This window comes from Amblyomma mixtum, chromosome 7 (genome assembly GCF_055824585.1).
Source record: "Amblyomma mixtum isolate Tamu chromosome 7, ASM5582458v1, whole genome shotgun sequence".
Classification (NCBI taxonomy): Eukaryota; Metazoa; Arthropoda; class Arachnida; order Ixodida; family Ixodidae; genus Amblyomma; species Amblyomma mixtum.
Window position 1 is genome coordinate 64,526,543 of NC_143018.1, and position 72,089 is coordinate 64,598,631.

The 72,089-nt window shown below is 47.5% G+C and overlaps 2 protein-coding genes across 2 annotated transcripts in view; both read right to left on the reverse strand.

Moving 5' to 3' along the window:
- The window catches only part of LOC149336307 (uncharacterized), a 20,439-nt gene extending 18,307 nt beyond the window's left edge, over nt 1-2,132 (reverse strand). The window contains exon 1 of the mRNA XM_089554114.1: nt 1,945-2,132. Coding sequence (XP_089410240.1) covers nt 1,945-2,117 — 173 coding nt within the window. The 5' untranslated portion in view covers nt 2,118-2,132. The remainder of the gene's footprint in view (nt 1-1,944) is intronic.
- A 14,824-nt stretch (nt 2,133-16,956) lies between these two features.
- On the reverse strand, nt 16,957-59,861 carry LOC149336308 (uncharacterized). The gene is made up of 11 exons (XM_089554115.1): nt 59,750-59,861; nt 55,001-55,211; nt 48,584-48,839; nt 44,262-44,394; nt 44,143-44,195; nt 43,849-44,074; nt 39,389-39,541; nt 32,376-32,655; nt 31,447-31,450; nt 19,923-20,265; nt 16,957-18,286 (listed from the first exon to the last, which is right to left on the reverse strand). The coding sequence occupies exons 2-11, from the start codon at nt 55,206-55,208 to the stop codon at nt 17,960-17,962; spliced, it is 1,983 nt and encodes a 660-aa protein (XP_089410241.1). The 5' UTR covers nt 55,209-55,211; nt 59,750-59,861; the 3' UTR covers nt 16,957-17,959.
- Between the last annotated feature and the right edge of the window lie 12,228 nt (nt 59,862-72,089).

Here is a 72,089-nt window from a genome sequence, read left to right on the forward strand (position 1 = left end):
GAGGTGTTCCGAAAAAAAAAAATAACTGCGAACTTTTCTCTCCGAAGATAAAAGTCCGGATAAATTGGCGACGAGGACGGGATTCGTTATGCTCGCTGGCTTAGCGATAACAGTCTATTGTATGAGTGTTCTAAAACAATATTACGACGTCACATCGTTTTCAATGCATTTGTCTTGTATAGGTAGCTTCGGTAACAGCCCACGCCATATTTCCGGCGGCAATTTCAAATTATTCAGAGGACTCCGGCGTCGACCTTGGCCTACGTCATCGACGAGGTCCGCGCCGCTGCCAAGGAGCAGCGTTCGCTTCGGAGCACTCAGTCGTCGAAAGCGAGTGAGTGCATTTTTCATATCCAGCATTCCTAAACGCGTGAAGAACGTTATGAGCGCAGTGATATTTTTTTTACGCGCTTCGAATTCGTCGGCCAGTCGAGGAAATCGCTATGCCTAGCGAACCTACGCAGTTTTGAAGGATGTGAGGAATTGAAGAATGTAGGCAAATGCCTGCTGTATTTTTAACATATAAAATAAAATAGGAAGAAATATTACAAGCCATTCATGTTTTCAAGACTATCCATGCAAGACTGATTAGAGTCGCCGTGTCCGTCTCCACTGAGCTCTACGGGGAAAGCCGAGAGGACGTTACTGTTATTTTGGCCAACCTGTTCGTGCTCATACGAAACACCACAAGCACTTCTACTCTTGTGACAATTCTGTGATGTGAACTGTTATTAGTACTCGGTGTATGAATGCTTAGAGTTTGTTCTATGCCTAACAATGAAAGTAGCTAAAGTTTCTCTGTGAATTTTGACAATTAGTGCGTTATCCAGCCTACTAGTTAGCACATCTTAGCTGTGTTCTAATGCGTTCAACGCTGACAATGCTAAGGCAAAAAAAAAGCGTTCTTAATCAAAAAGCCTATATTTAAAAATTCCTTCAGATATCAGGTGAGGAGGAGGAGGTAGAAGAGGAAAGGCAGGGAGGTTAACCGGAAGAATAATCGGTTTGCTGCCCTACACGGGGGGAAAGAATGGAGGGGATAAAAAAAAGAAAGAAAGGAGAGTAGCAGAAAACTGAAATCACTCTAAAAAGTCAGTGTTCGTTGAAGTCACAGCCCATCAGGTGAAACACCCGATATTGCTGTGGGCTCAGGCGCCCACCCATAGTGAGGCAGTTATTGCTCCTTGCAGTTCCCCGTAACATCCGCTCCCGTATTGATTCACATGCTTAGGCGTTCGCCACAAGTTAGGCGGTGAAACCGCGAGCTGATATGAACCAAAATCATCCAATCTAGTTCGCCTTAAACGCTGCTAGCATGAAGTACTTAACCAGGAAAGTGAGTACGGGCAATTCAGCAAGCATTAGTTTATTAATGTGAAAGCCTTATATGCATCATGAGAGCGAAAAGCCGTTGCCGGAAGTTGTCCGCAGCTCGTGTCCACATGTCCACAGGAAGTGGTACCTCTCATGTGTTAGATTTAATTGTGTGATGACTGCGTAGGATGTAGTAATGCAAATGAATAAACTGGTTATAACGAAGAGTCTTGTGACGAATGATGAGCTGTATAAAGAACTAATGACCTCATCTAAGCGTCATGTGACAAGTGTCAAGTGACTAAAGATGATTTTGAAAAAAAAAATTGGTGTCGTCCAATGGTGATAGTATCACTTGACAGTGATTACTTAAGAGTCATGAGACATTGTCACGTGAAAACGAACTTTAAAAAGACTCAAAGTCGCTCAAAATTACGTAATAGTGTACAGACGAAGCACCTAGTAGCACAGACGAAACATCTAATCACCGCAAAAGTAGCAACAACAACACTTTCGCATTTCTCCAATACAGTATACTGCAGCGCTCTCAATTTTTTCCACCCTACGACGTAGGGAATCGCAATACTCGACAGACCCGACTTGCGCAGGTCGGCCACATATGCCACTCGCCTGTGCTGCAGAATTACGTGCATCAGAAGGGAGGTCCGGAGTGCGTCGGTGACTTGCGGGATGCTGCTCTTAGGCCAGTTGTATCCCCGCATCGTCAGTTCACCCCACGAGTGTTCGCGCAGCTCTATGTAGTTGCGAGACAGCACGCGATTCCACGGCTCGAGCTCAGACATTAGCCAGCACTGCTTTTCACCGGGCTCCCAAGTGCAGGGCCGGTCGTAGTTCTCGCGGTAACCGCTGCCATCTTGAAGCGCTGCGTTGGGGTTGGGAAACAAATCGAAAGTGATTAGGCGTGTTTTATGGCCTTCTCTCGATAATACGAGATCGACTTATTTTGGGATGCGGGTCTTTCAACTATTGAAAATCGACTTAAAAAAAAAAAACTTCCCCTAGTAAAATGCTTCAAACTATATCACAGTAGAAGAACCGCTCTCAAAACCATCACAAGGTAGAAAAAATGGCAGCAGTCTAGCTTTGGTTAAACCTGGTTTCGTTGCGAAAGCAATGGTTGCCTGGCTACGCTTATGATTCGCTTGTGGTTTGGCGTTTAGGCGTCCATCGTTTTCGCGTGCCTTCACCCAGCTCCATGCTTTCCATAACGACAAGTCTGCACTGAGGCAAACCGTATATACCCTCGAAACGACACCTCCTCCCCCTCTACTACGCACAACTGGCGAAGCGAGCGCCGGCGGCGGCGGCGCCATCTGGCGAAGCGCGAAGGCGGCAGCTGCTGCGGTTGCTAGGCGACGGCTCAAGGTCATTCTTGGAGTCGTCGCCACGGCGAAAGTGCGGCCACGCTGAGGAGAAGAAGCAGTGGACACGGTGTTGCTTTCGCAACAAAAATAATACTTTGATAGTCACGTGGCTGAAAAACTAAGTCCCATCTTCGAAAGACGTCAGACTACACGCAGTCGCAATTCCGGAAGCACTATCCGATTGCCGCCATTTTGATATCGTTTGAAAGCTAGTTGCACACACCCTCCGCAACCTTGCGAGATTGTAACTTGTCGCCCGTCTCGAGGGCGGCTATGAAGTGGCGGCTAAGCCTCGGGTGGAAGACAGCGGGAATCTGATCTTTCTCCACTATAAGATAGCATGCATGAACAACAGTGCGTATTTTTGGCTGCCGACCGGATGTTTTCGTGATGAATGCGCTACGTTTGTACGTACTTTCGTGTGCGTTAGGTGGCCCACGCAGTTCCCGATAAAGTTCAAAGATTGATGTGGGATCACTGTTTCACCTCAATTAAGACGTCCCAAAGCGACTAAGGCTATGAGAGACGCCGTAGTGAAGGGCTCCGGAAATTTCGACCACCTGGGGTTCTATAACGTGCACTGACATCGCACAGTACACGGGCCTCTAGAATTTCTCCTCCAAAGAAATTCCATCCGCCGCGGCCGGGATCGAACCCGCGTCTTTTGGGTCAGCAGCCGAGCACCATAACCACTGAGCCACCGCGGCGGCTCAATTAAGGCGCGCGACAATAGATACGAACGAATTTTCGCAGCCGACATGCCAATTGTTTCCCCCGAGAACTCCGGGCTGCGAACAACTGAGTCGGCGCAGCCGCTGCCGCCGTCCGCTCCTGTGGAGCACTGGACACTTCTAGCATAGCGCGCACCGCTACCGCTTATCGCACCCGGCACTGCGCATGAGCAGATTGCCCTGACGGTGCCAGATGGTACCACGTTCCCTCCAACAGCGCGCCCTTCGTCGTGTCGGGACTAATCAGCGCAGGACAAATCAATATGGTGATCTCTTGAGGCTGTTCCTTGGCCGAATAGATGGTCAACGATAACTTATTTCGGCAATAAGGCTGAGGTCATTATTGAAACATAACTACTGCCTTGGTTCGTCTATCCTGCAGCATCTCTTTTATAACACTAGGCTACCGTAACATCAGAAATGTTTTATTGATCTTGTTCGGCTGACGCGAAAGCGAGCACTATCGTATTTTGCTCTAGAATCCCTTCGCCGGTCGACCAGTGCACGAACGGCTGCGCTTTTTGGGCTTCTCTATATGGACACCTATATTTCTTCCCCTCTCCTACTTACCCCTCTTCCCTTTCATCGCAGTAAGGTTCACGCGTCTGTACAGAATGAGAAAGGCACCCCACATTCCTTTCATCCGCCCTTTTTGCACATGGCGATTCATTGCTTTTGAGGATGGACAGCACTGGAAGGGACATAGAGACACCGCAGTCAAAGCTACACCTAGGGAAACCAAATGCACTTGAAGAAACCGCTTTGATCAATTGGTCAAGTTACACTGAATGCGGTTCAAATGACTTCAAAGGTTGCAGCCAGGATCTAAGTGTTTTGACAAACGGCTTAAGTTTCAGCGGAGGACGACATCCACTTATCTGTTCTCCAGTACACGCAGATCTGCACTGTGCAACTAACACAATACCATTCTTCTTTGGACAGGTGGTTGCCCAGTTGACATGCTTTAAAGATTACTGCAGTAGCAAACGCTTTCAGCGCAGCTCGTGCCTCCGCTACAGCATTCAGAACGCCATTTCGCGTTTAGGAACAACTCTCCTTACCGGTGTTACCGCGGCGTCCCTTGGGACGACGGGATGGCAACGACGACGGAGCTGGAGCTGCTGACGCTCCCCTACTGAGAGAGCAGCGTAACTCGTTGAGAGTGTCGGTGATGTCCCTTGGAGTGACGCTTGTGAACGTGCATAACTTCGCGAGCATGTTTATGTACCGTGGGTTCATGACACCGAAGCGTCGGTCCTTCTTCAGTGCCGTGGGCATGTCCTGCACATCAAGTGGAGAAAACGAAGGCATGACGAAGGACCATAAGGAACGCACACGGTCGCTGCGGATAGCCGCCATCTATTCTCGCGAACGAAATAACGTACAGGGTTGGTCAAAAGCTCCCAGGCAACAGGGTCTCCTAGCACTTAACATGCTGATAAAGTTATCAAGTTTGTTAGCAGTTATAAAGATACTTGTTCGACCCTCGACAGATATTTCCATCTTCGAGGGTGTTGTAACTGCGCGACTATACTGCTCAAAAGCAAACCCTGTGGCGTGGGAACTTTTGACCGCCCCTGTGCATAAAATGTAATGCAAGATAGGTGGCCGACGAATTCAACATGAGATTCTGAGTTCCTTACAGCACTTGTTAACGGCTGCAGTGGCCCCTTAGAGTTTCAATACAAACAGTGACAAGGGGAGAGATTCGACTTGAGTTCTCATTACACCTTCTCGCACGTAGACGGCATATATGTTCTCTCCAGAGGACGCTGAATGGTAAATAAGACTTTAAACGAAGATAATAAACGCATGTATGGTTGACCAGCTGGCGTTCACAGATTTGCAACAATGCCTTCATCAGTAACCATACGAAGTGTTTTCATCGGTAGCTACATAGGTGATATGCAGGGAAGTCTATGTCCTTGAGTAACATCAAGCTCAGTGACGTCATGAAAGCGTTAGATCGCTTCCACTTGCCCGCATGTTTTAAAGGAGGATATATTACGAGACTAAGATGGAGCCACGAGCCCGAATCCTAAAATATACTTACTGTGGGGGCTCGTGTCTCGATGTGGTGAAATTCCGCTGTCAAATGATGTTGCGACATGGTTCAGCTGGTGGTAGGAGACTCCAGACCTTTATGCCTTTGACTGAAAGGAAAAGGGTGCTAGTTCCGTTACCAGAAGCGCTTCTCGACCAGGTTGCGCGGTCCTGATATTTAGAGAGTTAAGTGAATGGTGACCACTTTAGCGGTCTCACGACCCTAAAAAAATCGCCACAATCTGCGTTCACACAGCATGCCTTCGGCCGTGCAGAACGTGAGAAATTCTGAACAGGTAATCGGTCATGCGCAATTTTTTTTAGCGCCAGGGAAACGCATGGCTGTACAGAACCACATACAGGTAGGAATACTCACATGACCTAATGGGTCTCTGAAAATAGCTCTGAAAGTATAATTTTAGACTAATGTCCTTCAAAAACAACTGGTCCCATATCTCGGCCATAAAAGGATGTACTGTCAATAGCACTGTACAGATGATGTATATTGTGAATGTTCCCGATGAGACGTCAATGTTTCCTCGAAAGCCGTAACTATCATAAAAAAAAGTTCCAAAAGTTGATTGTTGCAGAAATTTATGTTCACGGTCAATAGATAACTTATGTTGGCAATTTTATATTGGTAATCGACGAGTTGTCGACATGTGGCATTGGGTTGGAAATGATGGCACTGAATCAGGCTGGGCGACGAAGAACGGAAGAAGCGCCACAGTGCGCAACAGCCAGGAAAAACCAATCGAGGTAAATAAAAAGCTGTGATACAAGCCAAAATATCGGGCAGAGAGATATTAAGACAAGCCACATGAAACACATGAGTGTAGTAGCCGCGTGAACATATATTAGTGTGGGCAGAAGAAAAAAAGAACAAATAATGTTGCCCTGCCTGTACCGCCTAGGGCACAACGGGCTAGCCGCGTGAACATTGAATAGGTTGGGGCAACCGAAAAGGAAATAAAAATAATAGGCCCCTGCCTGCACCACTTACGTACAACAGGCTTAATCCAATAGTAAAATAAAAGAATAGGCCTGTAGGCAAGTTGTAATTTTACCATCCGTGGGTGGAAAAGTAAAATAAAAGGGAAAAGCTACTGTAGCGACCTACAGCCGAGAGAGCGGGCCCGGGGAGGCTCCCCTGACCTCCCCTGGGAAGTAGCGGAAAGGGAAATGGGACATGAAAAGGGAATGGGGACAGCGAGTTTTTTGCTCTGATCCTTCAATTATCTCGACTCCATTACTGGCCTGCCTGGCCAGGGCAAGGGAGCGTATTCGCCAACTGCAGCCTGTACAGCCACAAGGCTTGAAACCACGGTGAATTGATCACGGTGACTGAAGATTGTCACAACGGCTTACCTAAAAGGGATAATAAATCCTCTTAAATGGCGTTATATGCCACTAAGCATCACGATTCGCGACCTAAAAGGGAAAAAATGGAAAAAAATGAAATTAAAAAAACAATAAAATTACAGTACAGAGAGCGGAGTCGAACGGCCGACCTTCCATACGCAACAGGTGCCTCTAATCCACTGCGCCATAGCGGCGATGTCCAGCCGTCGTTCTGAATGAATATTTATAACCAGCCTTAATGTGGCTGCTACCTGCCGGTGGGCGGCGCTGTCATCGCTGGCTGTACCGGCTGCATTTGGCGAACACGCGGGCAGGGAGAGCATCGAGATTGCCCAATGGTGCGGCCCCACTCACGGGATGCCCGACCACCCACCATACGCAACGGGCTCCGACCGCCGGAGACAGGAAAACCTAACACGGGGTCAGTAGCTACCTGGGGCTCCTCTTCGCTCACTAGAGGGCTTTTCCCACCTGTCGGCTACTAGCCGTCGAAGGTTTTTCGCGGTTTTTCAGACTCCGGAAGTATGTGTGATAGTCCCGGCCAGTAGAGGTCCAGAACGTCAACGGCCTCGCGGCCTCAGAACTGGTCGCTCCGGGGGGACCCATCTGTGCTTCCTCCAACCATCCATGCACTTATTTCCTCTCCTAGCTTGCTCTTCTACTGAGGAGAGAGTGTTCAAGGCTGGGCGACCGGGCCACTAACCAAGAACGTGGCTTAGGATGAGATGACCCGGGCCTACTCCACCGGTACTCCACACATCTTCGGTTTTCGCCAGACTCTTACGAGGCAGTACTAGGCCCTCATCCCCCGGCATCCCGCAGGCGGTTAAGCCTGCGGCCGGCCGCAAGGCCGCTTCCCCGAGGCGGCGGTCCTCAGAGCCTGGCCACTATGAACCCCCGCGCGGACCTGGTTTCTCAGTAACCAGAAACCGACGCGTCGGTAGCCAGACTTGCACGCCCCCGCGCGCAGAGGAAGGTAGCATGTATTTGAAAACCTTCTGGCTTTTTGACATTCCTTCCGGGCCGGATTTCGTGGGTCCAACCTGAGTATAAACCCAGGCCTGCCTCCGCTCAGGCATCGGACCTCACGTGCGCGACTGGCCCTCACAGTCGCCTGGGAGTCGCTGCAACTCCCATTGGGGGTTTGCATCCCCATAGGATGGGTCCCGGCCATCCCATCCCCACTGCTGGCATTGCACCGAAACAAAGCCTAGTAGCCGAAACTACACCGGCCCGTATCCGGTGGCGGGGGGGGGGGGGGGGGGACGAGCAGGCTGCACAGTCAGATTTCCCCCCCAGCCGCGTGAACAGTCGGAAAGGCTATGGTGTTGCTCTGAAAGCCTGATTTGCCGCACTGAGTTCGGGAGCATGGTTGGCAGAATGGAGTAATGTTACGCTGTATCAGCGAGCGCAGGATTTGATGGCATGAGAAATGGAGGCAGGTGCCGCAGCGAAGCGCTCCCGGGAGCGCCGTCCGAGTACAGAAAAAGTCCCTTGCCAAACAATCTTGCGATATGCTACCATCTGGTTTTATGTTTTTTTTCTGAGGGTTTAACGTCCCAAATCGACTCTGGCTATAAGGGATGCCGTAGCGAAGGGCTTTGGATAATTTCGACCACCTGGGGTTCTTTAACATACACGGGCCTGTAGCATCTCGCCTTCATCGAACCCTCTTTTTTCGGGCCACGAGCCGAGCGCCATACCACTGAGCCACAGCGGCGGCCTATATGTCGCCATCTGGATTTCGACGTCATATTGGACACCCAAAACCTAGGAACGTGCGTTACTAAGTGCAGCGCAAATTCCTTCCCTCCTAAATGCCCATCGGGTAACTTGACAAGGCTTCGGGAAGCAGCCAGCTCTGAAAAACATCCCGATAGCATCTGTCTCGCATTTAGGGGGGGGGTTTGAGCCCTAGTATCTCCAAGTATTATTCGGGCTTCTAATGGGTACAAGATTTTCCCCCGGCCTGATGCTCGGCTCTCATGGGGTGAAATAAAATTTGACCATCATCATCCACGTCGGCAGATAATCTGTCCTCGAGCGACTGAAATTCACTGTATGCGGTAAATCCTCTCGTGCCCCCCCCCCCCTTTTTTTACTCAAAATGGCGTCATAGACTATATTCCCGAGCATTTCGGCCCAGAAAAGCGGAGCACCAGGCCAGGGGAAAGCTCGTACTCGGGGCATCAACGGCGGGTACCCGGCGGCACTGGGGATCGACCACCGCCATCCGGCACGCGAGGCGGGTGTTCAATCAGGCATTTAATGAAACGCGCATATTTTATGCGACATTGAAACAGAGCTGGCACGATATCTTGCGTTGGGGCGTGTCTTGGGAGAAAGAGGCTAATCAAAAGGGCGCAAGAAATACGCATATAAAATAAAAGTAAGAAAAATACGTGGTCATTGAATTGTGGTGAAAGTACAACAAATGAGAAAGAGCTAAGATTTGAAGTTTCTGAACAAGTCCACTGACCTTCAAGCTGGCCGAGACGACAGTAGAAACGATAGTTCCATGTTCTCAAGTTATCTCAAGCTGCGAACGCCAGCCTTCCAAAAAAAAAGAAAAAAGCTGCTGTCGCCCCCGGGCTCACAGAAAGGAGAGGCAACTAAAGTAAAATTTGGTTTCGCAGTGGCAGCGATGAATACGCATTATGGTCCGAGAATGTTTGTTCATATAAAAAAAAGCGCAATGTGCAAGCACTTGCCTTCGACCTTGCGGCTTTCTCAGCATTGCTCCTGTTCGTGCATCGAACTGCACCGGGAGAACCTGGCCAGATTCTTTGGTTTGGTTTATTGGGGTTTAACGTCCCAAAGCAACTGAGGCTATGAGAGACGCCGTAGTGAAGGTCTCCGGAAATTTCGACCACCTGGGGTTCTTTAACGTGCACTGACATCGCACAGTACACGGGCCTCTAGAATTTCGCCTCCATCGAAATTCGGCCGCCGCGGCCGGGATCGAACCCGCGTCTTTCGGGCCAGCAGTCGAGTGCCGTAACCACTCAGCCACCGCGGCGGGGCCCAGATTCTTTAATTATCGCGCTAATTGCTCCCACTGTAACTCTAAGGTTCCTAACTGCTGGAAAAGATATCGCAGAAAATATGGCTTACCTCTGCTTTCTTGTGGAGCTCAGCCCCGCTGCAAACCGAGCGCTTTGTAGAACAAATGACTTCCCCATGCAAGCGCTTAGGAAGAACTTGACGCTGGTGGTGCCGGCATGGGTAACAGTGTCGACTGAGCAGACGGCGGCGAGGGTGGCGGTCTTTCGGTGGGCGTGTCCTCGTAAATCGAGGAATTTCGTGCTGCGTTGAACACAGATGTGGGAGATTACGATAGACAACAAGCATCGTTCAAGGACACGGGTCCCTTGCGCATGCGCGAAAACGCCGTGTTTTTTTTTTTATGGATTGAATTTAATCGGTATGCGAGCTTTACGAAACTGAAGATCTAGCGATTGCGATGTAACAAGGTAATCTGCAAAGTGAAAAGACGAGAACGAGAACGCATATTTTTCACCGTTTCCTGTTTATTCGGATTATAATGGTGGCCCGGGAGATAAAATCTAAAAATTAATTGTCCGGAAACGTGAGCATGTAATGGTAACAAATGCTGGTACGAGGTTCGTTGTGTTGTTTATTCGAACGGATAAAGGTATTATTTTTGTACGCAACAAAATCCCGTCTATTCCTCAACAAAACTCCAGCAATTCTGGTGCAGTCGATTAAGCTTCATGTTACGCGACTTTAGAGCTTCTGCACGGGCATCAGCAGCGAGCAGATGCGAGTACCTCCACGCAGACGGGACGAAAATGGTAATGTGACACGTGGACGTCTTATGGCGTGATGTCCCGGCAGCAAGGAATGCAGGCTTGTGGCCAACTGTCGTCAACCATCGGGCGCTTCATGCCAGGGCTGAAAGACCGCGCCTCAAATTAACAAGTGCTCGGCGCTGTTTTGAAAATTTGCTGTTTTGACTTTTCCTCCAGTCAGGTTGGGGAAATGCACAAATATTCACATCGGCTTCGCCAGCACAGAAACGATGTCCGTAATGTCAAGGCGGCCGCAGTGCGTTTGCGAACAATTGAGAACGCCTTGATGAGCGTATTTGTTTAGAGAACGCGAGTGCCGGTGCACTTGAGCGGGAGCTCAGCAGGTCTGAAGGTTGCCGACCATGTGCGTACGTGCAACTTCCTTTGCGGCGTGGAAAGGGGTTACCGCGCCACTCCGCGAAGACGGCTTGTGCGCATAAAACACCCAGCCGCCTTAACTCAGGTGACTGACGGCGATGACCTCTCTCAGGGAACAGTGGCTGTACACCAGATGAAGGTTTAAAAGCGGGTCCCTGTCCCGAGTCTTGTCACCTTTTACGAAAGAGTCCGATTTCTCCTCATAAGAATTTCGACCCGAGCGTTAAGTTATTTCCTGTCTCATTATGCGGTGTTCATGCCAACCCATTCTTATTTTACTTCTAATTATTTTTTTCGCCGAATGAACAGTCACAGATTAGCCAAGTTAGCTGGACTGCCTCTAGGGTTTTAATCTATCTCTACTTTTCGTCCACAGTTTTCTGCAGACTACTAGGAATGCACGCTTAACCCTGCTCTTTATGCGCCTCAGAGGAAAGATAAATGTACACTTTTTGAGCTTTTTTTAAAACATAGGTAGGCCTAGTTTCTCAGCCCCAAGCCCCACTCTAGGCACCACACCACCCAATGTTGGCCAACTGTGGGTCCGATTTCGGCAAAATGGGCTTGCAAATCTGTGGGCAACCCAATTTCGTCTTGCCCTTGTTGACCCATCATGGGCCCTATATGAAGAGTCTGAAGAGGATTAAGGTGCTTTTGAGTCAATCTGAAATAGAAAATTTGTGAAAACTGTGCAAAAACTGGCTACTTCCCAGGGAAGCAAGCTTGCCGAATTTGATATTGACAATCTACTTAAGGAGAACCCAAATGTCGTTATCAAGTTTTGTACAAAGTCGTCACGGGATGAGAGGTTAAGTGCTGTTAAGTAACTAATTTAAGCGCGGGTCCTCTTGTTCTCGGAAGAAACGAACCATTGCATTCTATTGAACACCTCTCTGTTGAAATTAGAATGCTTCCAGCTAAAGTAAAGCAAGCGAATCATGAGACGAAATTGATTTTTGTTTCCGTGGCACACAGAAATCCTCTGATGCGCATTATGGAAAATTCGTCTGTGGCGCACGCCACAAGTGAGGAGGATTCGTTGAATGTTGTGTGACTATCTTTTGTTGTTTGTTTAACTGCAGCTGCGACTTTTGCTTTTCTTTTGCCATGGCTTTCACAATACGATGTGCGATCAAAAATTTTTTTCCCCTTTTCGTTGCAACGCGAATAATATGCCAAGAAACATGAACAACTTGTACGCATGTCAGTGTACGAATAACTTTTTGACTTCATCGCTGTGTGCGAAATGTGGCTGAAAGCGAGTAACAAGGGCCCGGCGCTGCTTTGAAAATTTGCTGTTCTGACTTTTCCTCCAGTTAGGTTGGCGAAATAAACAAATATTCACATAGGCTTCGCCAGCACAGGAACGATGTCCGTAATTTCAAGGCGGGCGCAGTGCGTTTGCGGACCATTCCGAACACCTTGATCAGCGTATTTGTTCCGAGAACGCCAGTGTCGCTGCACTTAAAGCGAGAGCTTCTAGAGTCGTGCCATGTACAGAACACGACCGGAAACTTCAGGAGGTCTAAAGGTTGCCGACCATGTGCGTACTTGCAAGGTCTTTCGCGGCGTGGAAAGGGGTTACTCCGGGACCCCGCGAAGATATTTTGTACGCATACAACACCCACCCGCCTTCACTCAGGTGAATGACGGCGATGGCCCCTCTCAGGGAACTGTGGCTGTATACCAGATTAAAGTCTAAAAGGGAGTCCCTGTCCCGAGTCTTGTCACCCTTTAGGAAAGAGCCAGGCCAGCCACTAAACTATCGATTTCTGCTCAGGAGAATTTCGACCCGAGCGTTACGTTATTTCCTGTCTGATGTATGCCGAGTTCATGCCAACCCATTCTTATTTTGCTTCTAATGTTTTTCACCGAATCAATAGTCACAAATTAGCCAAGTTAGCTGGACTCCCTCACTGCTTTTATCACCAAGGACTAGGATTTTAATCTATCTCTACTTTTCGCCCACAGTTTTGTGTAGACTACTAGGAATGCGCGCCTTACCCTGCTTTTTATGCGCCTCAGAGGAAATGTATACTTTTTGAATTGGTTTTAAAAACTAATGTAGACTTACTTTCTCTGCTCCACGCACTACTCTAGGCACCACATCACCCAATGTTGGCCAACAGTGGGTCATATTTTGGGAAAATGGGCTTGTAAAACTGTGGGCAACTCAATTTCGTTTTGCCCTTGTTGACCCATCATGGGCCCTATACGAAGAGTCTGAAGAGGATTAAAGTGCAACCAGCCATACTGAAGTAGAAAATTTGTGACAACTGTGCAGAAACTGGCTGCTTCCCAGGGAATCAAACTTGCCGATTCTGATATTGATAATGTACATAAGAAGAACCCAAATGTCGTGATCAAGTTTGGTACAAAGTAAGCACGGGATGAGAGGTTCAATGCGGTTAAGTAACTAATTTAAGCACAGGTCTTCTTGTTCTTGGCAGAAACGAACCATTGCATTCTATTGAACACCTCTCTGTTGAAATTAGAATACTTCTAGCTAAAGTAAAGCAAGCGAATCATGAGACAAAATTGATTTTTGTTTCCGTGGCACACAGAAATCCTCTGATGCGCATTATGGAAAATTCGTCTGTGGCGCACGCCACAAGTGAGGAGGATTCGGGGAAAGTTGTGTGATTACCTTTTCCTGATTGTTCAATTGCTGCTGCGACTTTTCTTTTTCTTTTGCCATGGGTTTCACAATACGATGTGCGATCAAAAATTTTTTTCCCCTTTTCGTCGCAACGCGAATAATATGCCAAGAAACATGAACAACTTGTACGCATGTCCGTGTACGAATAACTTTTTGACTTCATCGCTGTGTGCGAAATGTGGCTGAAAGCGAGTAAACCGTTTTTCTCCCGGCTGCGATATTTTGTTTCAACCTCTTGATTTCTGTACGAAGACAGGACGGGTTGTGCTCTTGGTGAAATTTAGTATTCTCTACTAACTGTATACCGTGGTGTCAACTTGTGATAATTGCACTCAGTCACTTCTTTATGAATCGCACTCGCAATCTAATAGTTCGAATATTACACCGGAATCCAACTTGTTTATTAACATCATTTCTCGGAAAATTTGAGGCGACCCTCGGAGAATCAATTTGAGGGTATCGCACAAAAATGTCATTGTTGGCGAGCTTACACTGACCTCGCATCTTATGTACAGAATAACTACAACCTCTTCTTGAATTCCTGGCTCTGTGCAACTTCACCATACAACCAACCCATATCAAGAGTACCTAAATGACTCTAGTAGATCATGCATTTAGCAGTATTGATACAGGTGTGTGGGCTAGAACATGTGGCGAGTTGTTTTCTGACCTTTCGTTACTCTGTTCAAAAATCCTGCGTTGACTTTTGGAGCCATGCGAGTGAAAAATGCTTAATAAAATAAATTACGTCTCACTCAGTGATGTCCGATTCGCAAGCAAAATTCCTCTAAGCCAGAACGAAAAATTTCCTGTTTTGGGCCACTATCCTAGAAGTCAAGAAAAGCCTCGTATTTTACCTCGCTTGTCTTTTTAGTAATATTTTTCGTCGAATATTTACTGGTGAGCGTTGTTAATGAGGAATAATCTGAAGCAAGTTCCCAAGAACCCCCTCCCCCTCCCCTTCAACACATATTTTCTTTTCCACCTTGTGTTGCACCGTGAATTTCAAGTTGAGGAGACCTGTAAGAAAAGTTTGCCGCCATCACCACTTAAGGTCATGTCATTGGAGGGAAAAGTTCATGAAAAATAAAGAACTGTTGAAAGCAGTAAGGCGCCTCACTGCTCACAGAGTGACGGGAGTAGATACAAGTTCGTGTGCTACAGAATTCGAAATATTAGGGAGCCTATTTTCTTGATATCGTTTTTCATTCACCGGATAAATGGAGTGCATTCCGACAAACTCAAACTCCAGCCTGTCTAGGTCATGCTTTGCAATTTGCACTCTGACTTACTTAGCAAGGCTGGGCCACCATCAAAGCACACATTGCTAAAGTATTCCCCATTAATTCACTAAAACTTTTTATGAACTTTTTCAAAATTTATTTAGTCTGTCGTTGGGCCTATTAGGGCTGAAAAACCGACATTCATACATGCTGCCAACATTGTTCAGGCGTGAATGACCTGGTGGCATACTGGACTTAAAAAAAAAATTGCTGAGGCTCAGCTTGGCTAAGCCTGGGGAATGCGAAGCATATTAGTGGCTAGGCTTGGTAATACATGGCTTTCCTTGGTTGAATACTTGGTCATTTTATTACAACCACTAGAAGTCTTCGTCGTGGGGGAAGACAACGGCATGGCTACAGCGGAACGCCGACTAACCCCGAGACGCGCGTTGGGTGAGCGCCTGGATTGCCACGGAAGCCGCGTCTGCCTGCCCGGTGGAGCGAGCGTTTCACCTACACCGAGTGTGAACGCGCGTTCGAAATGCGCGGGAATGCGCGGGTGTGACGGCTAGGGGTCCCACGGCGACGGCGCGATGTGGAGGCCGGCTCTCTCATATGTCACGTGGTGTGACGTCACGGTGTCACGTGGGGGTCCCACGGCGACGGCGTGAGTGGTAGCTCTAGCAATATGCTTCGCATAAAAATCATCGCAAGCCCAACTGGGCCCCCCGATTCCTTACCACACTTGGTCCTACATCGCTGCTGTGGGGTTGAACATGCTGACACACCTGTTCTAGTGGAGATACATTATGGAAATTAACTATCCTGTACTATGCCCGGCCGTAAGTTGATATTAAGGTCAAATGCGCAATCATTTTATTCCTAAATAGATTCGAATAATAATTTGCGGTGGAGCACCGCAGGGTGTCGAGTTCCGTTTCAAGGGCTCAAATGCAAGATCGAGAACATAGGCCAATGGCTGAACTATGAACGCTTCTGCAATCATTTTTATAAATGTAGGCATTCCATTACTCTTCCATTACTAGAGCCAAAAAGAAAGTTACGTTCGTAGTGAAATCGCCTGGAGCAGCTCTAAAGTAAACCACCTGCCTCGATTTTTTTCTGGCTGCGCCTTCAGCTAAGTTTATGAAGAAACACAATGTTAGGAAACTTTGTTCTTCCCTGATGAGCACTAGCAATCCGAAGCTTGGAAAAGATCTTTGTACTAGATTTGTTAATTCGTTACTTAGATAAAAACCTCGCATATGTATGTGTGTGGTGCTCGCCACTCTGGTTTCTATAAACGCCAATTTTGAACCTAAAGGTCGTTAGTTAAATTCGCCACACCTTAGCACGACATTTTTCTTTCGTGATGACGTCATGGGGGGGTTTTGTGGACCACTTTTTCTGGAGGCAGACGGCCCTGTTCATTGCTAATGGGTCACATAAGGTTTTCGCCTTAAAATAATTTCTGTACTGAATTTTTGCCTACATTGTCTTCACATTCGCTGTGGAAAAATAAAGTCCGAGCTTCTGCTTGAAATAACATCACTGTCACTCGCAGATTCATTAGGTGAGGTTTTTAAAAATATTCATCCGTCGTTAAACAGCCTGAAGCCAAATAACTCAAGTGTATTCTCCCTCATCGAGAAAGCTCAGTATCGAAAAACCCTCGTCCAGAGAAGACTCAGACATGGGCTGTTCCTGCAGTGGGTACACTTGACGGAAGACATGATGTGGCGCTAGGGGGAAAGCAGTCAGCCACATTCTATTGAGGGACCAAACTTGCCAGCATATAGTACCCGTCCCGTGCCTTCAGTATAAACTTTTTTCCGAAGGTCCCCTTACTTGGGGACTGCATGCTCCCGCTGCAATGCTAGTGCCCGCACTGAAGACGGCTGTTTTGTCTGGACACTGAACTAATGGCCAAAAAAAATTCACACAAGGAAGGCACAACAGACAGGACGTAATTTATTTCCAGAGAAAAAAAGCAAACATTCTGTACAATAAAGTACTGCTAAGTCGAGCATTTACCTCCGAGGTAAATTCTGAAAACCTCACACTACTACGAATAAACCGTGAGATGGCTGCTATTAAGCAGTTATGGGCTTTCATTAAGCTCCACACATGAAAACAGGTGAGCGATTTAATCACGAAGAAATTTTGCACACTTGAGATGTCCAGTACAGTTGGGGTCATCGCAATGCTTTGTGCTGAAAGTCATGTGGTACTGATTATTGTACAAACTACGCCATTTGCTGCGTCAATTCCAATCGTAAAAGCTGCGCGAAAAATATTTGCATATAATCACCGGACAAATAAAAAATTCTTGAAATTCACTTTCCCCGTCAAAAGCATACAGCCCAAGGTTTTGCTTGTGAGGATTGCTGCATGCCTATGAATGCATCCTCAACGACCGTAATCTCTCGAAAGAGGAATGGCTTTGTGTCCTCAATCCTCCCAAGGTTTAGACTGCTTGATGCGCTAGGGATCCACGCTAAACAGCTTAGAAGCAAACCCCTTGGGCTGAATGCTTTTGACGGGGGCTGCACGTTAGTATAAGTACTCCAGAAAAATACATTGGTGAACGCTTTGGCTGACTGTTCGAAACTGAAGGATAATCGAGTACTGGCGAAGTAGCGTTAATAAGCTAAAAAACATTTCATCATTACTCGGTCATAAACTAGAATCATAATGGTTCTTGGTCAATACAACTTAAGACACACTGAGAAAGAGCGCACTGCGCTGAGGCGAATCCGTCAGGAAACATCCGTTTGGGAACTATGACTAGTGAGTGCAGCCAAAATATTAAAAGTCACTAAAACGAATCAAGATTTTACCACATATTAAAAGATTTCCGGATGGGGTCAAAGTCAAGGAACACAATGAGGTGAGACGCGTAGCGGGTACACCCACAGAGACAGGTCGGGCTGCCTTCAGTAGCGCTGCAATGCGTTGTCAGTACTTTTTTGACGGTAGCAGGTACTCACTGAGTAGTAAAGCAGTTGGCGGTAGTGAGTACTGCAGGCTGTCCTTAAGAAATGGAGGTGCATTAGATGTCCATGACGTCAGTCAGGCTGAGGTAAGAGCAGATGTGAGCCTGCACATCCTTACTCAGCTTGCTGAACCTGGCCCTCTTCTTTGGATGCGGGTGGCAGGCGATCTTTGCCTTGACGACGCCAGTGAAGACGAAGTAGTTGAGGGCTAGCCTCCTGCGGGCTTCACGGATCTGCAGTTTGGTACCAGCCTCGTCGCGATCGTCGTCGTCCGGGTTCAGGTCTTTCAGAATAGTCCACGAGTTCTGCAGGGCCTCGAATGCCAGAGCATCCTTTTTATTGTTGGAGCCCTTAACGAAGCGTACCGCTTCATTGACGAGCACCTGCATTTTAAGGCAGATCCCCTTGCAACTAACACGACACCTTTTTTAAGAAGTAGAGGGATTTATAGCACAAACAACATAAGGACAAGAGAGAGGCGACATGCACGCACATAGCGCCTGTGTGTGTGTGTGTGACCTTCTTTGTCCTTGCCTTGTTCGCGCTATAAACCCCTCTACACCAAGACGAACTCCCAACTCACCCAAGAGGAAGTTTTAATAACTTTCTACGAAGGTATTCAAAATTCTTTTCACAAAGTGGAGAGACCACCGCTTACTCAACAAGTTGTACATACTAACATGCGCACTTATAATGTGTAAGCATGCATTGTGTAGAACAATATAATTCGTTAGGCTTTTCTTCGCTTCAGCACAGGTGAAGACAGGAAATATTTGGAGCGCGCACTTAAGCTCCGCCTTAAGGGTATTTCACGATAGCGTAATGGGTTAATGTTCTTGAACGCATAATGGGTGACTATATTCATGCATCCCTGGGTGTCCTCATACCACTCCTCGCGCAGTGGTGCAGCGGTTAAGCGAAGCGCCATAGCCCTGTGATGGCAGGCGCTGATATCGGAGGGGTATGTGCGACGAAGGTTGCTCTCGCCGAGCATCCTTTAGCGATCTGTCATTAAGTAATTTGCCACCTGTCGTAGTGCGCAGTTTACTCAAAATCTGGTGGGCAGGTTGCTCTGACACCACAAGGTTACGCGTCCTGTTGCTCTAGCTTGCTTCTCTCGGTATTTTTCGTGCCTTTAAATTTGTAGCGATAGCTACACTACGCCAGCCGCTTCGCGGAACAGCGTGCCTGCGCGCTGATCCGTGGCACCACCGCTCCGCCAGCTGTGAGCATGCGTGAGTGACGTCATAGCCCACAGCTGGTGTGCTCGCCGCTGCGCCGACGGCGGAGCAGACACCGCCCGCCTCGTCAGTTGTGCGCATGCGCGGAGTAACGTCAGAGCACGCAGCTGTAGTCTGCGAGCCGCGGGGCCTACATTACGCTAGAATTTCGAGCCTTCAGCATGGCAGCGCCGTGGCCACCGTGGTGGTGCCGATGCTGGTCACGTGGTTGGTCAGGTGGTGCGGAGAAGCTCCCTGTGACGTGGAGCGCCGGCGAAACCGAGTGCGGGAGGAGTGGAGAGGGGGAGAGAGTGAATCCAGGGACGGAGATGAAGGAACGCCCAGCGAAACGGTGGAGCGGAGAGACTGACTTTGCAATTGACTCAGCGAGTTCCACTCGGCCAGCTGTAGCTATCGCGTCACTCCAGGTTTAACCAGAGCTAAACCAGAGCCAATTTTACGACGCCGACAACGATGACGCAACGTCGCATTTTCTGCGACACGAGCTCTCTAAAGCTATCGCGGCAAAATGTCAAGTGCACTCACTCAAGTGCACTCGTGAATGAGGCCGCAGCTGTATGGTTTTGGTACCATTGCCGGCTCCCCTTTCTTTTGTTTGACCTCACAACTGATCGAAAGGAGTTGGCGCACTAACTTTCTCAATTCGCAATGGACTCATCAACGGCGTCGTGAGGGAATGAATGAGAGGGGAGCGGAAATAGATTCCAGCCACTTCACTAAATTTTTCACGAAAGGAGAAAGTGATGCAGCCCGCATGGCGAGCGAAGCTGGCGCTTACCCTGTTGCGCCTCAGGGCCTCTTTGATGATGAAATCTGAGGCATGGTTCACACCTTTCAGGTCCACGCTCACGTTGGTCAGGAAGCGATTACGGGGCACAGCCTCTTTCAGTTCTTTGCAGATGGTCACATGTTGCGGAAACGTGCGGCAGGCTTCATCCAGGGTCAAGAAAAGTCTATTTAACGTGTGGTTCTCCTCCACCAGTCGGGCCAGAGCCCTGGCTGACCTCTTCTTGAAGGTTATCTTGCCTATCCGGAGGCTCTGGACGCTGCGGTTTTGTTCCAATGACCGCATCACGTTGACGATGGCGGGTTCAGGCCAAGAGAGCAGTAGGTGCAGCTCTCTGCGCCAAGAGAATTAAATTGAATTGCAACGTGTCGACGGCCAGCTATTAGCAGCTGCGTGGCACAGAGATGTTTTTAAGGCAATTTGTGACAGACAAAAAAAACTGTAGGAAGGATGCTAAGATACAACGCATGAATGTACCGCTCACCATTGGAGGAAAATAGAGACACCCTAGTCATTTTTAAATTCGAAAACTTCGAATATAGCTTACGTCCGGGTTAAGTATTTACGATGTACCTAACATCCTGCAGACTTTGCACACATGACCAAAATAGATTTTTCATCCAAACACGTTTAGTAGCTGGGAAAGCATTACGCGCATGTCCAGCTTCCTGAACTTTTGTCCGGTTCTGAGTTTACGTGTTGTTCTGCATGCTCCTTCATTGTTACGGAACACAGAGAACTCGACGAATTTTCGCTTGTCGAGCAAATTCGTTTACTTGGCTCTCGGAAGAGGACACTGCAAGCACCTCTATATCGTATTTAGTCACAGTTTTGATTGTAACTGCAGATTTTGAAATACCATTCACGTAACGTTAATTATGAAAACAACGAACGGCTCGCACTAAAGCTAGTTGTCGTTATTCTGAACGTACCGCAACTGCAGGGTTTAATGTAGTCCAGAAAATCTATCACATTAGCCGTCTAACGCGGGAAACCTACTGAGCCCAGGAACATTGTCGAGGTAGTCTGCATTAGTTGTCTTAACACCGCGACGCTGAGGATTAAGAATACGCCAGAGGCGGGTTTTTGGGTGTCAGCCTGAAAAGAATGTATCCAGTCACTGATATTTTTTGTATGGGGGTTTAAAGTCCGGAAGCGACTCAGGCTATGAGAGACCACGTAGTGAAGGGCTCTGGAAATGACGACCAATTGGGGTTCTTTAACGTGCACTACATCGCACAGTACACGTGCCTATAGAATTGTGTCTCCATCGAAATTAGACGGACATGGCCGGGATCGAATCCTCGACTTTCGGGCCAGCAGCCCTGCGCCATAACCACTTAGCCACTGTGGCGGCCTTCTCATAAATGTGCCCTCTGCCTACTCTCGCAATATTCTCGGCGAACACTGAGCTCTCCTGTGCCACCCAATGAGCCCGAAACTGCTCGAGGAGAGTGATAGAAAACAAAAGCGAACAGTGCCTACTTCAGGGACTTGGTGTTGGCGAGTGCGTTGGCCAAGCGGTGAACGACAGCGTCTTCCACGGGCTTGTCGCACTGAATGCACACCGAAATAACGCTGCTCCCGTAGGCCAGCGGTTCAAGCAGAGTGTCCACGTCTTCTGGACCACACATGTGCAGTTCGACGAAGAGGCCACAGGTACTGCACAACCGTCCACCTCGCGCGACTTCCGACGGGCGTGGATTGTACCAGTCGATGTGGATGCGCGAAGAGATGTCGATTTCTCGAATGGTGTTGAACATTGTGCACAGAACGGGCTCCGGCATCCCTCTGTATAGGTCAAAGGCCATCCTCTCCAGCGAAGAGTTCACCTGTTCATTCAAAGCGCGCGTTATTGGTCTCTACAGGCATCAGGCGATAGCATGCGCACCCACTTATTGCCCCGGTAGGGCAATCAATATTCCATGGTTGCTCACAGAAACATGAGCAAGCACACGACAGTTCCACATATTAGCGAAACGCGAGGGGACATGGTGATGACTATATTACATATATATATATATATATATATCAATACAATATATATGACAATATATATGATATATATATGGTGACAATATATATATATATATATATATATATATAGTATTTAGTAATATTCTTTATTGATCAACACCACAAAATAAATAAATACAAAAAATCTATGTTCCTTGGCTTCTGTGGCTGTTGGCTTCTCTCATATGTATATACACACGAAATTTTCAGAAATTTGGGGACACACACCAAAAAATGCTGGATTGCGGCAAGCTACGGCTGAAGCCAGATATTTCTACTTTTGCAGTGAAGAATTCACTTAGAGAGGCCATGTTTCAGTCACTACTAGTCACTGTAGGTGCATATAGAATGATCATGAAGATTTGTTGTGCCATTTTCGCTAAAGCCTTTTTGAGACATAAGTTCGTGGCTTTGAAATGAGAACAGATGCAGCTTTCTTACATTCATATTTTTTTCTATAGTCCCAAAGTGTTTGGTGAATGTCACATGATGTAAATATGAAAACAGATTTGTATCTGTCTTTAAAGGGGTGTCACCAGCACAAATCAAAGATCAAGTTTGCGAGTACGGAGGGCGAGCCTTTGATATTGCCCTTCCTTTTAACCATGCAATCAATCATTTCTTCTTATGCTCTTCCTCTTTCGCCAGATTCACGGATATGTTGCACTCAGCGCTAAGAATTCTACTGAACCCAATAAACCTTACCAAACCCGAGTGGCTGTCCGGTTTAGCAGTGTTTTCAGCAAGTTTCTGGATACATTCTATTCCATTCGAAAGTCATACACGCCCCCAATGCGCAATAATACGTCGCCAGTGCCGGACACACGTTTGGCGCCTCCACGCAACTAATAAGACATCAGTGCACCCCTGTCATTATAAAATATAATTTTCCTCAGAGGGTAATGCATAGCAGACCATCTCTTAGCCTTGACTTTTTGGAACAGTCTTCACGTCTCTCTCAATTGTCCTTTCTATCAGCGGAGACGCGCAATTTGAGTAACGAATAAAAATGAAATCGGTTGCTGGTGCGCAACTGAAGTTCGCGATGCAAACGCGATGTAGCGCTCGGTCTGCGTCTGTTTCCGAAAGCAAAACGGGGCAGGAATAGCTTGTGAAATAATACGCCGTCGCTTCTTACAATCACCACCCTTGGGCCACGTTTGTTTTTTTAAACAATAATAACTATTTTAAGTTTCGGGCATTCGCGGACCTACACTACTCCTAAATATCGGTTTACTTCCCAAAATTTAGAAGCTTTTGCTCTATGAGAGAAAAAAAAAAATTCGCTGTGGCTTAGCTTGGTTAAGCCCGGTAATTGCGAAAGCAATATCCGTACCTACGCCATGGTTCATCTTGTAGTGTAGCTGGTGGTGGAGCTTGTGGTTAGACTTGTGGCGATGCATCGGTTATACAATCAAGTCCAATCCAATCCAATGTAATCTCATCTAATGTAATCTAATCTAATCAATGTAATGTAATCTAATGTAATATAATGTAATCTAATTTATTCTAATCTCATTCAATCCAATCTAATCCAATCAAATCAAATACAATCCAACCGAATTCAATCTAATCCCATATAATCTAATCTAATGTAATCTAATGTAATCCAATCTAATTTAAGGCCACCGGTGGTGGCACCGCCACTACTCGCAGACGGCGCGAGATGGTCGCCCAGCTCTTCGGCGTGACGTCACACAGAGATCATGCGAAAGGTCATTTCATGTGCACCGCCGCCGCACGGCAAAGGCTTGAAAGTGCAAGTAGTAAAGCTTTCGCTTTAAAAACCTTCATATAACGATTACTAACCTCGAGTGCTTGGACCAGGGTGCAGATAGAGTGGGCAGGAAGCCCGCTTTGTTGCAAGCTGAGCACTCTTAGCCTAGAGTCGGTGCGAAGTTTGGAAGCAGCGATGGAAGCGAACTCCTCGCCCAAGGGGCATCTGTTAATCGCCAGCTGCAAAAGGACGCCTGGGCAAGAACAAATGAGCGCACATAACAGGCCACGTGAAATTATTGCTTCTGATGGTCACGGTCTGCATAAAAGACGGAGACCAAGAAAAGCCTACACGCGACGAACATGAAATTTTTTCGCAACTTGCAGAGTTGGAGCGCATGGTGCCAGATCTCCGTGATTGTCACAAAAACTGCCATTGCATACAGGAGCTTGAGGAGCGGTGTGCTAACAGCCGCCACAAAAGTTTTCACTTGTGCAGAAATAACCGAATGGGCACCACCATGTGCGTCTTATGCCCTGCCGGAAACCGCTGAGGCCCCACGGTAGCCGCGGAAACTGTTGTCGATCTAGCGCTTCACAGTTAAGAGCCACATAAGCCAGAAAGTAAGCTCCGTAGTGAAGTGCATAAGCGCCGTAGTGAAGGGCTCCTGAAATTAGAGCACCTGGGGATCATTAATGTGCACTGACTTCGCTCAGTACACAGGCCTCTAAAATTTCGCCTCCATCGAAATTTGACCTACGCGGCCGGGTTTGATCCCGCGTCTTTCGGGTCAGCATCCGAGCTCCACAACCACTGAGACACCGAGGCGGCCTGGGGATAACTATTGTCATTTGCCCTCGAAGCTTAGGGAAAAGTGAAGGTTATTTTTCAGTTCGCTTCGTTTCCCGCCCTCGTCCAGGCCAAAATGACCGCAATACGCTTAGCTACTTACTGCACGTTAGCGGCCAATCCAAGGCTTCCCTACACAGCAAGGCCTCATGTGGCCTACTCTCCCCAGCACCTTTAACTAGCCAGTATTTTTTGTGCAGTTAAAGCCTATAGAGGCAGCATATTCTTTCATGACAGCAGGAGAGTGGATCAGTTACAGAGTGTGATGTCGTAAGCAAACGCCACTTTACTCGAATCAAGGCCTTCCTAGAGCCGTAACAGCGGGCCATTACCCCAGTTCGAAGGCGCCGACACACCAGATCGAGCGCGCCGACACACCAGATCGAGCGCGCCGACACCCCAGGTCGAGCGCGCCGACACCCCAGGTCGAGCGCGCCGACACCTCAGGTCGAGCGCGCCGTCACCCCAGATCGAGGGCGCCGTCACCCCAGATCGAGGGCGCCGACACCCCAGATCGAGGGCGCCGACACCCCAGATCGAGGGCGCCGTCACCCCAGATCGAGGGCGCCGTCACCCCAGATCGAGGGTGCCGTCACCCCAGATCGAGGGTGCCGTCACCCCAGATCGAGGGCGCCATCACCCCCTCGATCGTACTGGAATCGTGCAAGAATGCTGACGCTATCAAAATTGGTTGGTTGGTTTATTGGGTTTGAGTAGCGTGGCTTTTTGGGCTTGTTGGTACATAGTTCCAATACACTGTAGCGCAGCAAAAGACGAGGACACAAGAGACGAACACCACGAGCGCTAACTTCCAACAGATTTTATTCTCCTGAAGCATCACATTTATACACCAGAAAACGGTAATCACATGTGCGAACAGTATCAATTTCTTTAGAAAAACAAGCTCTTTATCTGAGAGGAGAATGGAAGTTGTACTTACACACGAGCATCCTGACCTATTTATCTTTTCAGCTTCAATGATTTCGCGCGTTACTCTTTCTCTGCTTTTTCCTATTACGACACTTTTATCAAAGAAAGGCTTACATGTTTTTGACTTGCATGCGAGAATGTGGTCAACCAGCGATCCGCCTTGCCCGTTTCTGACGTTGCGAGCGTGTTCCATTAGGCGCTCGTTCAGACATCTCCCCGTCTGGCCGATATAGTGTTTCCCGCATGACAAGGGAATTTTATACACAACACCTTCATCGCACGTGACGTAGGGCTTCTGGTGCCTAGTAGTGCATCCGCGCGCTTTGTTGGTGTTTGTTTTTCCCAGTTTGCACAACGTTGCAAGTTTTTTCGGCGCCGAGAACACGACGGTTGCATTCGCTCGTTGACCAATTCTTTTCAAATTGTGGGAAATCTTGTGAAGATAAGGTAATACAACAAGGTTTTTTCGTTCACGAGGAACCGGGTTTGGGTGACATTGATTTTCTGGCTTCATTTTCTTAACAAGTTTTTCGGCAACAGAAACTTGAACATGGGAGGGGTACCCGGCATTAGTCAGCCTCTTGGACTGCTCTTGAAAACTATCGGTCATCATGTGCGGACAAGGTTTCTGGAGAGCAGTTTGAAAACATAAATTGACAATACCTCTTTTTACCAGTTTTGAATGAGCGGAATGATATGGCAGCATCGGCTTGTTGCTACGCGGCTGGTAGGCCCAGCATACGTGATGAGCGTGAAGTTAATATCTAAAAATCTAATGGAGTTATTGATGGGTAATCCTGATGTTAAAACAAGCGGTTTAAAATGCTCTTTCATGATAGTTAAAATGCTCTGAGCCTTTGGCTCAAGTGAGGCGTGGTCACACTTAACAAGAATAAAAAAGTCATCAACAAATCTAAAGACCTTGATTACGTCCAAGCTGTGTAAGTGGCTGGAAACAGCCTTGTCAAGTTTTGATAAAAACAGATTACTCGGAATCGGCGCTATGCACGACCCGATGCATAGCGCTCGTTGACCAAAAGAATTGGTCAACGAGCGAATGCAACCGTCGTGTTCTCGGCGCCGAAAAAACTTGCAACGTTGTGCAAACTGGGAAAAACAAACACCAACAAAGCGCGCGGATGCACTACTAGGCACCAGAAGCCCTACGTCACGTGCGATGAAGGTGTTGTGTATAAAATTCCCTTGTCATGCGGGAAACACTATATCGGCCAGACGGGGAGATGTCTGAACGAGCGCCTAATGGAACACGCTCGAAACGTCAGAAACGGGCAAGGCGGCTCGCTGGTTGACCACATTCTCGCATGCAAGTCAAAAACATGTAAGCCTTTCTTTGATAAAAGTGTCGTAATAGGAAAAAGCAGAGAAAGAGTAACGCGCGAAATCATTGAAGCTGAAAAGATAAATAGGTCAGGATGCTCGTGTGTAAGTACACCTTCCATTCTCCTCTCAGATAAAGAGCTTGTTTTTCTGAGAAATTGATACTGTTCGCACATGTGATTACCGTTTTCTGGTGTATAAATGTGATGCTTCAGGAGAATAAAATTTGTTGGAAGTTAGCGCTCGTGGTGTTCGTCTCTTGTGTCCTCGTCTTTTGCTGCGCTACAGTGTATTGGAATTATTGGGTTTAACGTGCCAAAGCATCTGAGGCTATGAGAGACGCCGTAGTGAAGGGCATCGGAAATTTCGACCACCTGGGGTTCTTTAACGTGCACTGACATCGCACAGTACACGGGCCTCTAGAATTTCGCCTTCATCGAAATTAAGCCGCCGCGGCCGGGATCGAACCCGCGGCTTTCGGGTCAGTAGCTGAGCGCCGTAACAACTGAGCCACCGCGACGGGTGGAGGTTACAAAGAGTTTGGACCTTAAATTGAGGACAGCGCAGTGGGTTATGGAAGCGAAGATTACAGTTGTTAAGGTATAAGTGATAAACGAGACCAGAATGGGTCAAGAGAAAAACACGAGGCAATATCCTAGTCAATATTAAGGCGAAATATGCATAGCCAAGGCGTGTAATGCGATGGCATGATAAGCGCTGGTCCGCTAAGGCAACGAAGTGGATTCTGAGGCGGGAAAAGCGTAACAGGGGCCGCTAGACAGTGAGGTGGACTTATGGGTCAAGAAGTTCGCTGGGATAAGGAGGCTGCGTTTGGAGTAGGACTGGAATATTTAGAGCGATGTGGGAGACCTCTTTGCTGATGCTGACCGCCGAAGACGCAGTGAAAGAGTTACAATGCATGGTCACCCATGTTTCTGTGCATTATCACTACAGCTTGCTGTACAGTATCACAATTGCACTGGCAGTTGGGTTTCCTTTATTTATGAACGTCGGTAATGTCTAAATGCAGCATCTGCTCCCTCACTGTTAATTTTCCTTAGCTCATTTCTAAACTGTCCACATGGACCAAACTATCTGAACATCAGCGAAAATAACAAAATAGGAACGAACCAAGAATGAAGTTCTAACTGATACTGTAATGATACGGGCAAGGTCTCTCGTCTTAAATCTCGCACCGCAGTCAATCTATAACTGAGGGCACCAGAAGACAAATTCCATTCGCTGACGTCGCGTAAAGCGTACCTGCCCATATGCGAGTTCCCCGGACCAGTTAAAGTCACGCCAAAAATTCCAATCCCTGGGCCGGTCGCAGAGACCTTCTCGCCTAAAACATGGCATGCAATAGAACGAATCCGGACTGAAGAGAGTCGGAAAAATGGCACATATCAAATCAACTTGAATGCGGGCTAGCCAACTGCGCATAAAATTATTGGCAACTTAGCACTGCAGTGGAGGACTAGTACAGACGGAAGAGTAGTACACCCGAAATCTGTAAGATCTTCAAGGTAGAGGCGGGGACCATATTGCAGGTACAGTAGTCCACACACCTGTCAAGAGCGCTCGAATGGTGCACAAGGCAGTACACTTCTGACAACTACGAGTGAACTAAGCCTCGGGACCTCACCTCCATGCATATTCCCACGAATTGGAAGTCTTTCAAATTCGTATCAGCCCTTCCAGGCAGCAAATATTCTTATAGGTGCAGAACAGAATGCGCCACTGAAGCGCTCTAGGCAAACGTGTGGACGACTGTTCGCATTTAGGGTGATTTATTGTGCTCCGTTAGATGTTGAGTTTTCCTGCTTATTTTTTGTTTCTGTGGGCATGCCGAGGCAGTCTTGCACTGCCACCATTCTCTTACTGCTTGGTTGAGGGAACTGACTAAGCCTTGTGTGCTCCAGGTTTCACTGACCGTGACTGCAGGCAGTGTTTCATTGGAATATCTACCTTGTCTTTATGTAGTCAGAGAGAGATACAGAGGATACCAGAAAGGTTTCTAGTTGGCTACCCTGCACTGGGGAAGGGAATGAGGTGATTAAAAAGGAAAGAGAGAAGGAACGAGAGACACAGTCACAATCTGTCAATCAATCATACCTATAATTGTGAAGCTTTCATTACCGCAGGCTCTGTCCATCCCTAACGCGCACAAGACTCCACCTATCTCCTCAGCATGAGGTTCTTCAGTTTTATGGACTAACATCCCAAATCGACTCAGTCTAGAGCGAAGTGAAGGTTCGGGGTAGTTAGTAACGCATTTATTGGAGGGGGGCTTAGCGCCGATCTGTGGCACTCTGATGTCATTGTTTCTCTCGCGTTAGGTTCTCTCTAAACCACTACACACTATGAGGAACGTCGTAGGGGAGGGCTCCTGACAATTCCGTGTACCTGGGGTTGTTTAACGTGCACTGACATCGCACAGTGCACGGGCCTCTAGCGCCTCGTCACAATCGAAATATTACTCCACGGCCTGCATCGAACGCGCATCTTTCGGGTCAACAGTCGAGCATCATTACCCCAGAGCCACTGCCGCGACCGAGGTACTTCACCTCTTTTTATCACAGTCAAGAAGGTTTCCACACCGCAGAACTATCAACTCAAAGAATCTATCAGCACTGAAGAAGCCGAACGCATCACATCTGCTGCGCCATGTCCTTTCAGTTTTGTTCCTTATACTGTTGGGACCCTTAGCGAAAAAGAGGATGTGCTAAAAATGCATTTCAAACGTATTGTATTAATTTCATATTTATTTCGCATTTTTTTGTCCCTATGCTTAAACTGCAATACGAATGCTTTCTAAGTATACAAGGAATAATATTTTAAACGTTCTTAAAAATACGTGAAAAGTACATTTTTGCCCGCTTAGCATATTTATAATGCATTAAAAATATAATAAAAATATACATTAGAAATATACTAAAAATATACATTTAATACATTAAAAATGTGTTTACTCGGGCTTAAAAAAAGTCTACTGGCGGCTCCATGGAATGACACGGGTTAATTCTTCAACTGGAGAACAAACCGCACACGGGTATTTATCATTAATCAACAGGAGTCTGATATTATAAGGTCACGTGATTGAATGGGAACGGCAGATACCTACACACAGCATACCAAGACGACAGCGACACAGCAAACCACAAATCCTACGGCAAGCGCTTTACTTGGCTTGCCGTATATATACCCTGCGAAAGCGACGCACTATTTTGCGCGGTGAGGCCTTTTTTTGCGCAAATACTGTGGGCTGCCAAATTATCGCAGAAGTACCCTACTGGTCGCGTTCGAATCTGGGGCTAATTGAGAACGGAATTGCTAGTTGAAACTTGCGTCAGGCACAGGTCAGTAGTCGAACTGTCAACCAACAGATACATGGGCGTGTAAGGGAGCCGGTCTGCCCTGCCAGACGGGGTCCTTCCCGCTGGCTTATTCAGACCCAGAAGTACCCAAGGCGCTTTTGCTGGTATAATGCTATCACGTTCTCACACGGAAATGTTCGAATGACATTGATTGGAATGACATTCGAGAATAGGAATGACATTCGGATTCGAATGACTGCCGCGGTGCTGCACGACACTTTCGAAACGCATTCGAAAGCCTCAGCTCGTTTTCAGTGACGACGGCGGTCACACTAGTCCGACAACGACAGTATATATCACGCTGAACAACAGCATGTAATTATAGTGAAATATATAGCTTACTATAATATAATTCTAGAGGGACACGTTTTTCAGGCCAACGACACCGACGAATCCGGTCGGCGGACGGTCAGCCTTGTCGGCGGCTGAGCGAGAGCACGGCGATGAGGCGGCGGTGTGTATATGCTCGCGCTTCTAAATGAGCGAAACGAACGGCTATATTTCACGTGTGCACACCTGAACACTCACCAGCGATAAGCGCTTGCCAAATCAATTTCAGTCGACGACGGCTCTGTTCCCTTCCGCGACGACTAGGCCCAGCGAGTTCGCAGGGTTGGATCTGTGATTTCGGCGGTTGTGAAGAGCGAATCACAAGCTTTAGCGAATGCAAATAGTCACCAGGTGTAGTTTTGGCAACAGTGACCTAGCTGAAATCAACTATTGCTTACATCGCAGGGCACGCGTACGATGAACGGGAATCGCCGGTGTGACCCAGACTGCCGAGCCGTGCTTTACGGCCAGCAGCAGTCGTCGCCGTCGCTAGCTTGTGGATAACAGTCGCCAGACATACTTCTGGATAAAGTAGTTTAAAAAAAAGCACTGGTCACGTCGGAGAAAGCCGGGACAAGAAGCGAGAAGCGCCAGTCCTGCGCGATGCCAACAACCCGGCTTTCTCAGGCGTGCGATCGCATCATCGCTTCCCACACATTGTCGCACTGCGTAAACAAGCACGAGTACAACCAGTAAAAAAGAAAACAGATTGTTTAATAGAACGAAAGCGCAGATTGCGTTTTATGTTATGTAAACAAGCGATGTAAACAACAGTATGAGTGCAGTCGTCCTCATCGGCGCACTCCCGGGGAAATTTCATGCTGACGCGGTTAATATTCATTGGCGTAATATTATCTTCAAGCACTCCCTTAGACAGAACACGTGTAGCATCGTTAGATGACATTCGGTTGGAAGGCATTCGAAGCGCCCGTGTAGCAGGGGTATAAGTGGTGGTCACCTTCCTGTTAGAAGTTACCACAAACGAAAGGATGACACAAAAGGGAAAGTTTTCACTCCTCGCTGAAACGTCGTTTCGAGCCCTAGATTGTTTCACGGTAGCTTGAAGTGTAATGCAAATATGTTTACGCGGACAACCCATTTGTTAGAATTTAAGTATACTTCAGACGGATTAACTGCGTATTTACGAAAGTACACTTTAAATAGATGGCAAGCACCAAAATGCGATCCCGAAACTCGATTTTGAGCATTAGATTGTTCAACGACAGCTTGTAGTGCGCTGCAAACATGCTAATGAGGACTGCCAATTTCAGTGTTCTTTGGACGAATTAATTGCGTATTTACGGAAGTACACTTCAAATACATTGACGACACGCAAATGCCATTTCCCGAAACGCGATTTCGAGCACTCGACTGTTCAATGGCAGCTAGAAGTGTGCAAAGACGTTTAAAAGTACTGCCCGTTTGTTAGAATTGAAGTATATTTCGGATGAATTAATTTCATATTTACGAAAGTTCACTTTTAATACATTGACAAGATGCTAAAACTACATACATATACGTTTACAAGGGCTGCCCGTTTTCTAGAATTGAAGTATACTTTCGATGAATTAATTTCATATTTCCGAAAATACACTTTTAATACACTGACAAGATGCTAAAACTGCATACATATTTTTTCACGTATTTGAAAAGTGCTCGAAGTATGCTTTAAGTGAGGTATTTTTGGCACATTTTAAAAATATATTTCGAATACCAAGCATGAAATTTCAGGAACATATTTCCTGCATATTTTTAGTGCATTCATGAATACAAAATATGTTTAAAATACAATTTAAATAGCCCACCGTATATTCCAAACGTATTAGTTTTTGCTAAGGGGACTATAACCTAAAACATGCCACGTTAAGAGGAAAATGCATTCCTTGCCTCCGATGAGTGCTGCGTAGGCCACCTGCAAGCGTGGTTCGCAGTTGGTGCAGTCGAAGAAAGCTAGGCTTTCCAGAATGCTTGTCCGTGTCGGGGGTGAATTCGCCGCAGCTCCAGTCACGTTCGCGTACGAAGGCGGGCGCCGTGTTAGGGCGGCGGCCATTGCCTCGATGTCCTCGGCATGGATGGCAAATGAGTGCACGGAGAGGAACTTGAGAGCGCAGCTATGCACAGCAGAACGAAGCAGAGCCGAGGGAGAGTACTTTTTTGTGCCCCAGACCTGCCACCGTAAGGAAAAAAAAAACAATACTCAGGGGAAGAAAAGGGAACATATTAGTTGCGTCCGATAACTAAAACAGCAGTTAACGCGGAGAGGCGTCCCCTGCTCTTTTCATTCACAAAAGCAGTACTGCTACATGGGTTTCTGTTAGAGATCGTTTTCTCGCTTGCCGACCGGGAATTTCAATGGGGGGAAGGCTCTCAGCTACTAGAACACCTTGAACACTGATATGGGCTACAAATCTTGAAGATGGCGGCTAAAGATTTCTTGCAGATTTTTGCAAATCCTGACAGGTAAAAGGTCGGCGCTAGTTCGAATTCAATGCAAATGGACGGGGACAAAAAAAGGGGGATAAAACACAAGCTCGGCCTTAACGGTATGCCGCGATAGCATTAATCGGCTGATTATCATGTATGGGAAATTGGCCCAATAGGTTATACTCATAGATCCCTGGGAGTCCCGTACCACTCCTGGAGCAGCAATGGAGTGGTTAAACGATGCGTCACTGCCCTGCAATGTTGGCAGCTGCCAAAAGTGGGGCTTGCGAGACCCCGGTTGCTCTTGCCGAGCAACCACTAGCGACCAATCATTAATCGCCGCTGCCGCAATGGGCATTTGCTTACAATCTGGTGCGCGGTTGTGTTTACATAAGGCTCCGCAGTATAGGGGACTCGCCTAAACCTAGGTTGCTTCTATGAGAACGTTTCGTGGACTTTTTCGCTCACGGCAAACGACGCCTATGCTCACGACGACGAGGGCGACTTTTTTGCGGCAAGGGGCCCTTGACGCTATTGCGTTGGAAAGAACAGAATTCTACACATGCGCTGAAGTCTAACTTTGAAGCCATTCCAACTGGGCCTAGGAGAGAATATTTTGCAGGACTGCTCTACAGATCTGCCTTTTGTCTGAGAGTCAAAAAATATATCCAGAGTTGTTTCGCAAGGCTAGTTCTACCTTATTTTTACAGTTACCTCATTAAATATCCGAGATGGGAGTATGACTGCTGCAATGGTGGGGCAGTTGTGGATTGAGATTTGGTTAGCTACCCGCCAATGGGGTTTCATACATGGGGCGTTGTACACTGGCCACCCCAGTGTACGCTACCTCAACGGTGTACACTGGGGTGTCGGGTAGCATCGAACACACTGAAGGCGAACACACTGAAGACAGCCTTCATCAAAAGCGTGATGGAGGGGGATTGAATGTCGATAATCACTCGACGCTCAACCAAAAAGTCCAACCATGACATTACATCTTTCAATAATTTCTGCACGACTATGAAGGTTGAAGTCTAGGTAGGTCCGCCGACCAGTACCCGTGGGATAAATTATCCTGAGAGTGAAACTCGGTTGCCATCTTTTAAGACCTGAAGTAGCGGCGCAAAACCTCTTCATTGAGTCCGCGGCGGCGCATATGTGTCCTCACCCACACAAGCACAGGCGAAATACTGCGTGCCATCCGCAGACCAACGAGCTTATGAAGCGTCTGAACGGAACTATCGCTGGCATTCTCGCCATGTATGTGGACGCCAATGACATGACCTGAGATGCCATCATCCTCTATGCCGTCTTTGCGTACAATACCGCTATGTAGGAGACCACCCCGATGATACAGTTTAGGTTCGTCCACAGCACGGAGCCCACCACCACAACCGACGCCATGCTACCAAACGCCACAGATGAAGACATCGACGTCGCCGCCAAGGACTACCAGCGCAGCGACGCCCGACGCTACAAACTACGCAGAGTCCACATGGGATACAAGGCCTGTGAGCGATTGTGGGTGTGGACGAATGTTTGCTGCCATGGACTCATTGAAAAGCTTTTTTACCGCTACTTTGGGCCGTACAAGATTCTTCGTCGTATCGAAGAACGTGAATACAAGGTCGATCTCGATGGTGTTACAGCATCTCAGCGGCGCCGTTCACGCCCAAAAGTTGTGCCTGTTGTGCGCCTGAAGCCTTATACTGGGTACTAATGGACTACGTGTTTGCATTCACAGTGCTTATTTTTCTCTCCCCCGAGTTTAATTTTTGCGCCCTTTTCTTTCTTTTGTAAAGCATCGGGCTGATGCTTCTTGAGAGGGAAGTAAGGCCGCGAAGCTTTTTAGCGTTTGTTCATACTCAAAGACTCCGGCACCCGGCTTTATCATTTTATTCGAGACGCGAGGTGTGACCAGACTTATCTCGATTGATCGCGGCCACGCTCAACTGCTTCCCCATTGTTCCGAAATTCTGTAGTTGCTTTTGACCCGTTATTTGTAAGTTTCCTTGCCTCCTTTAAATTGAGCGCGGCCGAAAGCGGCAGTGTTTTTTCTCACAACCGCCCCGCCGAGCACGCTTAAAACTTGGGAGTCCTTTTTCGCGGTGTTCCTGACTACCGGACTGCGGTCACCCCAAAGTGATCATGTTGTGACGAAGACGACGAAGCTGGCAGTGGCGCGGGACGGAGCGCTCGCGCTAGGCCAGCGGCCATTAAATCATGTCTTGTCCATGGTTCACCACGCCTCATTCTTCGGCTGGCCGCCACGTTACATTTGGTGCGAGGTGCTGGATCTCTTCATTGCGAACCTGGTCCCGGAGCTTCGGTGTCCTGCGCCTGCCGTGGACGTCGGCCGTGAGTGCCTAGTCCGCGCCGCCCGGCCATGCCCCAGCCCGCCCGACCTGAACCGACCGCGCCGCTCACCCCAGCCCAGTCCCCCGCCCGGACCACAAGACACGACGACCCGAGACCCGACCGGCCCGAGACCCGACCGACCCGAGACCCGACCGACCCGAGACCCGACCGACCCGAGACCCGACCGACCCGAGACCCGACCGACCCGAGACCCGACCGACCCGAGACCCGACCGACCCAAGTACCACACGTGAAGACACCGCCCCCCTGCCCCTGCCGTCCGGTGCGTCCACGGACATCGGCCGTCAGCTCCTGGCACCCTCCGGCCCGGATGCTTCGTGGACCGGGACTCATCCACTGTGGCGGCCAGCACCTCACCACTTACTCCTTCCTGTCCCAACATGCTCCGGAGCCCATCACCATTTCGCCGGTCTGTTCGTCACCGATGGTGACGCTCGGTGGCCCCGGGTAGTGTGACGAAGACGACGAAGCTGGCAGTGGCGCTGGACGGAGCGCTCGTGCTAGGCCAGCGGCCATTAAATCATCTCTTGTCCATGGTTCATCACACCTCATTCTTCGGCTGGCCGCCACGTTACAATATTCATAGTTTTTGGAATTCTGAAAACGCAGTTATTCTCAGCTCTGGGCCCCAACAAATTTTGTCTACATCACGCCAAAGCAGGGCATGTTCTTTCGAGAAGCTTGCAGGCAAAGCAGCACCTGCAGTGTACGTAACTCGTCGAAATAACCGAACTGTTGGGTACTAGCGCCGAAGGTAACTACATTATCGAAAGTCTAAAATGTGATAATATTGCCGCAACGCATTACTGGCGCCGCCTAGTAGTCGCGCTCAGGAGGCTGGCGCTTGGACGTTGTGGCAAAATATAACCCTGCCTACCTGCTTCTGAAATTTTACAGAAGCTTTGTCCATGACTTCTCCCGGATAGCCGAACCAGTGACTCGTCTAACAAAGGACGACCAACCTTTCGTCTGGGCCGACGAGCAGCAAAGGGCTTTCGAGGAGCTTCGCACACGCCTTCAAACAACGCCCATACTTGGCCACTTCGACGAGGAGGCGGATACAGCATTGCATACCGATGCCAGTAACGTTGGCCTCGGAGCAGTTCTCGTTCAGTGGCAAGATGGTGCTGAGCGGGTCATTGCTTACGCCAGTCGCACCCTCCCTCGTGCCGAAGCGAATTACTCTACTACCGAAAAGGAGTGCCTTGCAATTGTGTGGACGGTTACAAAATTTCGGCCGTATTTGTATGGTCGGCCGTTTAGAGTGGTCAGTGATCACCACTCTCTCTGCTGGCTAGCAAACCTTAAAGATCCTTCGGGCCGGTTAACCCGCTGGAGTCTCCGCTTGCAGGAGTTCGACGTCACTATTGTGTACAAGTCCAGCAAGAAATACAGTGACGCTGACTGTCTATCCGGAGTAGCCCGTTGTGTCGTATGATGGTGCGGGCAGGGCACTTTTTTCTTATTTCTTTTTTTAAGCCCAAACTAATATCTGTCTATCCCGAGCCCCTATCCCGTGTTCTTCACTTGAAACATGACTCCGTTTTTCTCGGCGCTCTTACGACGCCTGATCTCGCTCAACAACAGCGAGATGACACCGAACTGCGGCCCCTCATCGATTACCTCGAGGGAACCGCCTCATCGCCACCTCGCCTTTTTACGCGTGGCCTGTCGTCGTTCTGCTTGCGGGACAGCGTCCTTTAGAAGAAAAACTACGCTTCCACAGGCATTCAGTACCTGCTGGTGGTCCCAACGCCGCTCCGTCCCGACGTTTTGCAGGCATGCCACGATGAGCCTTGTGCCGGCCATCTCGGTTTCTCACGGACCTTGGCTCGCGTACGACAAAAGTACTACTGGCCCAAGCTTTCTGCTATTGTCCAGCGCTATGTTAAGACGTGCCGTGATTGCCAACGTCGGAAGACACCGCCTCTCAAGCCGGCCGGCCTGCTGTAGCCTATTGGTCCTCCTCGAGTACCCTTTCACCAAGTCGGTATGGACTTGCTCGGGCCGTTCCCTACGTCATCACTGGGCAACCGCTAGATTATAGTCGCCACTGATTACCTCTCCCGCTATTGTGAAACCAAAGCACTTCCCAGCGGCACTTCTACTGATATTGCGAACTTTTTCATCTTTAACCTCGTCCTTCGTCATGGTGCCCCTGCGGTCGTTTTAACTGACAGAGGCACTGCATTTACTTCAGCTCTAACCCAGGAAGTTATGCGGCTCAGTGGCACTTGTCATCGCAGAACAACAGCTTACCATCCTCAAACGAATGGCCTTACTGAGCGACTCAATAAGACCATCGCCGATATGCTTTCAATGTACGTCGACGGCGACCATAAGAACTGGGACCAGGTACTACCGTATGCAACATTTGCGTATAATACCGCAGTCCAGGAAACGACCCGCTGCACACCGTTTCGTTTAGTGTACGGTGGCGAAGCCGTTACCATGCTGGATGCAATGTTACTACCCGATGTCGCCCTCCCATCAGTTGCCGGCGCTGACCAATTCGTCCAGCACGCTGAGGCCGCCCGTCAGCTAGCTCGAACGAGACTCCGGACGCAGCAGGTTAAAGACGCTCAACGCTATAACCTTCGTCACAGGGAGGTAATTTACAATCCTGGGGATCAAGTCTGGGTGTGGGTTCCTGTTCGCCAGCGGGGTCGCTCCGAGAAGCTTCTGTGCCGCTACTTCGGCCCGTACGAAGTGCTGCGCAAACTCAGCGACGTAACCTACGAAGTGATTCCGCAAGGAACTGTTCGTACGTCCCGACGGCTAACGCTGTCGGAAGTCTTACACGTTGTCCGGATGAAGCCCTTCCACGCCCGCTAGGTCAAGCCTACGGTTCTGCTTGACCTCGCCACGCAGCATCGGGACGATGCTTTTTCCACCGGGAGGGGCAATGCCGCGACGCATTACTGGCGCCGCCTAGTAGTCGCGCTCAGGACGCTGGCGCTTGGACGTTGTGGCAAAATATAACCCTGCCTACCTGCTTCTGTGACAATATCAATGATGGTGGGCTGCGCGCCTCTCAATAAATATGGACCAACAGTAATAGTTAACAAATGAACATTCAATTTTAGTTAAACAGCTGACTAGTTAGCACGTCTTATATGTATTCTGAGCTGCTTCACCGCTGACATTGCTATGCCAAAAAAAGCGCTCCTCTAACTGTAAAAATACTATCATAAAACTACAGAACATCTTACGTGAAACACCCGTATAGACGGGTTAGAGGAATCACTGAAAAATAAAGTACATGGTAGCCGCACGCCGGCTGTTCAGAGACATCTATGCGGCCAGAAAGCAGCGCCTAAGGAGAAAGCCGTTAAATTAAAGACAGCGCCTATATTGGAAAGGAAACATGTAGGGTTAACTTTATGTGGAAATGGAAGCCTGGCGTAGATCATTTTACAGAAGCTGGCAGGAATATAGCATGAAACGAAGAAGATATAAACGGAGCTGTACAGTACTATAAGTCCAGATGAGAGTAACCGGTGGTCTTTTAGAGTAACCGGGTGAACACCATCGGAAACAAAACGCGGCCTGAGCAAAAACACTCATGTTTTGGGATGAGATTCAAAAATCTGCTCAGAAAGCTTAGTCTCGCAGGGCGAAGGACAACGGAATGCATTGTACAAGGGTACAAGCCCGGGCGAGCTGCTTGTTTATGATTAAGGGTAGTCACAACGCAAAAAAGTAAGCTCGCACAAGGACTGGCACACACAGCGTTGTGTGCGTCCTGTTTTCGTCGCTCTGACTGCCATTATCAAAACTCCAGTGGGCGAGGCATTTGTCCGACAGTCCACTAATTCGCTGATAAACACAAAAGAGAAAGTTTAACGATTGGCTTCTCATTTCTCTTCTGGGCTTCTGCTACACTGGAGGAGTTTTTGCAGAAACCTATGACGGTTCACTCACTCCAAGCACATGGCGTACACGGTCGAATACTCTGCCAATTTTATAGCTACCCCAAAAAATGATCATTTGCTTGTAGCCATTGCCCACTAGTGGTCTCTAAAGTGAGGGGGCGCAACATCAGGTGATAGAGGAAATCGAGGAAGTTGTAGAAAATAAACTGCCCTGCATATTACCTGCAGGCGCTGTAGAGCGGCGTGGCTTTTCACGACACGTGCAAGTGCCTGTCCCTCCTGAGCCATCACGAATTGTTCTGGCAGCCAGAGGCTTGTGACTGTCTTGTTTTGAGCCAGATAGTCCAGGAACACCGTAGCGTTCTGATCTCTAGCCTGCGGAAGAAATAAATGGCAGAGATCAAGTATTAAGGTCTTGATATTTGCAGGCACTGGGCATGGAGGAATTGCGGCGAACTTCTCACCGCGTAGCGCATCCGGAGGTCACATGCACCTCTGCTCGCCTGCAAATCGGACTGCGACTGGTATGCAGGCTTATCCATATAACTCCCCATAGTTGTTTCGTAAGAAAATATATGAATATCTGAATTGTTTTGCAATTTGTTTTTCATCTCGTTCCAATTTTGAAAATACCATGTTCAACGCTTTTCTGATTGCTATTAAAAAATAAAATGGCTGCTTTAGAGGAGTTTTCTCTTGAATGAATGCATCAGTCATGAGAGCGCAGGCTCCGAAATCAGCAGTATTTTAACAGACACAACGGAAATAAAATAGCTTATGAAAACATGTAGTGAAACAACGCAGCCACGATCGTCGCCATCAGCGTCACTCCGGTCTAAGCATTGGCATAAAAATGTCAGGCTTACCCCCCGAGACTTATTCTATATCTTCATCTCCACTGTTAGAAATGCAGCAACCAACAAATCTTTTGAAAGTTACATCGGCTCCCCTATCTACCTGACATCAGTTAGCCAATTGACACATTGCATTCACAAACATAATAAAAGCATGACACCACACATCCACGGCGGCCGACGTCAAGCACAAGCAAGCCATCACCGCAGTTAGAGGATATGTATAACAAAATACACTGACGCCAAACGCTTTAATATGGGGCACATAGGCATATCCAATATGTGCACCCGGACAAAGAGAACTAATCGCCCACACAGGTGGGTCATTTCTAACCCTGCCAAAATAACCACTCTAGAAAATGACGATAATATACGCCATACAAGAAATATCCACCCGTAAATAAGCTCAGGCAAGGCGCAGACTCGGGGTTGGCATGTTGAGAGGACAATCAGGTTCACATACACGAGCTCCGCTCTCTGTCGCGAGGTCTTCGTCGCCCGCCGTTCCTCAGTGTGGCTATGCCGTCAATCGAAAACCGGGTAACGTCAACGGCGTGCCTCGCGAGACCAGCGATCGTTCTCCGCATTACCCGTACAAATCGTACAAAGCGGCACGGCAGCTCCTGCCCCGTCCGCGCGGGCTGGTTTCTTTTTTGAGTCTCCGGCCACACGCAAAGGAAATCTTGAGCTTCGTCTCACTAAGCTGTTCACTTCGACTTGCACCGGCTTGGAGGAAAGACAAACATACCGATTAGACCTTGGCCTTCGCGGCTCCGATATCAAGAGGAGTGTAGCATGTCTGCCCGAGTTTCAGATTCAAATCATGCTATTTTTCTCTTGTCACTGTCCCTTTCATAACCTTCCCTTGAATTATTTCACCATTGGCCACCTTGGTTTCATAGTCAGCTCCTCTTTCTCTCCTGGCCAGAGTTTCTTATTTCTGCTTTCAATCTAGGCAACAGCGTCGCTCCATTTCCTCCCCTTGCTTCTTCCCTTTATTCTCCCATCCCCACCGCTCAATTCGTTATCTCATTTTGCTCTCCTGGCCAGTTCGATCGACGGCCGGCCTTGGACGGGCTTCATCCACACGACGGCTCGGGGTGTGTTCTGAATAAAGGCTCACGCCGAAGGAAGGAAGCAAGAACTTCAACTGTAGTATTCTTTACTTTTACGGACTTGGCGGCGTCTTCAGAGGTCTTCCTCCTTGGTGTTATTCCCGGAGTATTCTGCCGGTCTTCGCCACCTGTGATCAATATTCGGTTGCCCTCAGTCCAGGGCTCCTTTAGCCTCTGCCGCCCGCTGGGCTCACTGTACTAAACCGTGTTGGTCTTCGCAGCGGTCCCTGGACAGCAGCTTTTCCGCATTGCTTCGCACTAGGACTTTGGATTTTGGACGCAGCGTCAATGTTCTGACAGGCCCATGTGATGTGGCATAGTGTGGGTTTTTTGTTCCACCAAAACAAATTGTCACATGCCGCAGAACATTTGTAGTACGGCAGTTATTGTAGTTGAGGTTGTCCTGGCTACTTTATGCCGCTTATATAGCGTCGTCTTCATGGGATTCATCGATGTACAGTAGAGCCCAATTATGACGAACCTGACGGTCACGTGGATTTCGTTCTTTACATCCGATGTTAATGTTGAGTCAACTCTACGTATTACAGAAAAAGTACTAAGTCCACCAAAAGTCGGGTTTATTTATAAAACATTGCGCTATGCGCCTCTATTTGTTCAGTTGAGACCCTTCCACGGCTCCCAGGCTCTCCGGGGTTTTCATGTTCCCCTCGCCGAAACCCTTATGGCCAAGGCATGGCATATAGCAATTGTGTTTGAAGCGTACACAGCAGCTCGTGACAGGTCGGCCACGTTAATCGGATTCTTAGCAATAAGGTACTTGGCGCATAACGGCTTCGTCGGAGCACGGGCCATGATATGTTGCTGTACACAGGAACATTCTCATCCGAGAAAACATCTTGCCAGCTATGCACGAACAGCACGTTGCAACAAATCTGCATGCGTTTGATCACCTGTTTTATTGAGAGCTCCATCTGTCATTGCTATGCCCATGCAGCGAATAAAGTAGCGTAGCGCATGTGTGCGAAGAACATCAGCTTCACTAACCGCCGTCTGGTGCTGACTACATGTGGCAGCAGCCCAAAAGATGGAGCTGACTGTGCAGGCGACGCATACCATATGACCAGCATGGCCAGAAAGGAATTAAAAATTCTCAAATCGCTGCTCTTAGTTGATCCAGACCATGGGCCGTACCTTCATTTTCCGAAGTTGGTCTTGTCTCGAGCCAACCGCACTTCTTCCTCTTGGAATGCTTTGCCATGCCGGCCAACACTCAAGCAATGGTTGCCCATGTAGGCCACTGACCTCCGCTACGCCGGTGGTTACTTGCTCTTTCAATGCCACCCATTTGCTTTTCTTGGATCGACACGTCCCATCTGGGGAGGTGTCGCGAGGGCTGAGAGACGGTCTTCGATCTCCGTGCTTGCTGCAAGCACGTGTTCAAGTTCGGAAGGGGAGAGTTTGCAGCGTCTCCTCGTTCGCTATAATCGAGTGATGCGGCCGAAGTGTTTCGTTGTATTAACTCTTTCTATTGAGACGAATTACCATAATCGATAGCACTACATTCAGTTTTATTAAGCGAATGGCGGTTATAAGCAGACTCGCCTCTAAATTAGAAAGTAAATAAAACCAAGTTCAATCCACCTGCACCGTCCTTCACATCAATACGTGGGAACCTAAGTGTATAGTTTATAGCCAGTGGAAACAAACATATCTAAAGAGAAATTGTAATTCGTTTCCAAGCTGACTCATTTCAATAAGTAACATCAAATTCATTAGAGCTTCTATCCAAGAAGACATATTTCCGTCTCTCCACGTTAATAAACCCGGATCAGAAATCTTGTGACTTATAATACTCATTTCTAAACTTCAAAGAGACAGAGAAAGACAAAACATTCATACACTGCTCCCTGGTAAAAAAAGAAGCCGCTTCACTATAAATTTGTCTATCGAAAATCAATTACTCCATTTTGCTTAGGAAACAACGAAAAAAGAAATTAAAAAATCTGCACAGCCTAAAAAAAAGTAAGTTGTGCGCATTTTTAGAACGCACAATATCTATGCCACTGTACTAAACTTTTTAACAAACATGGAGCGATGTTTCGAATGTTATCAAAACGAGACTAGCGCTATACATACTCAATCAAATTCTGTCCAACTCCGCTTTCTTTTTCCGCGGGTACCTTTATAAAAGACATAATTATAATCTGCGATACGAATCTTACCTGAAAAAAACTTAGGCGCATACTATGGCACACAGAAACGGCCATACCAAATCTCCGGCTTTCTAAGCCATCAACCTGCTGTTATGTCACGCTCAAGTTAATTGTTTCACTTCAAACCTTTAGAAAGAATGTTTTTCTTTGTAATTACTGTCCCTCCAAGGCATTGTTGCAGCCCAACTATGAACTTTTTGTATACTATATTCACTGTATTCATCCTTGTTCATCGCTGCCAATGTGTGGCTGTAATATAAACTGATAGCTAGCTTATGGTTTTGCATTAAAGTCGTGCACTATCTTGTGCACTTATGTTTTGCGTTCTCTATTCGGCTTCATTGTACGCTTACAAACCAAGTGCCATCGCAAACTGGCAGATGGGATCAGGGGCTTGCACTCGTCGTGCACCTCTATGCCTTTTTGCCAGCCCCATGTCTGCGTAAAAATTTGAACTATTTCATTACCTAGGTTTCGACTGCAAAATAGGAGACCACTAAATCTACAAAATGCACATGATTGCGAGTTGAAAGCCTTACCTGGACATTTTGAAAGGCGATGGACTTGAGGGTAGTGGTGCGCACTAGGTAGTCGCCCAGCGTCTCCACCGTGTCTTCGTGGAAAAGGACTCGTGATACGCGCAGGGTGTGCAGAGCAGGGAGGCAGACGGCCGATTGGGACCACATGCCCAGGCTCATCCAATGCAGCTGATTGAAGCAGAGACATACGGAAAGGAAGGGAAGACAAAGATTAGGATGGTTCGTCCTTCTTCAAGACGAACGCTAGTTTAGTTGCAGCTTCATCGTATACTGCCAGGCGCCAACAGAGCATACGAGGGTGCCACGGGGGGACCAGGCGCCTCGCGTATTGGAGCGGTCTGAGCATGCTGTTGGCGGTTGACCCTTGCAGTATACGGTGACGCTATGATATATTTTGTTACTCCTCAGCTCACCAGGCTGAGTTCATCGCTCGCTGAAGTGAAGTCGAAGTAGCGCACTCCCGCTCCGCCGTTCTGCAGGGAATTCCAAAACATGGCCATCTCGATGTTCGTAATAGCTTGGTTCAGGATAATGTGCGTTAAACACCTGAAACACAGGACAGCAAAACACATATAAAGAAGCCAACTTGGACGCTTCTTATTGGGATTGTTGTTAACGTTGGTTAAAAGCCATCAGTATGAGATAAAACGTGAAAGGACGACTTGTCCAGTCTCATTTTCCTGTCAACATCTTTGTTCTTATCCTAGGTCCCAATAATGATACTGTACCTCTGTTTCTGCACTGCTTTCTAAATCATGACTATGTAGCTGTCGGTCACACAGCTATGGCGCAAATTCGACTCCACTGGTGTTTCTGGGCACTGAATAAACTGCTTCGGAAACTCCAGGCAAAAGGCACGCCGGGTGCTGTGCACCTTACATGTTGGGTTCATGACAAAGCAGCAGGTTTTCTTTCTCGTACTGTCTTTTCTCCGGAGTGAAGTGGCCGTGATTAGTGCGTAATTATTTGCAGGGCTATTATCACGAAACAGAGTGGCATGCTAATAAATTGGGTTGGGGAAATGCTCAAACCTGCCTAATGGCTGCAGATGAAAATCCGCACATTGGCATCATTAAAAACGCTACGCTAAAATTTTTCGATGCTCCGAATAGTTCTTGAGGGTGATGAGAATTATCTGAGAAGCTCTCAAATACTGCGATATAAACTGGAGCCAATGTGTTATGTGAAAAAAAAAAAAAACTCGAAAACGACACAACTCGGACACCAGATGGCATATATCGTTGAGCTCGGAGTGAGTGCAAAGGGGGGCTTGCGCTCACCTGGTTCCATCTCTGCGGTGCTCCTTAAAGCTGGACTCACGTGCCTATCAGTTATTGACACGTCGGCCAATAAATCACCATGTATATCATTCCCAGTGACTATTTCTCTTTGTGCATGAGCCTCAGCCATATATGATCCTTGCTACAGTTACCGCAGCGCGATGAGCAGATGTACAGTTCGCACGCAGGCTCTTCTTCTGAGCTCAACTGAGCCTCTCATTTAGTATGTGCGTAAATTCTCTCCGGTTGACACATGTGCTACGACCCCATGGCTCGCGATGAAAATGACAAGCTGGGAGAAACTCGGCAAAACAGTGGCCTCTCTCTTGTGATTGGTGCGTCAAAGTCATTGTGACGCCCATATTCTATTGGCATAGCTGATCATTTTTGACATGCACTTTTTGTTAGGCATGCATAAGCTGACGTTGAGTTTTCTGACTGATCTGAACAAGCCAGTCATGCATTTTTACTGGTCTATCTCAGTAGATCCATACTACTTTTCAGCGATTTTTCTTTAAAATATTTCGGACAACCACTGAAAGTCTCTCGACAACAGAGCTATGCATTGTGTGTAGTGATCGACGAGCTGACCTCATCCCACGTTTCTCTTGTTCTCCAGGTGATGTCACTATGTAGCAAGACTACGTTGCTGACAGCCAGCGTAAGTAGGTATTGCTATAAAATAAAGTCCTCCTATCGATACAAGCTTTGTATACACACAAAGTATTACATTAAAAAATTGTGTCGATCGTATTCGATTCGATAAAAAGCTGCACTGCAGTTGTTTGGTTCTGTTTGGAAAAGCTTTCACACATCGAACAATAATGCAAATAGAATGGGTATTGATTAAAAAGGTTGGGGCTTTAAGAAAGTTTTCATTGTTAGGGAACCTGGGGCGAGGTACTAAATGGATCACTCCTCTCGGCAGCTGCAGCTTTTTTCGTCCCATTTTGTCACCGCGAGTTTTTGAGAGGCAAACAGCATTGAAGGTACAGCGTGCTCGGTCATAAATACCAATATCGTATGCAGAGATCAATCCAGGAAATAATGCTCGCATCTTTTTTGCTGAAAAATTGCTCTTTCACAAGCTATTAAATTTGCACGGAATGCAGATACATATCTGCCAGGCCTCGTTAGTTTTGAGTGTAATCTCCGTCCGACTGTATAGATTCTTGCTGCCAGCGCGCAAGCGTGCATGTCACATGGCATTTTTATTTCGCGAGGATGTGGAGTGAGCGAAAAAAAAAGATAGCACGTCATAGATGGAAAGTCAGAAACTTCTCAGTTCGACGTTTTGCGGGCCGCACTACAACTTTTTCACTGGAATTTGTCGCCTATATTCTTTGCTTGCAAAATTGGTTAATTAATCTCGACTAATTATGCAGTGAAGCACAATACAAAACAAAGAGCGACTTGCTCCATACAATAGCTAGCAACACGCACTTTGTCGCGTAGTCATAGAGTGCCGCGGTATATTTTTAAACCCTGGCTAAAGTTAGCTGGAAGACCTTGTACATGCTGCTCCGTCAACGCGCCGAAACCGGCCCGATGAAGACAAATTGGTGCTAGCGTGCTCGGATAGATCGCAAACGCCTTAAGGACGTTTTTCTTTCTTCTAGGGTTCGTCCTGGTTTTGGGTTCTGGTCTGGGGTTTAAGCCCGGGAGCAGGACAATTTTTATTTAATAACGAAGTTTCTGAAAAAGCTGAATAACTTTCCTTGTGTCCGTATGGCTGCGCTTGGGCGGATGTCAATGAGTAATTACTCCCTTAGTAAAAATCTACTCCGTCTTGGGGGATTCCCCTAAAACTGAGTAATTTACAAGGTATTTTTATGGTGATAAATGCGCATGTGCTCACTGCGTTCTTTCTAAACTAATGTACGAGTGTGTGCTTCAATACACTTAGTTGTAATAAGCGCCCGTCCTGTAATTCCTTCATGTGTGAAGCAAGTGCAGCTTAATTAATATATTGTCACGGCTTGACGTACAGGCCGGCGGCGAGAACGGGTGAAGACAGGGAGACACAGAAAAACAGGGAGGTCCACCAGCAGCAACGTCGTCTTCGGCGCGCGGCCAAAACACTCCTCGTCTTTTTCTTCCACTTGCGACACTACCTCCCCCTATAAAGAAGCATCGTCCCGATGCTAACACGAAAACAACGGCACAGGGCGGAAAGCCGCACACGCGCACAAAAACTCCTGCTGGCCAGTGTAGAAGAAGAAGGGAAAATCAGTTCGGGGCAGACGATCATCGCGCGTAATACGGCTTAAGCCGCACTACGTGCACAATGTCAGGGCGGGGTGAACGACGTGATGACGGTCGTGTTCATTCCGGCAGCACCTCGTAGTTAAGTTCACCGATGCGGCGAAGAACTGTATACGGGCCAAAGTACCGCTTTATGAGTTTGTCGGACAGACCTCGACGGCGTACTGGCGTCCACACCCAGACCTTGTCTCCAGGGTAAAAATGTACGTCGCGTCGACGGAGATCGTACCGACGAGCGTCGGCATGCTGTTGGTGTTGGATGCGGAGTCTAGCGGAGTCTAGCAAAAAAGACGAGGAGTGTTTTGGCCGCGCGCCGAAGACGACGCTGCTGCTGGTGGACCTCCCTGTTCGACCAGGTTTGATTGACAGCTTGCGTGGACGGAAACTTACACCACTCACAAGTTTACCCTCACGACATATTGTCACGGCTTGACGTACAGGCCGGCGGCGAGAACGGGTGAAGACAGGGAGACACAGAAAAACAGGGAGGTCCACCAGCAGCAACGTCGTCTTCGGCGCGCGGCCAAAACAATCCTCGTCTTTTTCTTCCACTCGCGACACTATTATAAATCATGAATATAGGTAGTGCTTTCAAGAATTTTAGCCCTGCACAACAATGCATCGGGAAACAACGATCAGGCGACTATAACTGGCCAGCTGCTTCACTGAGCCGTTGTGTACTTGCATAGCTTTAACAATTTACACCACAGAATGTGCCGAAGGTCTCACGCGTTCTTTTAAGATTACGAGTCACTGACGTCGTATGAAACGAAAGTGGTGAGCAGCACCCTTGATTGAGCTCTTGCCCTTGAATTCGTGTTCTACTTGTTCCGCACGCCGATTTATATCAGTGCCTTCCGGTCAGCAGCCAAAGTTCTTGGTTGCACGTCTCACAGAACGACCCATATAAAGCGGGGACGTGCAGTACTCGGCTCTGGTGTCCTTTGGTCGCCATATCGCGATTAGTTTCCTCTTAGCATCCTCCTCCTCGACATTGCTTCCCACGACTAAGCACAAATTTCAAGTAAGAGCTCATTTGGCCCAAATCCTCGAATGTATTCGCAGTCAACGCGGCGTGCATTAAGTGCTGGAGTAGAAAAGCGTGACGATAGGATATGCAACCCCATCCCTCCTCTGGCATACAACAATATAAAACGAAGCTCGTGACGGGTATATCATGCGCCACTCGCCTGTGCTGCCGCAGAAGCACGTTAATGAGTAAGGAGGTCATGAGGACATCACGGATTCCCGGGTCATTGCTCTCGGGACATTTGAACCCCTGCAGGGCCAGTTCACCCCAGGAGTGTTCGTGCAGCTCGATGTAGTTGCGGGAGAGCACCCGGTTCCATGCTTCCAGCTCGGACACAAGCCAGCACTGCTCCTCACCGGGCTCGCACGTGCAGGGTCGGTCGAAGGGCTCCTGGTCTTCGCTGCGGCCTTGAAGTGCTGCGACAGAGTTTGAAAGAAATGCTGAAAGTGATTATGTTCGTTTCAGAAGCGCCTGTCACCAATACGATACGTGGCTTTACTTTATTAGTCGTGCTCGCAAATCATTCTATAACTGCATCATAAATTGCAGGGGTGGCCAGAAGCTTGGTCTTCCACCTCTCATGGGAGAGGTGCGGGGTTCAAACCCCAGTGCCGCCGGCTACGTCCCGGTGATGCGATAAGTAAAAGCTTTCCCCAGGCCCGGTGCTCGGCTTCTTGAGGGTGAAACTGTAGGGGAGTTTGCACATGTCTCCGACTCCTGTTTGTGTAAAGAAAAGTATCTTGTCATTGCGCTCTTTGGCTAAAGCTGCCCTTGAATCTTAGGAATTAAATTTAATGGCCTGCATCAAGGACTGATCCGGTTCTGCAACACAGTATGTACGATGAAGGTCCTGAATTTCGTACTTCAATGGTTCAGCAGGGTGCTTGTGCATCTAAAGCTTACAATCACTCGAAGCTTAAATAAGCTTGCAGAACCTGCACTGTCATGTTGAAATAGCTGAAATCTTGGAGGCTATGAGCACCGCGCCTCACACACGATGGTTTAGCCAGGTATGCGATCCACCTACCATCTATGCTGCAGTTTCTGTGTCTCGAGTCTTTCTACCCTCGGTGTTGCTCCTGCACTGGCAGCGGCAAGGGTACACCCGGTTCGCGACATTGGAATCTTTTGAACGGTAATCACTTCACGCTTACGCTAGCAAGAATAAAGTGCTCGGCGGTAGCTAATTTCTTCGGGAAGGCTAAAACAATACTGAGGCACGCCAAATACAAAATCTGCTTTGCTCATTCATCCTTCAGCGTTACTTATCAGTGCACCTTACCCTCATTCCACAAGAAATTTTTGAACTCTTTCGACCGACACGAGAGAACTGACCTTCATATGTAAGATCGGATTCTGTGCTATCGATACTTAGTAGACGCCACTAGTTCTATATTCGACTGTTGTCACTAAAGCTAGTTGCATTTTCCGCAGGATGCGTGCTGCGTGGCGCTGTTTTCTCACTGGAATGCTTGCATAGTGGGTTTAGTTCTGCTACATTGCGAGAAGCGCCTCATTTGACTCTGCCTAGACTAAATGGCCGAAGGTATCACCCATTCTGTTCCTCCAATACAGAGTCCCGTATGGTCGATGTTGAGCATTTAGCACCTCTTCAGCCTGTTTCGCTTGCGTAAACAGTCTGCTGGTGATATTTTTGTGCGAAACAGTTTCACTCTACGTAGGCTAGCCTCTATATTCGGTTATTGTATGGAAAATTTTTAAATCATTAAGATGATGAAATTCGCTAGCACAAGTCACGTGTGTACACGTGAAAGGGGACGCCAAAAGTTCCCTGGTCGCGTAGTCTGTCACAGCAACATATTCCGATCCATAACTACAGCGCAAACGACAGGACAGAGATGAAGAAGGGACACCACACAGCGCTGACTCACAACTAAAGTTTATTGGATGCCAGAAGGTATAAATACCTCCCTGGCGGCCAGAAAGAATGCAGTCGACACTTACATGCGTGACTGACATAATAGTGTACCAGTCATATGCCGCCAAGCAAATCACATGCGCGAGAATACAATATAAGCAGTGACAGAATACAATATAATCAGTGAGCAAGCACTTGTCAAAATTCGCAATCAAGGTATCTTCTTTCTTTTTCTGACAACGCGACAGATGAAGCACTGATGCATTCTTCCGAGAGCCTACCTATTAAGTGAGCTTCAATGATCTCCCTTGCTAACGAGTCACGGTTCTTTTCTAACACTGCACTTTCCTGATAGTTTGGCGCACAGACGTAGGTGTCATCGTCATCTTCATTGCCTTTGCAGTGCCTGCAATGTTTCGCCACGTGGCCAGAGATAGCGACACGGGAGACATTATACTCATGCTCTCTGAGTCTTTCGTTTAAACATCGGCCGGTTTGGCCGATGTATCGCTTACCACAAGACAGTGGCAGCGAATATATCACCCCTTCCTGGCAAGGCACGAACTGTTTTGCGTGCTTTATCGGGCACTTGCGCGATTCTTTAATCTCTGAATTGACATTCTTAATCAGGCTGGACAGTCGTTTGGGCGCCGAAAAGACGACATCAACGCCTGCATGTTTTCCGATTCTTTTCAGATTGTGCGACACTTTGTGAAGATATGGCACCACAACAATCTTCCTTTTCTTCGTCTCTTTCGTACATTTACTATTTCCTTTTGATTTTAACTTTTCCAGTAGTTTTCCTGCCACGGAAACTAATAATTCAGACGGGTAGCCTGCCTTTGCCAGGCGGTCTACTTGGTTGCTGAAGCTATGCTTCAACCTGTGTTCACAGGATTTGTTGACTGTGTTGCTAAAAACCGTATGTACAATTGCTCTCTTCACCAGCTTGGAGTGAGCTGATGAAAACGGCAAGATGGGCTTAACAGCACGGGGCTCATAAGCCCAACAAACATGAGATGGACTGAAATGAAGCGAAAGATCTAAAAACCTAATAAAATCATTCAATGGTACTTCGTGTGTTAAAACCAATGGTGTGAGGCATTCTGAGAACACCGAAAGGACGTCAGGGAATTGCTGCTCGAAATCGAGGTTGTCACAATCTAAAAACACAAGGTAGTCATCAACAAATCTAAAAATGCTACAAACTCTGGAACCTTCAAATCGCTCTTTCATGCTTCTGTCTCGTGCTGCTAGGAACACGTCACTAAAATAGTAAATGTACGAAAGAGACGAAGAAAAGGAAGATTGTTGTGGTGCCATATCTTCACAAAGTGTCGCACAATCTGAAAAGAATCGGAAAACATGCAGGCGTTGATGTCGTCTTTTCGGCGCCCAAACGACTGTCCAGCCTGATTAAGAATGTCAATTCAGAGATTAAAGAATCGCGCAAGTGCCCGATAAAGCACGCAAAACAGTTCGTGCCTTGCCAGGAAGGGGTGATATATTCGCTGCCACTGTCTTGTGGTAAGCGATACATCGGCCAAACCGGCCGATGTTTAAACGAAAGACTCAGAGAGCATGAGTATAATGTCTCCCGTGTCGCTATCTCTGGCCACGTGGCGAAACATTGCAGGCACTGCAAAGGCAATGAAGATGACGATGACACCTACGTCTGTGCGCCAAACTATCAGGAAAGTGCAGTGTTAGAAAAGAACCGTGACTCGTTAGCAAGGGAGATCATTGAAGCTCACTTAATAGGTAGGCTCTCGGAAGAATGCATCAGTGCTTCATCTGTCGCGTTGTCAGAAAAAGAAAGAAGATACCTTGATTGCGAATTTTGACAAGTGCTTGCTCACTGATTATATTGTATTCTGTCACTGCTTATATTGTATTCTCGCGCATGTGATTTGCTTGGCGGCATATGACTGGTACACTATTATGTCAGTCACGCATGTAAGTGTCGACTGCATTCTTTCTGGCCGCCAGGGAGGTATTTATACCTTCTGGCATCCAATAAACTTTAGTTGTGAGTCAGCGCTGTGTGGTGTCCCTTCTTCATCTCTGTCCTGTCGTTTGCGCTGTAGTTATGGATCATCAAAAACACCAACTCGCCCAACAAATGCTTTTGTCGAACATATTCCGGCAACTTCGGCCGGTGGTAGCAGTAAGGTTCTTACAGAAGCGCCACACATCTCCTAATCTCTATGGTGATTTCGATGTTTTGGGGGGGTAGTAAGAGCCTCACTATAGGAACGACTGAATAGTACACCTCCTGCTTTGGTGGCGCCCTTCATCCATTGTTAAATGCAATGCCACGAAACTTTGTACTGTTTCTTTGTTCATGGTCAGAGCTTTCGGAACACGTCTTTATCGATTTGTTTATGATGCAGGATGGTAGATTTGTCTCGAATGATCACAGCCAGGAATGACTGCTCCTACATTTTTTGAGATTGTTGCTATTGCCTTTCGTGTTTTGTCTCGCAAGTTCTTTAAGCTTTAAATTGAGTACGGCTGAGAGCAGCGGTAATTCCGTTCTTCGACGTCCGCCCAGCGCACTTTTTGCTATTGCCGCGTCTGAGTTGTTGAGTTCTTTGCGCGCGCAAGGCAGCCCAATAACTGATTAGTTTAACCTTCAGCTCTGTCTGCTTCTCAGCTGTCTACTGCGCTCTCTCCACCAGACTAGCTCTAGTGGAGGTGCTGGACTGTCGACCTTTCATGCTCCTGGAGAAACACTCAGCTGCACATTCAACGTCCGTCGTTATTCATTGCGGCCATTACAGTACGTATACTGTGCGAATTATACTCGGGGCCCCTTCTGCATCATGACACACCGGAGTCTATGCAGAACAGCAGTTTGTGGCCGGTTCGAAAATAAATAAAAACGAGGTGAAAAGTGATTCCGACTGTAAAATCCTTTCTTTCGTCGACGTATACAAAATTTAATCACCCGCGGCGAATTACCTTATTTCGTCCCGCACAGGGTGGCCTGCGTTGCCTTCAATCTCCTTTTTCCCCCTCATGACTTTCGTGGCAGTGCGGTTCACGAATGGAACGCGAGTAAATCATTTACCATGTTACGTCTTTCTTTGTAAACTGCGCCAGTTTCTTGGGCTTTGTTGATTCAAGCGATAGAACAGACACGCAGGAACAGCACTCAAAACTACACTTAACAAAAGCGAACTGCGTATCAATGTACAGCTTTCATTATCGTCTAACCTCTTATCTGAGTTAAGGCAGAAACTTCGGCACGTTTGTGCCTCTAAGAACAAGAAACCCAGTGAAAAACATGGCGCCAATTAGGAATAGATAGCAAAACACTCTCGCCGGCTGGCGGAATAAAATAATCAGGCGATAGCAAAGTGTGTTCTTCATTCCTTGCCGATTCTGAGTTTTTTTCGTTGTTTCGTGCTCTAAGCGACACGTTACATGTATTGCTGGCCAAAAGCGTCATCCGCAGATTTCCGCTTGGATCTGTGCAGTACAAGCCGTGTTCTTTTCACCGAAGCATGTGTCCTAATCTCAACTCCTCGTCTCGTTCTCTGCAGTCTCAGTTGAGTTTTTTGTTGCTTGGAATACCCTCTTTTAATCCAACTGATAGCCTGTTCTTTTTATCAAGTGTCCCAACCAGGGCTTCGAACCAGAACCAAACCTGAAACCGAAACCGGAACCGAACCCATATTTTTTTTCCAGAACAGGAACCAAACCCCTTAGTTTTTCGCCATCCTGGAACCAAACCCGAGCCGGAACGATCCAAACGGACCGTTCCGAGCCGATTCGGCACTGTGTACAGCCGTGCTGTGCGATGCTGTGCTGTGCGATTCTAATATGCATGTTGGAGGTGGGCAGGAAGGTAAGGGGGTGACTGGCAAGTCAGTTTCGGAGCGACTGAAGGAGTCTGTATATAGCTGCTGATACAGGCACGCTTCCGTTTACAATAGTGTGAGGCTACGTAGAGGGCTCATGATGCGGCCCTGATGGCACCCGGGTAAGTACTTCGCGTAGGAGAAATTCCCGACGGACACGAGTTTCAAGGAACGCCTATTACTCGCGCGACGGGATCTACGAACCTGCTGTAGCTGGAGCGTTTGTAGATGCAAAATCCACTAGATTTTCACCTTTCGTACGTCATCAGATGGATTTTAGTGTATACATAGCCGATTTGCACCAATTTTTTAAATACCTAGATATTATGACTCTTGCCGTAAATTGGAATCTTTTTGTCGCGGAGAGTAAATTAGAGCGGTTAAAGTGAATACATCTTGCAATAAACAAATACTGCATTTTTATTTTACATACCATGCAAGAGAAAAAAGTAAACAACATAACGAGGCTGATTAAAACCCATCGACGAGCGGCATGTCGCTCCGGAGCCAACTCTGGAGCTGAACCTGAATGGCGGAAACCAGAACTTGGACCGAACGCGAAGAAAATCCGGTTCGACACCTTGGTCCCAACTACAATCATTTCACCTTTTTTTTAAAGAAAAGCATTCTCTGGTCAGTCTTCTAATCTATGTTGGTCTCTTCCCGTACCCTTACATTGGTTTAATCTATTTCTTTTAAAACCATCATTCCACAGTCCTTCGTATGGATGATAACTACTTTTTTGAGGCTACCGCTTTGGCGGAAGCTCAAAACCAGCTTTCTTTAGCACAGTAAGGACAACAGTTCGCCCAAGGGAAGGAACATTCCTTACCGGGGTAACCACGACGGCTCCTGGCACCACGAGATGACCAGGTAGATTGCGTGGACGCTTCCCTGCTGAGAGTGTGGTTTAACTCGTTCAAGATGCCGCTGATATCCTTAGCGGAAGGTTTGCTGAATATGCACAAGTTCCGAAGCGTCTCTATGTACTTTGCATTGATGACTCCCGAGCGCTGGTTCTTCTTAGATGAGGGTACCATGCTCTGCAAATCAAGCGGGGAATAAAAATCGAGTTGCACTTAAGCGCCGCCGTTTATACTGACATTCTATGTACACACTCAACCGTGTACAAAGCGAACTTGCAGCTTTTTAAGGTATTATGTTAAGGTGTGAGGGTTAAGGTACGACGTGACAGCCTTAATGGATCCCGTCAGCGGTTCCTCTTGCCCACGCCTACACGAACACTGTTTCCTTCGTCACAGTAACAATCATTACGTAAAGGCCCGCACGACGTACACTTAAAGCACCGCTATAACAAAGCCGTACGAACTTGCCGAAATGATCTCAGGGGTTCGAATGAAAACTAATTACCTCAGTTTTCTTTTCCGCCCAGTTCATTTCCTTTATGCACTTACAATCCTATTGCTGATTAAGTCACCTTGCAACCTTCCAATGACCAAATTTCTACTGTTCCGATCCCTTGCAAACCTTTTTCGTCAATCCGAAATTTTAGCCCGCTTTACCGCTCTGCCACGGCCCATGCAGGACCTACAGCACTTTCGAGATTTCATCTGCACAAAGTCTAGACTTTCGCTGCGTCTGCACCCGACAACGCCACGAGGGACTCATATGGCCTGGATACAGGAATGTGGAAGCAGTTGGTCCTTCTAAAGTCTACATGGGGCAAAAGTGGGATCAACAGAAGCAAGCCCAATTTGAGCTTGTCCACGTGTTCCCTACAGGGAGCCGGCGTAGTACAGAGACTTTGACTAAGCCCCACTTGTCCGTGGAGGATCCATATTTGCGCAGTATCGCGCACTACTTTGGGCAGTTTTTAATTTCCTCGGGATTCAATTCCTCAAACTGGGACTCCACAGCGCAACGCCAGAGCCACTGAGGCACCGATACGGGCTGCAGTCGCGACATTTCAAACGTAAGAAGCATACGCCCAGGTGTCCATAACACATGCGCTAGCAGAGTGTGTCGGCAGCTTTTTTTTTTAATGGTAGCTGAAATCCAGCTTCTGCTGCGAGCAGGTATCAGAGGTGTGCACGGTTCTGCACGCCACCTTTGAATGCTAAAGCGTTATCTGGCTGATCGGTAGGGAAGGCCGATGACGTCATCAGCAAAGAAGAACAAAATTTATTGCGAAGGAGCAGGGAATTGAACCAAGAGTCTTCATATTGCGAGGCGAGCAGGCAATCTGCAGGCCACAAAACCGCGTTGCTTCTTGGCGAACGAAGGTGAATCTAGAGTACGCGTTGCCTTACGAATGTATAGTCATGAGTAGGTGTGCCATTAGAAACGAAAGGAAAAAATATGAATTAAAAAAATCCCTGACCAGCGCGGTACGGTAATTTGTATGCTGGAGACACTGGAGACAAACAGCTCCTGTTTATTGCTTGTGGGACCCAAAGCAGCCTGTTCAGGTCGGTCTTGGGATGCCGATAACTGCTCCTCTGATCGGCTCCGGCCGCAGCTTAATGGATAGTACATCGACTCGGACCGTGATATGGGACTAATGCTCTATCTCTTTTACCCCCACAGCGGCCATGTGCTGTGCTCTTCAAACTAAACGACTCTCAATTAATCAATGCAAAAAATAAAGTTGTGATCGTGAAAAGAAAACAATGGAAGGTACAGTTGTTTAAACGAAAACACGTGTACGTAATGCTGGTCGCCACTCGCCACAATAGTGATCCCGTAGCTACACAGCACGAAGTTCCGATTGGTTGTGGTTTCTTGGTTTATTGGGGTTTAACGTCCCAAAGCGACTCTGGCTACGACGGACGCCGTAGTGAAGGGCTCCGGAAATTTCGATCCCCTGGGGTTCTTTAACGTGCACTGACGCCACACAGTGCACGGGCCTCTAGAATTTCGCCTCCATAGAAATTCGACCACCGTGACTGGGATCGAACCTGCGTTTTTCGGGTCAGTAGCCGAGCGCCATAATCACTGAGCCACAGCGGAGGCCCTGAATGGTTGTGGACTGGTTGTCAAGGGAAGATCAGAAACACACTACAGGAAACCTTTACTCAACCACGCAACAGAACTCGCCATGAGAAGATACTTTCCCATTCAAAGCATGCAAGCAGCCTTAAGTGCCCTCCACAGCTTTCTTTTATTTGCTAACATGCATTAACAGTATCGGAACAAACTGTTCGGCGCGACATCGCACTGGGCATATGCGTGGTTGGCACTGCAATAATATGAAGACCACCTTGCTGATGAGCCTAGATGCTTTAACCGCATTGCAACGGTATAACAGGATATACTCATAGTTGTTGTATCTGCTGCAAATCCTTTCATCATGACAGTCCACTGCGTGGTAGGCCACGAACGACGATTTTAGTTTAGTTTATGGGGTTTAACGTCCCAAAGCAACTAAGGCTATGAGAGACGCCGTAGTGGAGGGCTCCGGAAATTTCGACCACCTGGGGTTCTTTAACGTGCACTGACAACGCACAGTACACGGGCCTCTAGAATTTCTCCTCCAAAGAAATTCTAGCCGCCGCGGCCGGGATCGAACCCGCGTCTTTCGGGTTAGCAGCCGAGCACCATAACCGCTTAGCCACCGCGGCGGCTCCGAACGACGATTTTGTGCGACGACTCCACAAAGGAGGCTTCACGCAAAGACAGGCGGACCAAAAGTCATTGGCATTGACTGGCAAGGCTGAAAGACTGCCGTTTGCGTATGATTCCTTACGGTGCATCAGGAATGTAGCAATGCATTCCAATAATAAAAGGCCCTATTTATATTATCGTAGCCATCATCAGGCGGCAGCCACGGCGTGAAGACGGTCACGCGACGTTTAAATTTGCCGGGTGTGCACGGCATAATCTTTTTCATTAATAAAACTTTTTCTTGGCGCTTAGTGCAATCAGTAATCATTATCCGATTCAGGCATTCAGTAGCGTTGCTTAGGTTCGCACAAGGCGCACTAGCAAAATCAATTTTGCTTGGTACAGCTGCAACGGCAAAAGAATTGCACTAGTGAATCATGACCGGAGCGAAAAAATTGCGACACGCGGCGCTATTGTTGCCGAGTACGCCGATAGCGAGAGTACCAGGAACATTCCATTTCCTAAAGCGGGGGTGGCCGGCAGAAAGCAGCCCACCTAGACATTCACCCATCGGAAATGCAACATCTTAAACGAATGCCTGTAGATGTCTTATCAGCCAAACCATGTGCTAAGGCGGCTAAGCACGTAATCTCGTTTTATTTATTTTTTTGTGCTAGCGTGGCGAGCAACGTTATCTTTATCACCATTTTCCTTTTAAAATGTGCTGGGGATGCACTGTCAAAAGTAACGTGTGGGAGTGCCTGCTTACGGATGGGCTGCTTTCTGTCGGCCACCCGTCTTTGGAAAATGGAATGTGCCAGGCACTCTCGCTATCTGCGCACGCGGCTACAATAGCGCCGCGTCTCGCAATTTTTCCGCTCCGGTCATGAGTAACTTGTGCTAATCTGTTTCCGTTGCAGCTGTACATATGCGAAAATATATAACAAGAGCTAAAGAGTTTACTAGAATAGGACCAAATAACAATCTTCCAGAAATTAAGTGCCAAGGTTCAGACTAAGACAGAGTCAAAACAATAAAGAGAGTTAGGAGCAGTATATCTTCCGTTTGAACCCATAACACTGGACTGATTAAGAACTAAAAATTCTAAACAAGGGCAGAAAATTCGTTGTTTATAGCCCGCCCATGCAGCACCGCTGGCAGCGGAGACACTCTTTAGCACATATCACAATTCATGCTTCCAAATTGTGCCTCTCCTAGCCTGAGTCGCTTTGGGAAGTTATACCCCAATAAACCAAACCATACTTGCAAGCTAATTGACAAGGCTTCAACTCCGAATACAGCTAGGAAGAGTGAAGCCATGGCCTTTGTGGCATTTTGCTAGCCGCATAAATGCGTGACTTCAGACTAAATGTAAAGAGCAGCCCGGAATAAAAATGTACTATAATGGACGACACAGTGCCAACGCTAGTATTTGTATCTTCGTGCAACTCTTCGAATTGTGTAAGCCTCCCAGCAAGACACATCCCGCCTATATTCAATAACCTCACACTGGCTTACTCACGCACCTAACGTTCAATTCGGCGGACCTGAAATAAAATATAGGACAATATCTATCAATGTATAGGTACTGCATAGTCTATGCTGTGACGGTCATGCAACATAACGCGAATTTGTCAGTTATAAAAATTATCTTTTTCGCGAAGGGGGGTGGGGGGGGGGGGGGGGGGGGGGAGAGGGGGCATAGAAGCAATGCCCTCAAAATGTGAATGCTTTTAAAATGGAGTTTTGTAGTCCACCGAAGCTTAGACGAAACGCTTTCGAAGACATTAACCCCTGTCAATAATAGCAGGACGGCTTTCTAGAACCATGGAATTTAACAGCAGGAAGGTAAAAAGCTAGCGTCGTCTTTTGCCGTGTTCTTTCTGCGCCTTAAGTTGGCACACCGAGCCGCAATAACTAGCACGGAGAAGTGTCTTCAGTACTCAAAGAAACCTCTTCTCCAGCGGTGTTCAGGTACTTAAATGACATCAAAAATAGCTCGCGTAATTATGCCTACCTTTGCTGTCTGAGCCCCGCCGTATCCAGACCCTCGGTGAGAAGAATATCTCCGTGGTAGAAACGTTTAACACAGACGTGCTTGCGGTGCCGTGGACGTAGGTAATGGTGCCGACAGAGCAAATGCCGGCTATCATTCGGTAGGCGTTTCCACTGCCGCCAAGATATCTTGAGCCTTGATGGATGCAGATATCGGTCTTTAGTGGCGGCATTGTCGGTGTTCATCGAACAAGAATCAGTTGCGCATGCGCAACAAGCGTCCTGATACTTTCGTGTACTGTGGCTGTTACGCCAAGCTTGGCGAAAAGGAATATATCCAGAGGAGAAGTGGAGTGTAACTAGGCAAGGCGCTGGGCGGAAAGATATAAACGGGACAGCTTGCTTTTCAGCGTTACGTTCGTTGCGTATACGGATGATAAAAGAGCTTGAAAAGACATTCCTCTCTCCTGTTTTAAACCGTGACCGAGTGTTTGCTTTATGAGAGTTTAATGTCCCGCAGAGACTCAGGCTATGAGGGACGCAATAGTGAAAGGCTCCGGAAATTTCGACCACCAGGGGTTCTTTAACCTGCAGTGACATCGCACAGTACACGGGCTCTAGAATATCGCCTGCATCGAAATTCGACCGCCGCGGTCGGGGTCTAACCCGTGTCTTTTGGGTCAGCAGCCGAGCGCCATAACTACTGAGCCACCGCGGTGGCTGACGATCGAGTGTGACGCTACACGCCGCCTCTTGGGACGGCAAGCTCTTTATAATGCTATCGCATAACACAACTTGAATAAACAGCGCGAACGAAGACGAGCACAAAAGACAAAAAAACGGACGACACAGTCTTTTGTGCTAGTCTGCGTTCGCGCTGTTTATTCAAGTTGCTTAACCAACTAGCCCGCCAAAACGTGTTAACGCATAACACAAGTGCTCGCGTCAATGCGCCGAGAACAGCCGGTCTTGCGGCGTAAACTTCAGATTGCCGTTGGTGCTACGTGAGTGCTTTATACTGACGTACTAAAACGAGAGCTAAAGATTTGGGTAGCGACAACCCTTGTTCCGTACGCGCTCCAACAAACCACGGCAGAGCACGCATGCATTTCCCCACTTGTGTTATTCAAGCTTGGAACGAAATTGGACCAAAGATGTTTCGGAGGCTATCCGCGGCGAAATGCGGTGGGGACGACAAGACGTGCAGACGTTGTGCACGATCCTCTCAGAGCGAAAAGGGCATAGCCACTCAGGGCCCAGAGAATTTGCCAGATGGTGCTCTTGGACATCGCAGCCCGATGCCTCCGCGGCAGCAATCGCCTCGGAATCAAGGTTGCCTACCTCGGCAGCGTCAGACTACAGGTTCTGTGTTCGAATCACGTCCAGGTCACCTGCTGTCGCGCGCTGGTGCCATTCTGCTGTGGCGCAGAAGCGCGAACAAGCAAATGGACAAACACGAGCGCTTGTTGTTAGCGTAAGCTTTGAATCGACGATTGAGATTTTTGTTCCACACAGGGCGGCTAAGGTGCCTACAGATGAAGTGAGCGACTTATGTGCCTCTTCTGTCTCCAAATCTACCAGAAGGCCTATGCTGCTAATAAGGCTAGATTAGGAACTACACTGTTTAATTTGCTTTGTGCCAGTGGGCCCAGGTATATTCAAGGTTGTCGTTGTGGACAGATGGCAAAGTTTACAGTTGATGCACTGGGTCACTATTTTCAAAAACACAGTACGCTGTTTGCTGAAAGAAATGAGTGTTCACCCAGCAGTAATTCAACAGAGAGAGAAATCTGTTTTGTTTTCTTTGGAGTCCAAAAGTATTCGGATCTCTTTACTTCACGCTTCTTGCATTCTCTTCGTGTACAATTACAACTTGAACATTTCCACATTTTCCCACTCTAGAGACTCCTGTTCGATAATCCGCGACTACTTTCCTGTGCAGTGGAATAAATGCGACATGGCCGAAAACGCCCTGTTTCGTCATCCTCGTTTATAGCTAACTTTTCCTTCTACAAACAGTGCTCAATCACTACTGTTAATACAAAATATTTAGGGGATATTTCCAATGCACCTACCAGGTTTCCACGCAAGGCAGTGAAGACAAAAGTTGTTGCTTTAATTAGAAGGAATTTGTTGTATGTGTCTTGCTGCAAGAACCTTCAAAAAATCGTGCTAGTCGAAAAATCGTGCCAGCTGCACCAAGGACGGAGCGCAGAAAATATCAGAAATATAGAGAGAGCAACACTTCAGGCTGTTAGGTGGCACAGTGTGCGGCTGAAATCTCAGGCGGAGTGGCCCAATTACGGAGGTTTCACTCCTGTAGCCTACCCTTTATGGCCAAGAAAATCTGTCGTAGTCTACATGAGCAAAATGCTGTGAGTCAGGCGCGTCAATCTATAACGGCATAAATATAGAGCATACGCTCTGAGCAAGCTGTTGCATGAGCGGTTGTATCACATGTTGTATGAGTCCAGGAAGAGGGAAGGCGATTTTCCAGCTAGCAAAAGAAGGAAATGGTTGCATTTGACGTTGCAGCAGGAGCATACACCTCAGTTTGCCTAGCTTATTTCTTTGTATATTTCGGCCCGTTTTGCAGCAGAAAGCAGCCAGTGTGATACACTCCTGGCAGCCATGTGCATTGCCCTGTGCGCTTTACATAAATATGGGTTCAAGTTGATGCACTCAGGATAAGAAGGTGTTGACTCCAAATATAACCCAGCATCCTTTCGAAAAAAAGCAGCTCAAGCACCACGCTCTAGAATTTTTAGCACGTGGCACTTCGTTTTCCAAATGGTTATTTCGTTTTGACTTTTTCAGAACGCAGCTCCTATAACTGTAAAGTACTTGCAGATGCACTTGTTAGAGGAGATTTTGGAAAGACATAGTAGAGCAAAGACACGAACTCGGATCTAGTGAGGGAGTCGGACGAGTGCTGTACTATAAACTGGATTTATTTAATGAAGAAACTTATATATCACCTTTGGGAATGTAAAGTGTCCTGACAAAAAAGACCCTGAACCTGCAGAAGCCTTTTATATCAAGATATGAGGAAACGGCTGTATAAATCATAGGTCAGTTGTTCTTCGCTGGAATGAAATGTTTTTAATTGATAAGTGTCGATAAACACATCGATGTTCGCAGTCCACGCCTTGGCGCATGGGTAAAGGAGCTGATATAAAAACGCTCTTCCTCCAACAAAACTCGTTGAATGTACAGCCATGAAATTTACGAGCGTGAACACGGCGTGGCAGATAGCCTCGAGCCCTACTCGTGGCGATACGCAGCGGCCGCTTTCGTAAACAAAGTGGAAAGGGAGGTCTGTCCTTCGGCTCTCCGGAAGCGGGCAACGCGGCATAACCCTTTCCACCACGCTGCGGAAAGCAGCCGCCGCGTATCGCCACAAGTAGGGCTGGAGGCTATTTGCCACGCGCTGCCGTGTTCACGCTCATAGATTTCATGACTGTACAGCGCTCGTTCCGTTCCCTCAGTATAACCGTGTTCCTTTTTTTTGCGCTACTATGTATTTCCAAGCTCTCTTATCGTCCGCGTGCGCAACAAACGCAACCCTGGAAAACAAGATGTCCCGTTTATCTCTTTCCGCCCAGCAAATCGCCTGGTTACACTCCACTTGCCCTCTGGATATGTACATTTTCTTGATGCTTCGCGCAACGTCCACAATACATGAAAATATCAAGACGCTTGTTGCGCATGCGCCACTGATTCTTTTTCCGTGAACATCGACAATGCCTCCACTAACGACCTATATCTGCGTCGATCAAAGCACAAGATACTTTGACGGCAGGGGACACGCCTACCGAAAGACAGCCGGCATTTACTCAGTCGCCACCATTACCTACATCCGCGGCGTCTAAAGCGCGCCTGTGTTAATCGTTTCTACCGCGAATTGAATCGCGAACCGCGAATCGTTTCTACCGCGAATTCTACTCGCCTATTGAAGTAAGGTATTGAACTTTTGTTGTGCATATTTTCACTTAAGTACCAACCGAAACGAATTTTGGCTAGTACACCTAATGTGAATCTAAAGCAACATTACTGACTGCGTGAATTAGTGGACGGTTACTGAACTGAGCTTAAGGAACAAGCTTTTTTAATGAAAATGTACAGGTGCCGTCAGAAGTAATTGGAAAAAAAAAAAACGGAAACATTTATTCATTGTCTCCCCCCCCCCGCCCAATTCATGCCAAACAAATAGCGCACGAACAAACAGGGACAAGCAAGGTCACAAGGTCACACACACGCACACACACACGCACACACACACGCACACACACACGCGCACACACACGCACACACGCACGGACGCACACACGCACGCACACACGCACGCGCGCACGCACGCGCACGCGCACGCGCACGCGCACACGCGCACGCACGCACGCACACACGCACACACAAATTCGTCCCTGTTCTGTTCCTGCGCTGTATTTGTTTGACATGTGTTACCAACAAGCCCAAACTGCCGCCAATTCATGCATCCTTGAATACATATGTGCAGCCTAATTCTGATTGTGGGAATTGCAGTGCGCACCAACAAACATGGACCATTATGCTTTAGATTTAAAGAACTTAAATTGTTTTCACACAGTCGCCTTCCATGTGTACTTTTGACGGCCAGTGTACAGTGCACATTCTGCCAATTTAACAGCGTCACGTAACCGTCGACCCGCCAGCTGGTCAGCTCCTTATCGCGGCGCTGAGCGGCGAAACCATCAAGAATAAACATCTACGCACAAGGTTCTGCCTGTCGCAAGTAAGCCCAGCCAGGATTTTCCCGGGAGCGCGAAAAAACTACTTGCCACGGCTTCCACCGTGCGCAGTTTTCTGGACGAATTGAAATGGCAGAGGCGCGTGTAGCTAGGTCTTTTTTTGTGTATGGCGCATGATTACGCATACTCCGGGAAACATTGGACAAGACGCGAAATAGAGGATCAAATGAAAAAAAGATGCCTCGTTGGACTTTCATGCTCTTTACTCGGGCACTGTACGCGTGTTCCGTGCGCATGGGTTACGTGCGTGCACGAGCGTGAGTTTGCGCTAGTTTCCAACTGACGGCATTGCCAATTGGGCAAGAAAAGATAGCTTCAACTGACTGAATAAACCCCGCCATACGCAGCGGTTGTGAATCGCAGAGCTGGCACGAAGTAAGCGTCGGCTTGTGGCATTTTCCACTCGTCCATCACAGCTTCCCACTGTTGGTCAGGATCGAATTCTGCAGGCCAGTCCCTGAAAGATTTTTTTATTATCGCCCCCCCCCCCCCCCTATTTTTCTAAGATATTGAGGTCGGCTATGACAGTCAGGTCAAGAAAGTGGGGCAGAAGCCTGTCATAAAATATTTAAGTGCATTTTTCTTTTAGGGATCGACTCGGAATCAGACAGATGGGACCGAGCCTGTCCCTTGATACCACATCCCAGATGTTAACGATCCGACGACCGCTTTTTGCACGTCTTGGGGTGTAGCCTGGGGTAATGGATAGACAGTTCCTTGCGTGTATAGGAGGGAACGAAGTGCCGTTTTATAGGTCTATTTTTGTGTAATAGAAGAGTCAGTGCAAACGACGCTGTGGGCAAACTTCATATTGATGCACCAAACAGCGAACAGCATACCAATCAGAGCCGCATGAACTCATTGCTGCTCGTGAATTTCAGGGCAGAGCATTGATCCATCCGTGAAAGCTACTCTACCCCTGTCATCCATGCTGCACTGTTGGTGACCATACGCAAACCGCAGTCTTTCCGTCTTGCTGGTTGTCAGTGCCAATGGCGTTTTGTCCGCAACTATGTGCGCCAGGCCTCCTATATGGAGTCATCACACAAGATCGTCGTTTGTGTCCGATCGTGCGTTGCCGTTTCCCTGACCTGCCGCGACGAAAGGATTCTGAGCAGCTACCGTAACAATGTGTCTAGACGGTTCGACCGTTTTTTTTTTGCGGTTCTCAGTCTGCCAGACGTTCGTCATCACTGACGACGTGAATGATTCTTTTAATCATTGCCTGCCTGACACTAACTTTGCACCCCCCTTTTCAACATATAGCGAATGACTAGAAACACTAGGTCTTAACGGCCTGAAATACTCTCCAGCGCGCGAAGAGCTAAGCAAAGCAGATGGTGTAGCCTGGCGCCAAATACAAACTCATTTTGAAACCTACATAGGGCAAAAACTATCCCACTCTGCTTCTAAATATCCGTCAGCTTTTAGATGATCTGTGTACACGGCAGTTCCACCTCTTGCGTTTACGCTGAAATATGGCTGATAACGTTTGCACTGTAGATGAAAGCGCGGGGTTTCGCACTCTTCCTCTTGCTTGAGTTTAGATGGGGTAGGTAGCCGTAATTTTTGAGGCGCGCATTAGTGCATTATATCAAACGGGAGCCATGGAGTTTCAAGTCACTTTAAGAAATTCATTACACCGTCTGAGTACATCTGAGAGTACTTGCTTCTGTTTGTTAAAGCATGGTCGGTACACTATAAATCTTCGCACAGAAGACTGCCTTCGACCGTTCTCATTCACGCCTTCTCTGGACGGCCGAAGGTCCATTTCTTGAGTCCCGACTGTGACGAATCCTCAATAGCCGTGAGGTGCTTCAGTTGCAGTATCATGAGTGTCCGAAATTCAATACACCGCCGTAAAGAAGTTTGTCTCGAGACCTCAGCAAGACAGGACTGGTTGTAGAAGTTCATCTTGAAGTAGAATTTAGACCCTTCTTTGCCTTTTGTAAACAAGGAATAGAAAGCTTGAAACCTATTTTCACTCTCCTAACCACGGCACAAGAATATTTAGGCGAGGAAACTGTTTTCTTGGCAAACCAGGTAAAGTCTTTGAAGCCAGAACCTTTTAGATTCCGAATTCATGGTCTCACCTTGGTGGCGTTATAGACTAATTTAGGGCTTTTCATAACACCCGAGAGGAAGGGTTATGATGGAATGATATAATGACGTCACACAGCTTCATGTTAATGCACTATTAATGCAGAGCTTAATGTTAATGCGCATATTCGATGTAGCTATCGTGCCAGATATTTCCTGTATCGATACTTGTTAAGACATGTTTGCAAATAAAAAGCTGCCTTGGGAGCTTAAAACTACTTACGTGCTCTAAATGCGAAAGCACCGTGTCATCGCGAGGTGCGTTGTGAGGTTCATTAAAGATCTGGCGCATCGACTTTTGGGTTTGTGCCCTTGTTCTTTGCAACCTGAGCACAACCATTCTGAACTTCGTGATGTGTAGCTACGAGTTCACTATGGTTGCGCACAGTGACCAGCGTGACATACGCGTGTTTTCGTTTCAGCAACTGTACTGTGCCTATTCTTTTCTGTATTTTTATTTAATTATTTTTTAGCATAATTGACATACAGACGTTTATTTTGAAGAGGAAGGCACAAGGCTGCTGTGGGGGAAATGGGGATAGAACTTTAGAACATGTCGAGGCCGAAGTCAATGTAGTGTCATTCTGTTGTGTCCCGATCACAAGTGCTGTTGTCGGGATCCCTACAACGACCTGATGAAGCCGCGTTGGTTCCCATGTGCAGCAGATATGAGTTCTTTGAATCCAGTGTCTCCCGTACACAATTACCCTACCGCGCTTCTCGTGAATTTCTTATTTATATTTTTTCCCTTTCTAATGAAACACCTACTCATCGGTATAGAGTCATTAGGCAAGCACACACCAGGTTAGGTTTCTCTTTATACGCCCATAAGTAACGAGCTTTTGTGGCCTATGGGTTGAGTACTCGCCTCGCAATCTGAAGACCACTTGTTCAATTCTCCGCACCTTCGCAATAAATCTTGTTTTTCTTTGCTGATGACGCCACCGGGTTTCTGGACGACGCTGGGTTTCGTTGCCGATGAGTCAGGCAATGCTTTGGCATTAAAAGGTAGCCCGTAGAATTGTCAACATTTTTGCGACCTGCTCGCAGCATAAGCTCCATTTTAGCCACCACTGAAAACAACCAGAGACACTATGCTTCAGCGCGGGTGTTATGGGCATCTGGGCCTAAACTTCTGACATTAAACTGTTATGACTACAGCCTTCAATGCTGCCTCTGTGAATGTGGTCTTGGGCTGTTGTGTCCGAAGAGTAGGAATTGAATCCCCGCCATGGACGCCGTATTTAGATCTAGTCTTATCAAGTAAAGACCCAAGGGATCACGGAAATAATTCTTATTTTGAAGATCCTCATTACGCTTTAAGTTCCGAAAAAAATGACGTTACCGCTGACGGCAAATTATGATAACCCAAAAATGGTGGACTGCGTGCTGCCGCATTTTAAGGCTGTGAAATTCACCTGAAGCAAAAAAGTCACTGTTAAGTGCAGCCCACTATCAGAAAAAGTTGCGAGTTTTTTTTGTACGCAGTTTTGTACCAAGGCGGAACTTAAGTGTCCCCAAATTTTTTCCCGCTTGATTTTCCGAGCATGGCAAGCTCATCGAAGAAGGACCGGCGCATAGGAGTCGTCACTGAAAAGTACATAGACACGCTTCGAAGCTTATGCACATTCACCAAAGCTACCGCTAAGGATATCGGCGGCATCTTCAACGAGTTCGACCGCACTCTTAGCAGGGCAGCGTCCAGGCAATCTACCTCATCACGTGGTGCCAGGAGGGGCCGTGGTGACTCCGGTAAGGAAAGTTCTTTGCAGTGGGAGAACTGTTGCCCTTGCTTTGGTAAAAAAAAAAAAAAGTTGGCTTCAGCAGCCGTGAAACTTTAACCTTACGAAGTAGTTGTACTCCAAATGGAAAGACTGAGAAACGCGCTTTTAAACGAAACGCATAAAGGCAACGTTTTGACACGGAAGTAAACCAACGTAGATAAGAGGACAGACCAGGTAATGTTTTTCGTATTGCGATAAAACAGACAAAATGGACGTGGTTGGCAAACTTGATTTGAAGAACATATAACAGGTGATCAGTGGGATTACAAGATGATATTGCAAACAGAAAACCTAGCTCACCCAGCAGATAATGAGGGGAGGAGTTGAGATCAAGGAGTATGCTTCTATGAAGAAAACGTGGCTGATACTGCGCGGGACTAATTGGAAATTTGTGGATGGGGTCTTTCGTCTACAACACATTTAATGTGTCGCTAAAGCATAAAGCACAATAGTATATGCACACTGTATTGGCGGTATTGAATGACGACGGACGTTTAATGTGCACCTGAGTCTATCTTCATGCGCAGATAATGAGGCGAGGAGTTGAGATCAAGGAGTATGCTTCTATGAAGAAAACGTGGCTGATACTGCGCGGGACTAATTGGAAATTTGTGGATGGGGCCTTTCGTCTACAACACATTTAATGTGTCGCTAAAGCATAAAGCACAAAAGTATATGCACATTGTATTGGCGGTATTGAATGACGACGGACGTTTAATGTGCACCTGAGTCTATCTTCATGCGCAGATAATGAGGCGAGGAGTTGAGATCAAGGAGTATGCTTCTATGAAGAAAACGTGGCTGATACTGCGCGGGACTAATTGGACATTTGTGGATGGGGCCTTTCGTCTACAACACATTTAATGTGTCGCTAAAGCATAAAGCACAAAAGTATATGCACATTGTATTGGCGGTATTGAATGACGACGGACGTTTAATGTGCACCTGAGTCTATCTTCATGCGCAGATAATGAGGCGAGGAGTTGAGATCAAGGAGTATGCTTCTATGAAGAAAACGGGGCTGATACTGCGCGGGACTAATTGGAAATTTGTGGATGGGGCCTTTCGTCTACAACATATTTAATGTGTCGCTAAAGCATAAAGCACAAAAGTATATGCACATTGTATTGGCGGTATTGAATGACGACGGACGTTTAATGTGCACCTGAGTCTATCTTCATGCGCAGATAATGAGGCGAGGAGTTGAGATCAAGGAGTATGCTTCTATGAAGAAAACGTGGCTGATACTGCGCGGGACTAATTGGAAATTTGTGGATGGGGCCTTTCGTCTACAACACATTTAATGTGTCGCTAAAGCATAAAGCACAAAAGTATATGCACACTGTATTGGCGGTATTGAATGACGACGGACGTTGAATGTGCACCTGAGTCTATCTTCATGCGCGTGAAAAGTCAACACTTCAGCACCTCGACCAGATGTCAAGTGGTGGGGACAAAGCCGTAGTCGGATGCAAAGCAGACTGAAGTGACGCTTAAACAGATTATTTGGCTCCCTTGCGCACACAAAGAACTGAACAACTCGGGGGTGGCGATAGCAGCAAACCTATCCGGATGTCGTCGAAGAAACGAGCTCGGCCGCGCTAAATATAAAGCACGAAAGGCAACAATAAGAATCTCGAACAATGTAGCTGTTGCGCGTGGCTGCGATCATTAGAGACATATCTCGCAGCATATTGCATCAAATTAAACCTACGAAGCCGCGGGCCGGCAATTCGAGCATGAACAAAGAGTACAAATTTTTGCGGCATTACATTCACAACAGTTTAAGGGTGTGCCAAAGGCCACCATGCCACAGTGTCTGCTTATTTATCGCTCGTGCAATGGCGCCCTTACGACATCCACCGAACTTCAACATCTCCGTAGGTGGTAGGAGAAGTCTCACATGTGAGAACCTTACCAGCTTCGCAGGACGAAGTGCTATAATATGCTCCTGTAACAGACTCCGCGCCCAGGGCAGATTTGACGCTCCCTGTACACGCATACACACGTGACTTTAACCAGCAAATGTCATCGTCAAGTGATATAAAAAGAAATTGGCTAAGTATAACCGAAAAGAGGCTAGCACAATTAGCGTGAAGCTATTTTGCACAAATACCACCAGCAGACTGTTTAGGCAAACGAGACAAGTTTAAGAGATCCTGATACCTAACATGGATTATTTGTATTGGAGGAACAGAATTGCCGATAGCTTCGGCCATGTATAGTCTAGGCAAAGTTACGTGAAGGTTTCCTGTCAGCGTAGCACAACCGATTAAACGCAATATATAAACATTCTTTCAGAAAACACCGCCGCGCAATGCGTTACCTGCCCAAAATATAACTACTTTTAGTGACAACAATTTAAACAACAGTCGGATACGGTAGAAGTAGTGGCGTCTACCTATGATCCGATATCACAGAACTGGATCATACATAAGAAAGACATCTCTTCTGTGTCGGTCGGAAAAGACCAAAAAGTACCTTCTGGTATGTGGGTCGCGAGCGTTCATATGTGACGCAGTAGGATCAGCTGTATATGCTGTGCTTCCGTATTTCTTTCAGCCTTTCCTAAGAAATTAACGCACCGTCGAGCACTCTGTTCTTGCGAGCATTACCACAAAGTGATCACCGTTCTGATTCCGACGTGCCGCACTGGGTGCAACTCTGCAGCAACGCCAAGGGTAGAAAGCTTCGAGACACAGATACAGCAGCGTAGATACGAGGTACTTCAGGTACCTCTCCAATCCACCACGTGTGAGGCATAGTGCAGTCAGACTGCGCAGCTTCCTCGTCTAAAATGTTAGCAACGCATGTTTAGCACCCTCATTATAATTTTGAGTAGTTATAATTTTTATATGAGCAATTTCGAAGTTTAATGAGCAAGTGCTTTGCTGAACCATTCAAGTACGGGCAGCCGTGATGGCTCAGTTGTTATGGCGCTCGGCTGCTGACCCGAAAGACGCGGGTCCTATCCCGGCCGCGGCAGTCTCATTTTGATGGAGGCGAAATTCTAGAGGCCTGTGCACTGTGTGATGTCAGTGCACGTTTAAGAACCCCAGGTGGTCGAAATTTCCGGAGCCCTTCACTACGGCGTCCCTGATAGCCTGAGTCGCTTTGGGACACTAAACCTCCACAAACTAAATTAAACATTGAAGTACGAAATTCAAGACCTTCATCGTACATTCTGTGGTGCAGAGCCGATCCCTCCGTGATGCAGTTCGTTATGTTTAATTATTGCAGTGCATGAGCAGCTTCGACGAAAGAGCAATACGGCACGAATATTTTTGTCTGCACAAGTTAGGGTCAGATACCCATTTACCAAGTATTTAACCCCGAGAAGGTGAACACTATAGGCCAGACGAAAGGTTGTAGCTATTGTATCTACGGTGGACACCCAGTGTGACAGTGGAGTTTGAACACCGCACTTCCCCCATGAGATGCGGACGGTGAAGACAGAGGGCACCCCTGCGGGTCTATGATGCATTTACCGGTGATTTGTGAACACCAATCTCCGGGTATATTTTTCCTTTTTCTATTTCCACCTATACATGGAATACGCTTTCCTGTATGTGCGACATTATGACGTATAATTTAATATTGAAATTTTGGTTTGTTTTGGTTTTGGAAGTTTGGTTTTGTGGAATGCCAAGTGGTGTCGCAGCTGCATCTATAATGTACACTGCAATGACAT

Bases quoted from the DNA above. Each gene is read 5' to 3' on its own strand.
- LOC149336308 (XM_089554115.1), bottom strand. From the start codon at position 55,208: ATGGTACCCTCATCTAAGAAGAACCAGCGCTCGGGAGTCATCAATGCA. The intron at 48,840-55,000 runs GTAAGGAATGTT...ACTCTGTCGCAG, and splicing joins GAGCCGTCGTGGTTACCCCG to CACTTCAAGGCCGCAGCGAA. The intron at 44,395-48,583 runs GCGAGTGGCGCA...CCTGTGTTTCAG, and splicing joins GTGCTTCTGCGGCAGCACAG to GTGTTTAACGCACATTATCC.